This window comes from Erinaceus europaeus, chromosome 20, assembly GCF_950295315.1.
Source record: "Erinaceus europaeus chromosome 20, mEriEur2.1, whole genome shotgun sequence".
NCBI lineage: Eukaryota > Metazoa > Chordata > Mammalia > Eulipotyphla > Erinaceidae > Erinaceus > Erinaceus europaeus.
The window spans coordinates 29,610,074-29,682,162 of NC_080181.1; positions in this window are offsets into that span (position 1 = coordinate 29,610,074).

A 72,089-nucleotide genomic window follows, 5' to 3' on the forward strand; every position below is an offset into this window, starting at 1 on the left:
CACTCTGGCTTTTTGCACACACAACTTCAATATAATTAGCTGTCTAACTGCTCACCCGCACCGAGCCTGTGTGTGTTACCAATTATAATTTATTTTTAAAAGCCCTCTGTTTGCCTGTCTTAATTCTCACTTTCCTTTCTCCCAGAAAGCCAAGGAAAAGCAGGGACTTGCCAGTGGTTGTGAGTGGTCAGTCCTGCTTCTCTCTGTATCATCTGAACTTCCTCCAGTTTCAGAAACCTGGGCCACCTCTTGGAATGAATTCCTAACGTTCCTTCTGGTAACTCACCAGCTCCCCCACCAACACCCCAACACACAGCAGAGGATTTAAGGGCAGGTCCCACACCCCCTGGAAGGCAGTAGCAACCACATTAAGTGGCACATCTGCTGATTCCCATGTTTGAACTTTAATGTGTGTGTGTGTGTGTGTGTGTGTGTGTGTGTGTGTGTGTGTGTGTGTGTATGTATGGGTTTGATAAGAGAGAGAGAAATAAAGAGGGGACAGGGAGATGGAATGGGAGAGAGGAAAGAGAAAGACTTGCAGACCTTTCTATAGCTCATGAAGCCTACCCCAGCAGGTGGGGACAAAGATTGAAGGACCCAGGTCCTTGGCTGTGATAACATATGCACTCAACCAGTTGTGTCACTGCCTGGCTGTCAGTCCCAGTTCAGGGCGCCAGTATGCCGCGCTAGCTTTGCGGGCAGGAGACAGACGACCAGGGACTCATGGCTGAGTGGAGAGCAGTATTTCTTTATTGACGTGGAACACAACGCAATGTAAGCTATCTCTAATCACAATCTTCTCCTCTATCTTTCCTCTCTCTCCTCCAGTGGAAGAGTCAGGAACAAAGGAAGTACGTAGGGAGCGCAAACCAGTGAAGACTAAACCAAAATCTCCCAGAGGCAGGGGGAGTGAGACCAAACCAGTGTAACAGAATGACCATGTAAATAGACCACAACGTCAAGCAATGTAACAGAAGGGATCCCAGAAGCAGAACTAGAAGCATACCAACACCTGGCCCCTAGAGATCTGAAGTCTGATCTTTAAACAGGTGAGTTATAGTCTAGCTTCAGTCCCACCCAGACGGTTGCTACTGGACATCTCCACTCACTTGCTCAGGGGAAGTTCCAGCCCACCGTGTGTAAAACTGGATCCCAAACCTTAGCTCTCTTCTCATCCAGTCTGCTTTGGATAAGTCTGCAGTTCTTACTCTCCCTTATTCCCAATTTCTCTCCCCCCCCCACCCCCAGGTCAACCTCTTCATTCAGATAAAGAGACCTGCATGTAACAAAGAGAGTGTACACATAACACTGGGGGCTTCTCCCAGTGCCCTCGCCCTCCCCAAGATGTGCCAGGGTTTGAACCCAGTAAAGTACATGCCCTATCCAGGGAGTTCTCTTCCATGCACTGTCCCAAGTTCTAGCTTCAGGACTGATTTATTCTGCATTCTCCTGGCTCCCTCACTGGCCCTTGTTCTCCTCAGTCTTCTGACCATGTCTAAACCCAGCCCTCCGTGTTCTACAGGAGCAGTGATGCTCTCCTGCAGGTCTTGAGATTTCCCCTCTGTCTCACTCTGTCCACCGTGTGGCTGCTTTTCTGTCACACCACACACTCACCCATTTAGAAGCCCCACTAAGAACTCTGGTGTGTCTTATCAGACTTTGCCTCAGGTTCCTACTGCACCCACTCCAGAGACCCCCATCTCCCGAGAGCTTCTCCCCCAAGTCTACAACTTCAGCTAGTCACTGCAGCTCCCTCAGGCCACATCCCTAGGTCCCCTGGAACCTTCCCCCATGTGCCACACCCACAGAGATGCGCCTGTTACACAGTCCTGGGCATCAGTTCTGCCAGGACCCTTTCACAGGCCATCGCTATGGTGTCTCTCCTGTCTGAAGACTGTAGGCTCCAGGGGCTCAGGGGTAGCACCACCCAACCCCACCCATGTCCCCAGTGCCCAGCAAAGCCTCTGATGGCAGTTCTGTGATGCCACCTGGGTTGACTGGTTGAAGTGTGTGTGTACGTGCACATGTGTGCATGTGTATGTGTGTGTGTGTGTGTGTGTGTGTGAGAGAGAGAGAGAGAGAGAGAGAGAGAGAACACAAGGGATTCTGGGCTCACAGCAGGCCATTCTTCTCTTCTCTTTTAGCTAATTATTATCTAAATGAAAACCCTCAGGGCTCCTGGCATTTTGTTTGCAGCCTGGGGAGGCTACCTGCACAGTGAAATATTCATAAAGTGTATGGAGTTATCACAACAAACAAATTCCCTGAAGGGGAGAAGAGGGTATGATAGAAACCAGCAGAAGCTCTGCTCTGCTCATGGGAGGTTGGTAGGTAAATGCTCGGACAGATCTGAGGTGGTTGCTTGCTTTGAGATTGAACCAGACAGGAAGCCCTGAGAGGAGCTGAGAGGAAGCAAGGATGTGGCTGCAGGCTGTTTGAGCTCTGACGTGGCCAGAGTGAAGCTTTGCATGTGGATGCAGTGCTTTTTGGGTACAGCAAAGGCCAAAAACCTGCACTGGCCCTGAGTACATGCTGTCCAGCTTGGGAATCTTAGGCGGCCAGTCCCTTCAGGATCTGTCTCAGCTGCCTGCCTCCCCAGAGAGCCGACACCTGGAGTCCTAGCCAGTCAGATATTTAGAGGCCTGGGGCAGCACTGCTCCCATGGGTTTTCTGAGACTTCATCCAGGCTGAGTGAAAGATGACTTCCTTCTTCCTACCCTGCTTTCCCTCCCTTCTTTTGCACATTGTACTGCAAACTTCATTTCTTCTTCTCTTCCTCCTCCTTCTCTTCCTCCTCCTTCCACTTCCACTTGCTCTATTTCATTGCCCTGGGGGCAATTTGTCATTCAGATATATAGATAGATGCCACAATAGCAGAGCCCCTGGTACTTCACATGTGGTGCTAGGACTTTAACCCAAATCATGCAGGACATGCCACAAGCCCTACCCATTGCACTGTCTTAGAATCAGCTTCTAGGACTCTCACCTAGGAATGTACATATTAACCTGAAACCAGACTAAGGTGTCATCTGTAATGAGAGTCTGGAGTTGGATCTCTCACTTCCAGTTGGCAGGAGAGCTCCTTCACCAGAGGCAGTTAAGTCTCTGGGGTTAAAACTGGCTGGTGATACAGTGGCAGAAGGGAACAAACACAATATAGCAGGTGTTGGAAAGGAATGGAGAAAATATTAGCTGTAAGGATAAGGGGCTTGGATGGCTGATGTGAGGGGTTATTGACCCCTACAGCATGAAAATAAACAGCTGAGTGTCCCAGACTATTGAGAGCCAGGCGTGAAAGCCAAGGGCGTCTTTGGTTGCATACAAAAGAAGCTCAAAAAGATGGCTGAAGAAGCTGAGGACTAAGGCCTGGACTCTCAGGCAGAGCAGTTGAAGTTCTGGTACTTAGTTGAAGGTCCAACTCCCCTTGGCAGGGCTCTTGTTAGCAGCACTTTCATTCAGGGCTGATTGTTTAGGGGACTGGAGAGACAGAGGTGGGAAGACTGGAGACCAGGAGGTCAAAGTTAGGGAGGGACATGTGGGTGGGCATATGGAAGTGAGTATGAACATCACATGTAATTCTCATCACATGCAAATACCTATCCCAGGAAAGAGGCACTAACCAACTGTCAGCTGGAAAGTTGACATCAACCACAGGCATATCATATGGGGTAGGGTATGGAGGCAAGAACAGGGGCTCTTATTTATTGGTTCTGGCTTCTCCCACTGCTGAGTGTTTGACCTATCAGCCACAGATACTAATGCGGAGACTCCAGAATAGGATAATTCCTTAAGGCAACCAGTTGGATGCTACCTTCTCAGTCTGTTCTGACAGTTATAATGCCTTGTATATAAACAACAGAGATTTATTTTCCCTAGTTCTAGAATGTGGGAAGTTCAAGATCAAGGTTTCGTTGATTTGATGTCTGCTGAAGGCTCTCTGGTTCATAGTTAGGTATCTTCCTGCTGTGTCCTTACATGGGCCAGGGGGCGGAAACTCAGACATCATATCAATGACACCTTGATCTTGAACTTCTATCTTTTATTTCAAAATGAAAACCCCCAATTAATCTTGACCACACATCTGATTGTTGGCCACAAATCCATTTCTTCCTATAGATTCACTGTGGTCCTTTCATGGAATTGAAATTCACTTTGATGGAGGCAGCTTTCATTCAGTGTTGTTGGAGTTGAAACTCGGAGAGAATTTCTGTTCAAGACCAGGTTAGCTGAGAACTTAGCGACTGCTTGACAGACATGGGTGAAAGTACATGTTTGGAAACTGCAGTTTTGAGAGAGTGACAGTAATAACTGTAGCGGAGCCAGTTAGTATGGCTTCCTGGATCCACTTGACCTCTTCTGCTGTTCCGTCTCCCAGGCCTCAGGCAATTTTCTGGGCTCAGGTCTGAACTTGGCCAGAAATACAGAAGCTCTGGCCTTCTTAGAAGTCAGCTGAGGAAAGTCAACTCTGTTCACAAATCAAAAGGACAAAGAAGTGATTGTCTGTGAAGTGAACTATGGCAGGAAGACAGGAGAGGCTAAGGGGTCAGATGAACTGTTCAGCCATTTTCTTCCCAGTGGCTGCTTTTCAGTGTGGTGGCTCTGAGAGGCCTGTCTGGTGATGGCCGGGGGGTGAGTGGGAGGCTTTGATGTTGTGTGGCTTCAACAGGTTTTCTGTGAAGCTGTGCTTGTCCTGGTAACAGGCAACCTGGGACTTTATGTTTGCTTCCCTTCTTTCTTTCTCACCCTTACTTCCTAGTGTTTTATCAGACCACTCCCCCATGTCGGATCATCACATGAGTTTCACTTCAATATTTGCTTTTCAGAGAACCTAGGAAAAGGCAGATAACTAATATTGATTGAGTTCTTGGTAAATACTAAGCATCTTCCTTAGTGCTCCGTGGGTACTAACTTCTTTCTTCTCCATGCGAGTGATGATGCTATTTACATTTTACTGATGAAAACAAGTGAAACATTGAATGTATAGGTCACTTGTCCAAAGTCACTCAACTATTTTAACCATAGAACTAAAATCTAGGGGTTGGGTTGTAACATGCACAGTAGAGTGCATATGTTACATGAATAAAGACCCAGTCCCCACTAGCATCTGAGTCATGAAACAGTGTTACTGCCTCTCTTCTTCCTCTCTCTCTTTCCTTTGTTATCTCTCTGCCTCTCATCTCTATCAGAAAAAAAAGAAAGAAAAAAAAGAGAGAAAGGAAGGAAGGAAGGAAGGAAGGAAGAAAGAAAGAAAGAAAGAAAGAAAGAAAGAAAAGATGAAGGCCAATAGGAAAAGTGGTGGAATTGTACAGGCACTGAGCCCCAGTGATAACCCTGGTGATAATACATACATACATACATATATCCAGAGCAGAATTTCTGACACCTGAATTTGTGTTCTTGCCTCTTGACGAATGACCACTATTTGGTTGAGATATTTATGTTCTTGATGCCGTATTTATAGCACCTTCAAATGTCTTGATTGCCAAATAAAGAGTCAATGTTACTTCTTTCTGAAATAAGCTCTCCATATGGAGAGAGTATCATGTGTTGAGTGTTCCTTATTGTTGTTGACTGGGTCTTGAAAATGAATCTCTTCATAGATTCATGTATCTTACATCCTCATAGTCTGTTAAGTTGTCAGTTCTACCCATCATTGAATGTTCTCTCAGCTGGGAGGCCTCTTACTCTTTCTTCATGTACCTCTCTCTACACAAGGTTGACCAAGTGTGGATACTGTCCAGTGGTGACCCAACTCAAAACACAAAACACAACAGCTTATGTGGCCTTGAGTGAAATCTTATGAAGAAGACGATCCTGGTGTGAAGAAACACAGAGCCTTCTAGATACACACACTTTCTTACCATGGGCCTCTGAATCTTAACACCTTTTTCCCATAAGAGTAAATGGCATAATACATGAAAATTCTGACAGGTAAGAAAATATGTGAGTAGGTCTGGGCTTCATTTTGGAAGATGGAATAAGGGGAAGGCAGAGGTATTTTATCAGATTCTAAGAGTTATTTCTATTATGGAAAAAAAGACACATGAATTTTATTTATTTACTTATTTAAAATATTTAATGTATTAGAGAGAGAGAGATCAGAGCATTGTTCAACTTTGACTTATGGTAGAGCTTGGGATAGAATCTGGGACCTCAGAACTTCAGGCATAAAAGTGTTCCATAACCATTATGCTATCTGCCCAACCCAGGACACCTGAAATTTTAAGCCTTGAAATTACTCCATTCGGTGTGGTCTTGTGCAGGTCATTTAACAGTTGAGGCTTCAGTTTCTTTATGTGGAAATGGAACATTTGCATGTCACAGTAGCCAAGGTTGTGGCAGTGGCCAGATGAGATGAAGATACTGTCTGTCATGTCTCAAGCGTCTCACCAGTATGGAAGGGACAATGATTCCCATCTGCAGAATCTGGGGGTGTGGGGCTCAAAGATGGGACAGTGATTCAGCACTTGTGTGTTAGGTTTGGCTCCTCTGGAAGTTGTCCTGAGACAAGGAAACAAATGTTGACAGTTTAGTGGAGATGCGAGGTCAGGTCACGCAGGCAGAAGAGTGAGAGGAGGGAAAGTGGGTAGGGAGTCTGAACAGTGTGTGATAAAGGAGCAGGTGGCTTGGGGAACAGCCAGAACTCAGTTCCAATATGCGGCGCCTGCCCCTGCATTCTCTCACATGAGGACCCAGCGTGCTCCTGCAGCTAGAGATGGCTCTCGGGCAGAGTCACAGGTGTCTGCACGAGGAGGCCACCTGTGTGTACTCGAGCTCTGAGGACCAAGAGGTCTTGCAGTTTCACACTGATAGCACAGCAACAGCAAACTGTGTGGTCTCGACAATCATGTGCATCCTCTGCATCGAGTTTTAAACCAAATAACTCCACATGGGGGAGAACCAGACAAAATAATTAGATTTCCAGTGCTGGAAAATCAGCTCACTTGGCTAGTGCTCTCTGCTTTGCCAAGTATATGGTCCAGCCCCATAGCATTGAAGAAAGCTTTGCTACTATAGTCTCTTTCGCTCTCTCTGCCTCTCTGTCTTCTTCAGCTCTATTAAAATTAATTAATTAATATACATGGATATCTTCGCCCACCCTGTCCAACGCTTGACGTCTCGTCACCCAATCTGGTCCCCTACGCCTACACTGAACTTCTCTGTTCCAGACTCTTGGAAACAGAGTTGGCAGTCAGCTGAGGTAAAGAACAAACACCTCATCACAGACCCCTGTAAGCGCCAACCCGGCTTTGACCTAGCACGTTATGATTGGGCCCTCCTCAATCGCTATCAAACAGGCCATGGCCAGTGCACCGCTATGTTCCATCGCTGGGGAGCCAGAGACAACCCGAACTGCCACTGTGGCTCCAGACAGACTATGACCCACATAGTCAACGACTGCCACCTCTCCAGATTCAAAGGAGGTCTCGAAACTTTACATCAGGCTCAACCTGACGCTGTTGACTGGCTACAGAAGAAGGGCAAATGCTAGAAGAAGAAGAATTAATTAATTAAAAAAAAAAAGATCAGATTTCCAGAATAGGAAATTCATTCTGTCCAGTCAAGGGTCACATAGTTGACATTTTTCAAAGTCTCTCTCTCGATGGTTTTAATGATCAATTTCAATTTGAGAAGGCTCACATGTGGAAGTTCATTTGTAGGAAGTAGAATTTTCTCTGTTTGGAAATCAAAGGCACTGATACTTTATATGTTGGTCCCCTGGACTTTGATGGAAGCAGAATTCCAGCTGAGTGGAGATCTCTCCTTTGGTGTTCCCGTGGCCTCTTTAGAGGACTTGGTTGGTTCTTTTTTTTCTTTTAAATATATATTTTTTAAGATTTTTAAAATATTTATTTATTTATTCCCTTTTGTTGCCCTTTTTAATTCTTGTAGTTATTATTGTTGTTATTGATGTCATTGTTGTTGGATAGGACAGAGAGAAATGGAGAGAGGAGGAGAAGACAGAGGGGGGTAAGAAAGACACCTGCAGACCTGCTTCACTGTTTGTAAAGTGACTCCCCTGCAGGTGGGGTGCCGGGGGCTCGAACTGAAATCCTTAAGCCAGTCCTTGCGCTTTGCACCACCTGCATTTAACCTGCTGCGCTACTGCCTGACTCCCACTTGGTTGGTTCTTTTTTTAGTGACTGCACTTCTTGACTTCCAGGGAAAGGGCAGGACACACATCATGAGGCAGAATCTTAAATGTGCTTCCCACAAAGGCACCTGTGTTGTCTGCCAACAGAATAAGGTGCCTGACTGACTTTTCAAACGTGCTCCTCTATCCTCATCTCGTCTTTCATAACCAGATTCTTAATATCTCCTTCTTGGAATATTGCAAAATTATTCCTTCAACTGTTGAAATGTTGGTGGAACATAGGATTTGCATGCTGGAGGATCCTAGTTTGATCTCTGGCTCCATATATACTGGAGTGGTGCTCTGAGTCCCCTGCCCCACCCCAAGTACATGAAACACACACACACTCTCTCTCTCTCTCTCCCATTATTTTAAACATTATTGTCACTGAGTTTTGCCCTTTGGGATCATGTTTTCAGCTAGAGAGAGATAGAAAGAGAACTATAATGGTGAGAAAGAGGAGGAGGAGGAGCAGGAAGAGGAGGATGAGGGAAGGGAAAAGGGAGGAGAGGAAGAATAGGGAATCTTAGCACCAACATTTCCTCCAGCATGGTGGAGCAAGAGTCTAGCCTGGGTTGCCTGCAGAGCAGACTAGGCATACTGTGCAGGTGAGCTATATTGCAGACCCTAGTATGTTTTTTTCATTTCTATCAGGTTTATTGCTAGGGCTCTGTACCTGCATGATTCCTTTATTCTTGGTGGTCTATGTATATCTATCTATCTATCTATCTATCTATCTATCTATCTATCTATCTATCTATCTTTGATTAGAGGGTGACAGAGAGGGAGAGGCAGAGGAGTAGAGAAATAGTGAAAATGTTTCACTGTTTCACTCCTAGTGAAACTTCCCCTGTGTGTGATGCTCCCATGTATTTGGTTCCAAAAAAGAAAAAGAAAGAAAGAAAAAGATAAATCAAGATCAAAAAGAAAAGTCCTCTGAACTTATCTCTCTTCCTTCAGTTCCCGTCTCCCCTCATTCTATGACCCTCTGCAAACACAGCTTATAATACACCACTCTCTTTACTGCAAAAGTGCTTGATTCCTTCTCTATAAAAAAAAAATAGAGCCAGTTGGAGGGATATGAAGTCTTCTGCAGTGGAGCAGCACCTTACTTCTCCAGAATTCCTCTTGTGTCTGAATATGATGTCATAGTTAGCACCCAAGCAGGAAAACAGAAACCACTCTGGATACTTGAACAGAGTATCTTTTTTTTTTTTTTTGCCGGTCCTTGTGCTTTGTGCCAAGCGCGCTTAACCCACTGCACGACCACCTGACCCCCTATGTTCTATGATTTTTTTTTTTCTGAAACAGCCACTTTCTTTCTTTTTTTTTTCCTTTTTTTCTATTTTTTTTTAATTGGGGAATTAATGTTCTACATTCAACAGTAAGTACAATGGTTTGTACATGCATAACATTCCCCAGTTTCCCATATAACAATACAACCCCTACTATGTCCTCTGAATCCTTCTTGGATCTGTATTTTCCCCACCCACCCACCCCAGAGTCTTCTACTTTGGTGCGATAAGCCAATTCCAGTTCAGGTTCTACTTGTGTTTTCTTTTCTGATCTTGTTTTTCAACTTCTGCCTGAGAGTGAGATCATCCCATATTCATCCTTCTGTTTCTGACTTATTTCACTCAACATGAATTTTTCAAGGTCCATCCAAGATCGGCTGAAAACGGTGAAGTCACCATTTTTTATAGCTGAGTAGTATTCCATTGTGTATATATACCACAACTTGCTCACTCACTCATCTGTTGTTGGACACATGGGTTGCTTCCAGGTTTTGGCTATTACAAATTGTGCTGCCAAGAACATATGTGTACAGAGATCTTTTTGGATGAATGTGTTGGGTTCCTTAGGATATATCCCCAGGAGAAGAATTGCAGGGTCATAGGGTAGGTCCATTTCTAGCCTTGAACAGAGTATCTTAAATGAAGAAATTGATTAGTAGATGGAGGATTGAGAATAAGGAGATACTGTGGGTATTACTGAAGTTGTAGCTACAGGAGCCAGTCAGCTGTCCTAAAGCTGAGAAGTTAGAGGAAACTGGCTCACATTATTAAAACTAAAAACTCAGAAGAAGCTCTGAGGGGACTGGAGAGAGAGAAAGAGAGATATTGATTCATCATGGTTGCTTACCTCAGGCTCAAAGGAGGGGTCCTCAGAGAAGGTTCCTTACCTCTGAAGAGTAGGGGAAAGTTGTATTTGGGGTAAAAAAAAAAAAAGAGGCCTTTGTGTCCCTGAGCTTAGATCTTTCATACTGGGGCTTGTGTAAGGAGTACAAAAAGGTTGGGGAGGGATCTAGATTCTTCAGAGTGGACCCTACTGCAGCATGGTGAAGAACCTTTAATGGGTGATGGAGACTGAAGCCTTAAGGCTACAGAAAATGCTTCCTTTTTTCTTCCTGGATAGGACATGAAGCCAGCTGACAGGAGAGAGGTCATCTGAAGAGCCCTGACCACAGTCCCATAAAGCCCAGTAAGAATGGTGCTTCGGGCTGTGAGACAACAGCTTAATATCTGGCAAGGTGCCTGAAGTAGCAGAGCCATCAAATATGCTTGGCCTTTAGATATCTTGGTTTTTGGCTCTTATAGCCTCACTCACTGGAATTTTCTTCCTAAGCACAGATTGCTTGGCCCACATCAGCACTCAAACGTCTCCTCTTTGGAAAGCCTTCCAGGTCTCCCCCTATTTCCCAAATACCAAGCCAGGAAACAGTCCCTCCTCTAACCCCCTGCTACTATTTATGCTTCTATAAACCAATGATGGCATTATGGGTACTGGCTTCATATCTGTGTCTTCTGCTTGGAGGTGAGCTCCTTGTGAGGAAGATGCTATTGTATGATTCTTTATGTCTCCAAGGATCCCAGAAGGGTGCATTGAACCTCAGAAGACCAGATGTGTGAGTGAAGAAATGAATGATGTGGACAGGTCAGATTTCTACCTTGTAAAACAAACCCCAGTGAGCTCAGGGACAAGGAGAGGTTGGGGCTTTGCCCTTTGTCCCCATCAATCACATTACATATGGCAGAACATGGAGACAAGAACAATATTACATTTTAAGGTGTTTTTTTTAAATTATTTAGAATTCCCAATAGATTTCTAGCCCCCATGTCCCTTTGGTTCAGAGAAATCTAAGAATTTGACAAAGTTTTAGCTTCATTTGGTCTTGTCAGCATTCACGTGGGGTGACATCCAGCAGCAAGGCAAAACTGACCAGCTCTCTTTTGCTTGTTCAAGGGATGACACAGCAGAAACACCGGGGATAAATGATGTGTTCTCAGATCTTGTTTATTGGCAGGTGGACATGAGTTTAAATAGAAAACCAAACAAAGGGCATTATTGAAATATGTCAGAAATTACAGGTTTCTTAAAGGTCAGCTTGCCCCTATGGTAGCGGGCTGGTATGACAAAAATTGTTGAGATATAAGACAGTTACTCTCCATGATGCAAGCAACTTAATTATCCAAAAGTATTTGAGAGAAGTATAGGGGTTAAACCAGTAGGGTGAGACAGAGAGAAGATGGATATCAAAGGCCATATAGTTTGGAATTTCTCTTGTCTGGGGTCTGAGGTGTATGATGGAGTGTGTGATAAGGTGTGTTCTCTTCTGTGATCAGAAGGTGAGGTGAACTTTGAGTAAATAAACCTTAAGGTAGGCAGTCATGTGGCCTGCGGTTAATGGAGAGAGGTAGTGAGGTTTCTGTGGGCTTGAGAGTCAAGAAGGGAAGAACTAAGTCTGAGAGACGGTTTTTCCCCTTTGCTCACCTTGGCAAGAGAGACTTACAAGGGGGTATCTTCTCAGACCTCCATCCAAGGAGTTCTCCCTAAGCTCTATCAAGCTTACACATATCCCAACACAGTCTTATTCCCTTCTCAACACCTCATTTTCCTCTTCTCATTTCTGGAGAGCCCTGATTCCCCCACCTCCACCTGAGTCATTAATTCCTACTGTGATGTTAAGTGATATTGTTTTGAGTTTCTGGAGTGTCTTTATTTTAATAGAAATTTCCAAAGACTAAATTTTTTAAGTCTCTCTCACTAATGTGGAATTTCAGATATTTATATTATGTCAAAGTTTTTTGTTTGTTTTTCAAAGCCTTCACATTTCTTTCTTTTTTAATTATCTTTATTTATTGGATAGAGACAGCCAGAAATTGGAGGGGAGGGGAGAAGTAGAGGAGGACAGAGACAGATGCCTGCAACACTGCTTCATCACTTGCAAAGCTTTCCCCCTGCAGATGGGGACCAAGGACTCAAACCAGGGCACTTGTGCATTGTAACATGTGCGCTCAACCAGCAATGCCACGACCCGGCCCCAAGCCTTCACATATCTACTTTTGTTCTTAAAAGGTCTTTTAAATTCAGATCTTTAATTCTGCTTACCCAGCACTAGTGTATTCTAAACATTCTATTAAGCATTCTTATGTTCATTGTAGCATCCAATGTAATCCTCACAGCACTTTTGAGGTGGGAATTATGATCACACTAAGGAAACTGGGGATGAGAGAGACAGAGAGAGAGAGAGAGAGAGAGATGTGATTTACAGCAACTAAGTGACAGGACTCTGCTCACTGCTCTTCTTCAGTTAATTCTGCCCCCAGGTGAATTCATCTCCAAAGTGGCCCCTTATGCAGAAAAAAAGTCAAGTTACCTATGGAGGACTCCTTCTCCAGAGGGCAAGAATATTTGGCCCCTGGGTGGTGCTAGAATCTTTTGCTCACCAGAAGAAAATGGTGGCAGAGGTGTGGTCTACCAGCAAGACCCCTGAGTAGAAAAACAGAGACTATTCTGCTGCATCTTTTGACTTCTTGGGCCTTGATTTGCTCAGTTGTAGTTAGAGGCATGGGTGACATCATCTTCATGGTTGCTTCTAGTTTTAAGAGAGGATGAATACCTTCTCTTTGGTATGTGTTGCTTTTTTACCTCAAGACCTAGGTTAAGGCCCCTGTTGGGTCTGTGAGCTTTGGGAACCCCAAATCTCTAATTGGAAAATGGATATTTGGGGGTAGGAGTCTTAAGTGACAGCTAATGACTTGAGAGGGAGATGAATGAACAGTTTTCAGGGATCCATCATGGCCATGTGTCCCCAGCTTAAACATGAATGGTCTAGGCTGACCACTCATGACAAATCCATTTCATAAACCCAGTCATGTTTTGTCCTGTATTTGAAATGGATCGGGAGCTGCCTTGGCTTGCATACTGAATAATTCATGACACTCTTTTCCCACTATTGTTGTCTTGAATGGCTCTCCACTGCCCTCCATAGAACTCCCCAGAGCTCCTGTGGCTTATGGGCTGGGAGGGAGACCTGTGAAGATGCCATTCCCCAGGGAAAGGAGGGACCAACACAATCATGGCTTCAATGGCACCCCTGAGACCCCAAACTGCTGAGTCTCCCACATCTCTTATCGTAACATTTAGAGTTGCCTTGTAGTTCACTCGGGGACGTGTTCCAGGAAAATCACAGAATATTTATTAGCATTATTACATTTGCTCCAGCACCTTTCATCCCAGAGGATCCCAAAATGCTTTACTAAGAATCTTTCCAGGGAGATTTTTACCCATTTAAAAAATTGAAAGCTGCCATTCCTTACTCCTTCTTTCGCTGCACTCCTTCAAGTCGCCATACCTTGATCCATGTTCTTCTGAATTTTCATGTCTCTTCATTGCTTAGCAAATAGCACTCAGAGGAGTTGATATGGTTGTCATAGTTTCCTGTAGTGATTTTAAAAAGTGACTACAGACTTGGTTGCTTATAATGATACATTTGTTTGCTCAGTGTTCTGCAACTCAGAAATCTGAAGTAAGTTTCCCTGGGCTGGAATCAAGATGTTGGTGGGGCCATGTTCCTTCCACAAGAGAATCTGCCTGTTCTCTTGTCTTCTTCATGTCTACGTCTATATTCCTGTGTTCTTTGCTTCATGCCCTCTTCATCTGTGTCCAAGGCCACTAGCTTAATAACATCTTTAAATCTCTGTGTTCCATTTTTATCTTGCTTTCTTCACTCCTCCCCTCCCCTTCTTTCCCCCTTCCCCTTCCTCCCCCCTCCCCTCCCTTCTCCTCTTCTCCCCTCCCCTCTCCTCTTCTTTCAACTTCCCTCATATTTCCTCTGTATCAACATTTGTGACAATGACTAGGACCCATTGATCGGCATAATCCAAGACAATCTAACATCTATAAGGTCACGTTTAACCATATTGACAAATGACATTTACATTCTGGGAGCTGGAACTCCATTATTCAACCTCCCTCCTGGTGATGAAAACTGTTTTCACCTTAACAAAATTAACATTTAATTTCCTGTCACTCCCCACCAAAGACTGCATGCCACACCCAAATGGAACTTCTCAGTTCTGTTGCAAAGGCTTTCCAGTATAACTGCATCTGCATTTTATGATTTTCCCTTTGTTAGAAATAAAATGCTTCCCATCCCCACGATGTCCTACACTTACCATTCACCTCTGTTGGAAAAGATCCCTTTGAGGTCTGAGTCCTTCCTGAAGCCTCCCTTTGTTAGATTGTTCAAGGTGCTTACTGGGCTCCTTGTTGAGCAACCTGCAAGTTCCCTGACATGTGAGTCATCCTCTGCTACAACCCATTTCACAAGGGCTTATTGTATTCAGTAGATGACACATAAATTATTTCCATGGAAAAGACAATTCAGGTTGATTCCATAAGCTATATGTCTTTGCCACTCAACAAACATCTGTGATTCATTTTAAAGCACATAAGTGTTTTAAGGGGGCCAGGTGGTGGAGCACCTGGTTGAGCGCGTGTATTACAATGCACAAAGACCCAGGTTCAAGCCCCCAGCCCCCACCTGCAGGGGGAAAGCTTTACAAGTGATAAAGCAGGTCTGCAGGTGTCTCTCTGTCTCTCTCCCTATCACCCCCTCCCTCTTGATTTCTGTCTGTCTCTATCAAATAAATAAAGATAATAGTAAATTAAAAAAATAAAAAATAAGTGTTTAAGTATGCTTCACCCTTTAAGGTCACTAGAAGACTTTAGGTACCAAACCAACAAATGTGACTCCTTCTAAGTGGATGAGAAAAATCAGGATGAACCTAGCTGAGCACCTGTTTGCCTTGTGGTGAGAATCAGTAGATATTAATTCAGCAATTAGAGACATTAATGAAAGAACAATCATAGTATTATCATTCAAAACAAAGATCCACCTTTCATTGCACAGTGCTCTTTATGAGATGTGTCCATGAGGTAATAGAGTGATATTTTAAACAAACACAACAAATTATAATACTGGAATTGCAGTTCTGGGATAGACCTTAAAGATTGTATCACTCAACTCTGTGATGTTGCTTTTCTTTTTACCATCTGCCTGAGGATTCTTGCCTGAATTCTGCTTGAACACATTCAAGAAGTGCTGTTTTTCAAAAAAATTACCTTGGATTCTACAGTATATACAGTATATACAGTAAAGAACAGATAGCAGATAAAGAACAGATAGCAGATAAAGGGTGCCATATACTACCTATTTGTGTTCATATATAGTGTGTTTATAAACTGTACATATAGCTCCATACCTGTGTATGGGTATTATGAACATGTATACAACCTACATACATATATAGCTCTGTATGTTTAGAAAGCAAATCTGACAGAGGACTTTTCAAAACACTTTGACAATAACAATAGAATTGGAACCTGTTGCAATAATTCTCCTATAACCCTCTCAAAGTGTCTAATTGGAGCAGAAACACATACATGCAAATAGAAGTTCAGAGGTACCTGAAATTATGTTTTATAATTATTTAAAAATGATTTCACAGGGCTATTGCTGTGAAATCTATGTGAACTTTTTTCTTCTTTTGCAACATAGAGGTCCATGCACACAGTGAGAGTAGTTTCATGAAAGCTTTGAGTCTTGTCACAGAATCTTATGAGTCAGTTTGGCTGTTATTATTATTATTATTTGAAAGTCAGTTTATTTCAGTTATCTTTATTCCACAGTTGAGTAAATCCATCTGGAAGTTGTCTTTTACTTTTTTACTTATTTCACCTAAATTAACATAATTACCTCCAGATCCATTCATCTTGCCCTGGATAATCATTATATACCCCATAACTTTTTTCTCCTGTCATCTGTTGCTGAACAGTTAGATTGATTTCACATTTTGTCTATTGGGCATTGTACAAATTTTACATAACAAGTTTTTTTTTCTGTGCCACAACATTTCTTTATTCACCTCTAAATCCTAACATTTTATGGGCTCTTTATTAGCATTTTCTACATAAAATCATGTGAGACACAGATTTTTCTGTCTTTTAAATCTCTGTGCTTATTTGTGATTTTACCATGCCTTATTTCATTGTTCAAGATCTCCACTACAATACTGAATAGAATAATAATCATTTTTATTACTATTTACTGAAATGGTACTTAATTCTGGATACTGGTTTTGCTGGGATCTTTATAATATCTCATGTGCTACTGATATAGTAACTCCCTAGCCCTTGAATAGGAGAATTTAAAAGAAACATGCTCACTGTTTCATCATTAACTGCGGACACCATTTTATTTATTAGATTAAGACATTTGCAACTACTCCTACTTTGCTCACAGTTTTAATGATGAATGAGTGATTAACTTTGCTTAGCTATTTTTTGCAATCAAAATTATCATCTATTGACAGGAATATTGATATGACCTATTGGCATGACACACCTATGTGTATACATGTACATGCTCATACATCTATGTGTTTCAAATAAATGTTTATTATGCTAGGTTTTTACTGTATAAGGTTTTTATAGTAGTTCTTAATATGTCTTTTATGTCTGTAGGCTCTGTAGTCATGCTCTTTTTGTTGTTGATAGTGGCTTTAGAGTATCTTTTTAATTTTTATTAGTGATTTAATAATGATCAACAAGATTGTGGGATAAGAGGGGTACAATTGCACACAATTCCCACCACCAGAGTTCCACATCCCATCCCATCCCGTCCATTAGAAGCCTCCCTATTCTTTATCCCTCTGGGAATATGGACCAAAGATCTTTATCGGGTGGAGAAGGTGGAAGGTCTGTCTTCTGTAATTGCTTCTCTGCTGGTCATGGATATTGATAGGTGGATCTATATGCCCAGCCTATTTCTGTCTTTCCCTAGTGGGGTAGGGCTCTGGGCAAAGTGGGTTTCCAGGACTCACTGGTGAGGTCCTATGCCCAGGGAATTCAGTTTTACATCATGTAGCATCTGCAACCTGGTGGCTGAAAAACTTTAAGATTTAAAGCAGAACAAATTGTTTAGTAAGGGAACCTAAAGGTTAAGAATATAGCAGATGAGATTTGGGGTCTTCATGTTGGAATAAGTTAGGAAATCTATTTTAGGTATATTCCAAAGAGCCCATGACTTTACTAATATTTGCCTGAGCCTGATAGCTAATTTGCAGGTGAGCTGAGAGTATTGTCTGGGAAGATGGTATCAGAGTTGGAAATAGGACTAGAAAGCTGGATCAGGGCTAAGAGTAGTCCCCATACGTGGGGAAAGTATATAAATACAATTAACTGTAAACCCCGCTGATCTGACCAAGGGCCCATGTCTATTCGTATTTAACACAGGAGCCTGCGTGACCTCTGCATTCCTGTGAGTATGAGCTCACATTCCATGGTCACAGCTAGGAAAATTCTAGGCTGTACTCATTTCAGGACCTGTCTTCCTCAAGTAGCAAAGTTGACCCAGCTTCCCTCTGGAGAGTGGGACAATCTCTACCATTGTTGTTCTACATTGATGCCAAGGTCCTGTAGAGGCCCCAAAGAGGGTTTATGACATTGTTCCTGATGGAGGTGACCGGTGATGATGGAGAAATGGATCTGTTAGAGGTCTAGGCCCATCATTTATGTGTGGGAATCCCGGGATTCTCTCAGTAGGGTCCCAGATGATGGGGTGGCCTGATAATGACCAAAAGGGCAGTCATTAAAAAGTGCTGGTCTCTTGCTCCTAACCAGTTTTTGTAGTCCTTCCTGGCTTTAGAGCATCTCCAGCTTGTTTTTCTTATTTGGTCTGGTTCAATTTATCTCAATTTTACCAACCTTTCAAAGACTGATTTTTTTGTTCTATTTTTTTGGCTTATTTTAAATTTGCATTTTCCCTAACTTCCTATAATATGGATCTTAAATGTACTTTTATTATTTATTTAAATTATAAATGAGTATTTAACATAATAATTTCCCTCCTAGTGCAATTTTAGAGGCATCACACAAAGTTGTATGTTATCTAGTTAAATTATTTTCTAATTTCTCTTGTAAGTTGTACTTTGATTTGCTGATTATTTAAAAGCATGATGTTGGGAGTCAGGCGGCAGTGCAGCGGGTTAAGCACACATGGCGTGTAGCACAAAGGCCAGTGTAAGGATCCCAGTTCGAGCCTCTGGCTCCCCACCTGCAGGAAGGCAGTGAAGCTGGTCTGCAGGTGTCTATCTTTCTCTCCCCTTCTCTGTCTTGCCCTCCTTTCTCTATTTCTCTCTGTCTTATCCAACAACAATGACATCAATAACATCAATAATAATAACTACAACAACAATAAAAAAATAAAAGCATGGTGTTTAATTTAAAAAATTTTTATAATTTCTTCCTGTCTTGTTTTTAGTATTTTATTATTAGGTCTTTTGTTGCCAGACAATTCCTGTGCAAGAGCTCAGTCTTCTTAAATGTATTAGAGCTCATTTTATGGTCCAATATAAAATACACACAAATATATGTATATGTGTATGCATGTTTTACCATGAACATCTGAAATATACACATTCCTTATTTTTAGATTTTGTATTGTTCAAAAAAATTCAATTAGATCAAGGCAGTTCTATGTTGGGGGCTGGATCCATTGGCCAGGAAAATCCAGGATGTAGTTTCCAAGAGGTCTAGTGGGTCTGACCCCCCCCACACCCCCTACTGTGGTTGAGATATGGCTGGTTCCCCCTGACCTCTGGAATTTATGATGGCTGGACCCCCAGACATGGGTACCTCTCTCACATGCCTCACCTACCCCCTTTCCTTCTTTAATTAGAAGCCATGGATTACTGTGTGTGGTTAACTTAAAAACTGCCAGCAAATATCCTGATTGCTCAGCTGCCTCCCTTTCACCCCTACTGCCCTAAAGTGCCTGCAATCTACCTCTGGAAAAATGTACATTATAAAGCTTGTGACCAAACCTTGTATGGTAATCTTTTACTTGTGATCAAACAGTCTGTAGGTCAAAATGTGACTATGCATTGTGTTGCTCTGCGTTTGGGTTAATGGTTACCTCAGCCTTCCCCCCGAGTTATGGGTATATTTGCCTGCCTTCTCTTTTAATAAATGAGTTGCCCTACTGAGGCTCTCCCAGAGCTGTCTGCTTGTCTCTCTGAGCACTTTGCTCTCAGCACGTGGAGCTAACCAATGACCCCCAGGGGGCCGCTCTGACCTCCATCTCCTCAATGGTTGGGACCTGGAGTGGCTGACCCAACAGTTCTACGTATTTCACTGTTGATTTTTTTTTTCTCCAGTTATTCCAACACTTTCTGATTGAAGGATCTACTTAAAAATGTCTAGCTGTAACTACATTTTTCTCTTCCTCTTTATCCCTCTCATTTCCTACTTCATGTATTTTGATGCTCTATTATTACAAGCACTGACAGTTAGGATTGTTATATTTTCTAGAAAAATTGATCTCCTTTGTCATGGTGATATATCTCTCTTTGTCTTTGACAATATTCCTTATCAAGTTGTCTATTATGTTATCAACATAGTCATGCAAAGTTTCTTACAATTACTGTTTGCGTGATTTATCTTGTCTCATTTTCCCTCTACCTACATGCATCATTGTATTTATAGTGGACCCCTGGCAGACAACATATAATTTTTTCCACCTAATCTGAAATTCTCTTTCCTTAATTGGCATGTGTACTCCATTTATTTTAATGAAATTATTTGGATTTTCTACCTTGCTTTTTGTTTGCACTGAACAAATTATCTGAGATTCTGTTTCATTTACTCTATTGGCTTTTTAGCTATGCCTCTGATTTTTTTTTTTTAGAATTGCTATGAGAGCCACTACCCATTCCATAGCTTCTTTACCCAGTTGTATGTTAATGTGCATTTAGGTTGCTTCCACTCCTTAACTATTGGGAATAATATTTGCATTGTCTTTTAACATATTTACAGCATATATATATATATATATATATATATATATATATATATATATATTCTTTTTTATTGGAAGGTATTCAACAATAAAAAAATACAGTAGTTTGTACATATATAGCATTTCTCAGTTTTCCACATAACAGTTCAACCCCCTCTAGTTCCTCTGACATCATGTTCAGGACCTGAAACCTCCCCCACCACCTCAGAGTCCTCTACCTTGGTACAGTACACCAAACCTAATCCAGGTTTTACTTTGTGTTTTCTTATTTTTTTATTATTTATTATTGGTGATTTAATAATTATGGACAAGACTGTGGGATAAGAAGGGTACAATTCATACAGTTCCCATGACCAGAGCACCATATCCCATCCCCTCCATTGGAAGGTTTCCTATTCTTTACCCCACTGGGTATATGAACTAAAGATCTCTAAGGGGAGCAGAAGGTCAGAGGTTTGGCTTCTGATATTTCTTCTCCACTGGACATGGGTGTTGACAGACCGATCCTATAGTATTTTTTTTAAAGTCCTATTCTACTAATTCCAGTATTATAGTTACCTTAGGTTCTATATCTGCTGACTTTTTATCTACTGATCTTTTTTCTTATAAATCTTAATTACCTGACATATTTTCCTTCTTCTTTGCACAGTTAGGAGTTTATTATTGTGTGCTGGATTCTGTGGTTGACACATCATTAAGAGTCTGGATTATGTTCTTTAAAAAAAGATCTTTGGTCCATACTCACAGTGGGATAAAGAATAGGGAAGCTTCCAGTGGAGGGGATGTGATATGGAACTCTAGTGGTAGGAATTGTACCCCTCTTACCCCACAATCTTGTTGATTGTTATTAAATCACTAATAAAAAAAAAAACTAAATTCTGTTGTGATAGGCATCTAAATTGTTTGTGAGTCTTTTTCTGATCCTATTTGAATTGATTTTATTCTTGATTCTAGATGCAATTCAAGCTTGTCTTTAGTTTTTAATAAGTTACTCCTTATGGTACTATCTTTTCTCTTAGGGCAAGACTTTTCTAAGTGCTGAAGGTTATCTGTGAAACACCCATATTTTGTCTCTTAGATGTATCTAACTTCTAGTATCAGGTCTCTCCTTTCAGCTCCTGATCCCAGAGCATCCAATCTCTATCATGCCTTGTCAACTCTCATCACATCCAAGTCTAGTCTTCTGTGTAACTCCCTTCTCTCTTACTCTGTAGTGAAAATAAGGAACTTTGAAGTCCTGAATACTGATCTTTTTTTCAGTTTTCAGATGGTCAAATGTGCTCTGCTTGAGTTCACTTCCCTATGCCATTGTTTACAAAGTGTCCATGATTAGAAAGTACATGCAAATGGGAAGTTCAGATGGTATATTTTCATTCTCTCTAGGATTACTGCTTTGTGCTTCCTGCTGTCCAATTCCTGAAAAGTGTTTCCTTGTGCATTATAATCTGCTTTATAGTTCTGTACAGTGAGAAACTAAAATTGACCACTTCAATTTTTTCTTAAACTTAAGGTTATTTTGGATTTCTTTATAGCCTCTCTATAATCGAGATTTTATCATTAATCCACCACATAATTTACTTACATTTTACACTGATTGAAATTCATCCAGTGTAACACCTGCTCTGAATGTTGATAACAGGTATTATCTATCTGTCCAGTCTACAGGTGACGGCCATTTTCAATGGAAACTTGTAGGTCAGCAGAGAGTACATGAGAGAGAGATTTAGTGCTTTTTTTTTCTTTTTCCTTCTCTATATTTTTGCTAAAAATTTAGAGCATGATTTAGAGAATGAAAGAGAACAAGAGTGACAGTAAGAGAGTGAGTGAAAAAACACACCAGAGAGAGAGAGAGAGAAAATGAGAGTTTGAGAAAGAAGAGAGAGAACACTTTCCAACTCTGGCATAAGATGGTGTCAATATTGCATCTAGGATGTCTGGGACCTCAGACATGCAAGTTGATGCTCTAACACGCAGAGTTATATCCTAACCTGTAATAAGTTTCTTGGAAGTTATTTATTTGAGGAGTTAAAATACTTGTAATGCTCAACTGGCTACAATCCAGCAGGCAGACAAATGTGAACTAGTGTAAAATATGCATTAAAAGAGAGCTTGCCACATATTGTGTATCTGGGTATTTTAATTAGTCAATATTTTAACAACCAGGGGATCTCACCTTCATTTAATGACAAAATAGTTAAGGCTTTTACCCTGATTTTCAACATCTGTAAGGGAATCTTCTTAAGTAGTTAGGTTAGAGAAACAATTTCATTATCTTTTTGGATAGCAGACTAGTGAATGCTACAATTCCTATAGATTTTATATATTTTTTATCATTCTCTGCTAAAATTAGATAATTTGTATTTCAAATACCTCCAGGTTCTTCTATGGTTTTTGATCACAGAGTTCCACAAAGGTCACCAAGTGAGCAAAAGCAATAGCTTTGCTTTCTTACTAAAGTAGATAATGGTGTTGGAAAGGATCAAACTTTAGTAATAAAATAAATAATTCATGGAGTTGGGATGTAATATAAAACATGGTCATTACAGTAATAATACCATAGTACATAATTCTCACCCTCCCTCCCTCCTTTCCTCCCTCTCTCCCTTCCTTCCCTTACTTCTTTCTTTCAGAGATAAAGTGTAACTGGAAGGGCTCACAGATAGAGAGAAAGGGAGACAACTGCATCACTGTTTCACTGCTTGTTAAGCTTTTCCCTTCAGGTGGGGACTAAGGACTTAACCCTAAGCCCTGTGCATGGTAACATCTATGCTTTGTTGGGGACACTACCACCCAGTCTCTATGATACATAATTTAAGGCTGCTTAAAGAGTAGATATGAGGGGCCAGGTGGTGGCACACCTGGTTACGCGCACTCACTACAAGTGCACTAGAACTGGATTCAAGCCCCTGGTCCCCACCTGCGGGGAAAAGCTTCAGGAGTGGTGAAGCAGGGATGCAGGTGTCTCTGTCTCTCTCCCTCTCTGTATCTCCTTCCTCTCTATTTCTGGCTGTCACTATCCAATACTAAATAAATAAGAATTCTATTTTTTAAAAAAGTAGATTTGATAGATTGAATGATTGGTTGGTTGGTTGGTTGACTAACAGTGCTGGGACCTTGTATATGTGCAGTTTACTGTTAGCAGATCAATTTTTTTTATTCTTTTTATTTCAGGTGATTATATAAGAGAAAGGGAGGGGGGGAGGATGAGAACTGCAGCATAGTAGCTCTTCTTCCAGTACAGCTACTGGTACTCCCATTGATGCTGGCGTTAGAACAATCCAGTGTCTAGTGCTTGGTAAGGTGTGCACTCTGCTGGGTGAGCTAGTCCCCAACCCTCTCCCACTCCAAAAGTAGATTTTAAAGTTTTTGTTTTTGTTTTTCTTTTCTTTTCTTTTTCTTTCTTCCTTCCTTTCTTTCTTTTTTTTACACACACACATTCAGTTCAGAGGACTGGGATGCTACAAGTCCAATCCTGAAACAGGATTATGCTTCTGATTCAATCATTTAAATCCTAGGTGAAAAGGAAGTATTGAACTTTTACATCTATCATGTTGTATCACATTTCATCCTGCATTGTGCTTTAATGTAATTATCTTTGTTCATTTTTTCAGTTTATCTGATAGTCTATTTTCTGCACTCTAATGTTAAATAAGGCCTATTAGAACCAAGTCTTTGTAGATTTTTATCCACTGCTTTCCAGACTTATAGCAGCAATTTCTAATTTGTATGTTTTTACTAATAGTTTAATAGTCTTTTTTTTTTTTCCATGTAAGTCTTCTCACTCACTTTCTGGGTTACAAATCCTTGAGGACACATAGAACCTTACTCATCTCTAACATTTATTTGCCTATGGAAGGCCCTCAATTAATAACGATGGAGTGGTTTTTAGAAATGAATGAAACCTCTGAAGAATTCAGTTAATGTCATTAAGTTTTGAAACAGGACTTGAATACTCAACAGTGAGAGAAAGAGGCAAACCCCAGAGCTGAAGAGGAAAGGAGGCCTGTTTGGATTTTGTGAAGGTGCCTCTCTGCCTCTGATCAGTAACAACAAAAAGTCTCTTTGGGTACTTTCTATAGAAACACTGATTCCAGACAGAGTATTGTTGAATCGTGGAGGTCAAGGACTGGAAGTCAGGATTCTGCAGTCTTTTCTTGGCTCTGTTATGCTGCCTTTGTATGGGGTGACCTTGGAGAATCATAGACTCTTTGTGCTGCCTGTCCCTATGGAGATGAGAGAGCAGAGAAGAGAGAGAGGGGGAGAGTGCTTCCTTCTTCCTTCCCACATAAGTGTTTGTTTTTAGCCTTCTGAATTTGCCAGGGTGCTTAGATACCAAGGTGACAGACGTCAGAGAGAATATGACAGCAAAATAAAATAAAAGACATATAATAATATATAAAAAACATATAGAAACCAAATACTATCCTGAAAGGGGTGGGGAGCATAAAGACTGGAATAATTCCATGTAAAGTTTCTAGATTGCTTTGTACATGTAGTAGGTAGGCAGGTTCGTTGTGATGCAGACAGAAGTTTGGCTAAAGTGGAGGGAAAGAGGTAGTTCTAATGAGCAGTGATCTGAGTCACACCATTTGGGTCTCAGCTAGGGCATGAATGACAGAAGCTGCAGCCAGAAAGAATTAGAATTGTATGTGCCACCTGTCTCCTCCTAACATACTTGGCCTGCTGTGCTGATTGCTATTCCGGAGCAGAGAAGCTGCCTCCAAAGGTACTATATAGCCTAGGGCCCCACAAACCACAACATGCTCCACTAGCTCATGCGCTCTATGCTTTATTTCTGTTGTAGCAGTACCCAGTACTATCATGGACAGCCCAAGAGTCATAGTCATGTATGTGTGCATTTAGTGGTTACCCCTGTGGAGGGAGGAGAGTGTTGGGCAGAGATAATAATACAGATGGAAGAAAGGTTTAGGGAAGAGACTCAGGGGGGGAGTACAGCCTGTCTGTCTTTTTCCTAACATCTTCATTTGCAGCCACCTCACGAGCAAGAGGTACTGAGAGCAATTCAGAGTTGCCATAACAACTAATAAACTGTAATTAGTCAAAGAACAGGGGTAGAGTCAAGAGTAGCAAAAAAAAAAAAAAAAAGGAAAAAGAAAAAAGAAAAAAGAAAGAAAGAAAAAACAGGAAGAAGAAAAGAGAAAAATAACCAATGTCAACAACCCCCCACCCCACAAAAAAAAAGCAAGCAAGGAAGAATGAAAGAGAGGAGGTAAAGAAGAAGAAAAGACAGACTAGTAACTAGTAAGAATATAAGGAAGGCGAGAGTAAGTTTTCAGTACATTGCTATGATATAGAAGTATGTTTTGTATCATACTGGTAAGAAGCATGGAATAACAAGTTACGATATGGGAGTGGAGATGAAGAAAGTGGTAATCATCTATTAAGAATATGCATCGTGTGTGTGTGTGTTAACTGTGCAAGAAAATATATATATATATTCCCAAAGATTCTTGGAATCATCATGCAAACTGACTTAGATGATTTCCCTGCCATAATTTCTAAAGGTTCTGTTCCATAACTGAACTGATGCTTGACACGTGGAGGTAGGATTCTGTGCCCTTTCCTCCACCTCACTGGCTGCAGATATGTGTCATGGTTCCTTTGCCTGAGAACTGCCTTCACTAGTAACAAGGAAATGACACCTGGGAGATGGGCAGCAGTGGACATGCCTGATAACTTTCTCCAAATCCAGAGTTGCTAGATTTAAAGAGACAGCATAATGGTTCTGGAAAGACCTTTCATGCTTGAGGCTCTGAAGTTCTAAGTTCAATCCCCCACATCACCTATAAGGCAGAGCTGAGGAGTTCTCTGGTCTCTTTTTCCCTACCTTTCTCTCTGTATTTCTTTCATTAAAAATAAGATTTTTTTTTTAAAAAAAAGAAAAGTGGATTCCTTCATTTAACATATGCACTATTGGTTTTTGCAATTTCTTTTATTTATTTATTTATTTATTTATTTATTTATTTATTCCCTTTTATTGCCCTTCTTTTATTGTTGTAGTTATTGTTGTTGTTGTTGTTATTGATTTTGTCATTGTTGGATAGGACAGAGAGAAATGGAGAGAAGCGGGGGAGACAGAGAGGAGGATAGAAAGATAAACACCTGCAGACCTGCTTCACCGCCTGTGAAGTGACCCCCCCCCGCAGGTGGGGAGCTGGGGGCTCCAACTGGGATCCTTAAGCCGGTCCTTGCACTTTGCACCACCTGCGCTTAACCCACTAAGCTACTACTGCCTGACTCCCTGCATTTTCATTTTTGTTAGTGAGTTAACAGTGCTTTTCAAAACTGCAAGATTTCAGGGGTGTACTTTAACACCCACATGTGGTATGTATGTGAGTCTCCATACCCCCATCCCCCACAAAATTCTATGTCTTCCTTCCCTAAATCACTGTAGTTCTCACAGAATCCTAGACATAGTTTGATTGTCTTTTTTTTTTTCTTTTGCAAGTCCATTTGCTCTAATTATCTCTATTCCACATCTGAGCGAAACTGTTCAGTCAGAAATGACAGGAAGTACACAGACACTGCTGCATCAGGCCAGAACACATATTCCCCAGGCACACCTGTGTTGTGGGGGGAAAGAAATTGCTGTGAAGGAAATGGGAGTGGTAACAGGTGTGTGGGTGTGGTTTAGAAAGGAAGTGAAGGCATTGCTTGGGTGTTTATAAGCTAGACCTATGAGTGAGGCTTCCACACTCTCTCTCTCTGCCTAGATGGGCTTGCCATCATGTGATTAAGGCCTCTCAGGCTCTGTCTTTCTCTCCTTCTCTTCACCCATGTATACTTCAATGTGTGGGTGTTCTAAATTTTCCTGAATAAAATTTAAGATTCCTGAAAATCATGTTTTCTCCTCACTTCACTTTTGGGAGTATGTGTGGCAAACCTTTAAACACATGGGGAACAAACTTGGCCCCAGCTCTTCCCCACCCACCCAGTACAAAATCATCCGGTTGTGGTCCTTCACCTCTTATTTCACTTAGCACAATCCCCTCCAGTTTCATCTGTTTCCCTCCAAATGATACCATCTCATTCATTTCACAGGTGCTGTTTGATACCCAGACCCAACTGTATGTTGTGTATTAGGTCTTAGAGAATGGGGCAAATCTGGCACCTACCTGCAGTGGAATTGAGTTAGGTTTGCTTCCATAATTAGAAGTAGGACAAGGAAGGAAACTCATTGTCTAAGTTTTCTGAACTGAACTCAGAGGAGGAGGGACTTTGTGATGACTGACCCAGAGCAGTAAGGAAGCAAAAGGAAGCTGGGATAGCCTTTTCTAAAAGAAAGTAACAGTGAGAAAAAGATCTATCAATGTGGGAAAAGGATTAAAGTGTTTGCAACTCAGGAGATTAAAATTCCCAGTGACCAAAGGTAGAGTTACATCTTTCATCTTCTGTGAGTACCTTACAGATTCTTTCGGGTGCAGAGTTTTTCTCTCAGGAGAGCAGAAAGGGTCTTGGCTCCCTTGGTAAATGTGACAACTGTGCTTTAGAGCAGAATGAGTCTGATGAAGTATAGCTGTGTCTGTTTTCAGTAAAAAACATTAGCAAAACTCCACTACAAAAAGCCATCCCACGGAACCAAAAAAACTTTGCGGTGTGCAAAGTACAATGGAAATCTTTTGGCTGCAAACAGACGTGTCTTTTCTCCGGCTGCCAAGACAGAGGGACCTCGCAGAAGATAGAGCATGAAAGAGATTCTGCACAAAACCAAAGTCAGAACACAATGGTATATATTTCAGGCACATGAAAGGCTGTGTGGCAGCAATACTAAAGAGACATGATTTTCCTGCAGAATGGGGACAGAGGGAGAGCAGAAACCCAATCAACCAATACAATTGCGGCCGAGAAACAGATTCGGTCCTGTAAAGGGAGAAGGAGAAGAAAGCTTGTTTTTTATGAATTAATCTCTAGTTGGTTTTCTTAAGTTGTTCAGAAACAAGTGATCATATGAATAATACATGCTGTACACAGGCCCAAAAACACAGAGCTATCTCCAGTGGAGATTGTGAAAATAAAGGCATTTGGAGAAAGATAATTGAGTAAAGGGACAAGAAGAGAAGGCATCTGATGAAGGGGTGGGTGGGTGGTGTGAGCAGCAGTAGGGAACAGATCCCCTGGGGAGAAAATAAAGCTTTTTTTCATCTCCCCAATTAGATTGCAAATTCCTGGACAGTTAGAATATTCTTTTCAATCCTTTCCACTGTTGTCTGTTCCTAGGTTGCATAACATTAAGCTTTGCATAGAGTAGAATCTCAAAAACATTTATGGATAAGTAGATCAGTGTTGATGTGCTTATGGATTAAGCTATTTGTTAAACTGGTCATTACTGTGTCTTGAAATGGAAACAGAAAAAAAGAAATCCATGTTACCAAGATCAAGGTTAATATAGTTGAAGCACCCTTGGGTTGTCAAAATGGATAACTAAATCTGGGGATATAGTGTGTTTTCAGTGCTATTTTGCATGGGAATGTAGTTCAGTGCTTTGCACCAGTCAAGCCCAAAGTAGCACGCTCACTCAGTCTGAAGACTGCAAGCATGAGCTCAAGTTTGAGGTCTCAACTGGTGCTTCTGCTCACAATAGTCCTGCAAGAAGCTCCTGGAAAAAGAATCCCATGGTCAATTAAGCTTTGGAAATGCAGTATTCTATGTAGCTGCCATTATCATTGAAAAGCCTCAAAGAAATTCTGCAGTGAATTGCCCTCCTGAACCTTGTTTAATCCAATGCTTTGAAACCTAAGTTGACTGTGGAGAACTTTCTTCTTTCCTGTTTTGCTTCTCCTCCATAAAAATTTTCTCTTAGTATCTTTCAGAAATAGCTGATCATCATGTGAAAGTGTTAGGAATCCTACTTGGAATGAGCACTGATAAATGGCATGTACCGAGTGCCTTCTATGTTATATGAAGGGGGTGGAGTGAGGTTGAAACAGGAATTAACATGAGTCTCCTTTCTTGAGGGAAACTATCCTCCATACTGTGTATACCCATGCCCCTGGCCCTAACCATAGGCTGTGCAACTGGGAAAATGGGCCACTCATAAGAGATCTATGGACACCTATATTCACAGCAGCTCAGTTTGTAATAACTCAAACTCGGAAGCAACCCAGATGTCCAATGACAGATGAGTGGATACAAAAGTTGTCGTATATATACACAATGGAATACTACTCAGCTGTCATAAATGTAGACGTCAACTCCTTTGCCTCACATTGGATGCAGCTTAAGTGAGATAAACTAAAATGAGGACAGATACAAGATGATCTCACTTATTACAGGTGGAACTTAAGAAACAGGAATGTGTAGGGAGTCGGACAGTAGTGCGGTGGGTTGAGTACACATGACGCTAAGCTCAAGGACCGGTATAGAGACCCCGGTTCGAGCCTCTGTCTTCCCACCTGCAGGGGAGTCACTTCACAGGCGGTGAAGCAGGTCTGCAGGTGTCTATCTTTCTCTCCCCCTCTCTGTCTTCCCCTCCTCTCTCCATTTCTCTCTGTCCTATCCAGCAACAACATCAATAACAACAATAATAACTACAATAAAACAAGGTGACAAAAGGGAATAAATAAATAAAGTTTAAAAAAAAAGAAAGAAACAGAGATGTGAAAGGAAAGCACAGGTTGAAACTTGGACTGGGTATGGTGTATTGCACCTCAGCAAAGAACTCTGGGGAAGTAAGGGCAAAGAAGAGGTGGAGAGGGTGGGAGTAAATAGACTTCTTTTGAAGTCTCAGTTTCAATTCCCCCATACTATCATAAACCAGAATTGAGCAATTCTCTGGTTAAAAAAACTGAGGGAGTTGGGGTCCTGGTGCATGATGGTAGAAATTGACCTAATTTGGGCCTGTGAGTGTTTTGCAGACACTTAGCCCAGGGAGATGAGAAACTGTAACCATGTGTCAACAACTGGACTGTTAGCCATTCAGCCTTCAATAAAATGATTTTTAAAAAGAGAGAAATCGGGAGTTGGGCGATAGCACAGTGGGTTAAGTGCAAGTGGCGTGAAGCGCAAGGGCTGGAGTAAGGATCCTGGTTGGAGCACCCAGCTCCCCACCTGTGCGGGGGGGGGGGGGAGGGTGCCTTCACAAGTGGTGAAGCAGGTCTGCAGGTGTCTCTCTTTCTCTTCCCCTCTCTGTCTTCCCCTCCTCTCTCCATTTCTCACTGTCCTATCTAATAATGATGACATCAATAACAATAACTACAACAACAATAAAAAACAACAAGGGCAACAAAAGGGAAAATAAATTTTTAAAAAATTTTTTAAAAAGAGGCAAATCATCTTGCAAAAGGACCTTCTCATTTTAATCCTCCTACCTCCAGCACTTTATCTGTAAAACCTCTACCCTTAACCCAAGAATAAGTCTTGGATCCCTGAGCACTGCCACTGTGGACATGTGTGAAGCACTGGGTGAACCCTTCTGCTGCAGCAACCTGCTTCTCCAAGCTCTTGCTGTCCACAGACTCCTCGCATCAACAACTGCTTGCAAAGGTGGCACTAAGTAGTCTCGTACTCGAAGAACATGCAAAGGAACCTCTGGATGCTGAAGTTCTTAATAAAGCAAGTCCCACTGAACCTTCCATGCAACTGTTTGCATTGCAATATCTTATGTGAAACAGGACTTACATTCTATTGGCAACCCATGCTAGATGGATCTTCTCTCTTTTTCCTAATGGGAAGAGACTTTCTAGCCTTAGCAACAGAAAACTGGAGCCATGCATGAAGTATCTGGAGGACCCTTGTGAGTAGGGTCCTATTTTTGCCAGCCGTCTGTCTTGATGACTTTCCATATGGCACAAGACTGGCATGTCCATGGAGATGGCAGCTGCTGCTCTTACCCTAGGAAGTTCATGATGAAACAGAGTGAGTCTACTTCTTCCACTAAAGCTAGTTATTTCTACTTCTAGCTCGGCACTTAGTTATCTCCTATCTCCATACAAATGCCCACAGACGGCACACATTATTTACTCTGGTCCCATCTCACACTTGAACCTGTAACACACTTTCAATCGGAGACAGTCCTGAGCTCATCAACTTTGCCATTTATTCTGGGACTCTGAATTGGCTAACCAACTTCAGCCTTCAGTTCTTCATCTGGAAAGTGAGGGATGATATTGCTTCCTGCATAGATTATCAGGCAATTTAATGAGCCACTGCAACAAAGATATGCTCGGATGTGACAGAAACTTAACAGTTAACCACTTTCCTTATCCTCTTTGATTTTCTTCCAGATATCAGTGTGCTAACCCATAGGGTTTTCTGCCATGATGGAAATGTTATATATCTGTGCTGTCTAACATGGAAGCTTCTAGCTGCATGTGGCTAAGTAAACCTTGAAATGTGGCTAGTGTAGTGAAGGAATTGATATTTAGTTTTTATGAATTTAAATAGCAACATGGTGCTAGTGACTGCTATATTGGATGCCTCAACTCTGTATAATTTAACTAACAGTTTTTGATACTCAGCATGTCCAGAAGAGGAGTTAGAGCTCTCGCTGGGGGATTCCTTGGCCAAAACTTTTAACCACACCTCTTCACTAGTTTTCCCTGAGGGTTTTGATGTGAGCATGTATCAAAGGAAGCTTATGGGACTAGGACTAAGACAGGGAAACGGCCATGTTTCTTTGCCTCTGAGACTTGAAGACTAGACTAGTGGTCTTGCTGGACATGGTATTTCTGATAACATTTTATTGCTTAAAATTAAGGAAGATGTAGTGTATAATGGAGAAGTTTCAAAACTTTTGCTCAAAAAGTGTAGGCAGCCCATCAGATTTCATCCTTCTCTTTTCCATACAATTATATCTATTTTTACAATCATCAGTCCAGAGTTGAAGTAATGACATTTGTCATGAAGATTTTAAAACTTCACTAATTTGCATAGTATACCACCTCACCCATGTGAAGCCACTGCTCTTTTAGACCTATGTTAAACTTATAAATGTCAAGGTCTTGGAAATGTTAAAAAAAAAAAAAACATTAGAGATAGCAGGTTAGAGAACTAGGGGGGAGGGAATGTAAATTTGGTAAAAAAATTAGAATAACATGAAATATTTATTTTTGTAGTACAATTTACATATCTAAAATCATTTTGCTAAGGAGTATAAAATGTATTATGTATAACTTGATTTGCTCATAAAATTATCATTTAGGTAAAATTAGAGACGTGTGAAGAACTGGAAAAACAAAATGAGAAAAATAGGAAGCAACAGATTTTTTTAAAAAGCTGATTCATTTTCTTTATATATTTATTTGACAAAGAGCATCCTCAGGGAGAAAAAGTTTCCTCAGAGAAAAGAAGGTCCTCCTTCTTTCTCCATTCTTCCTTCCCCCTCTCCCTTCTTTCCCTTGTTCTTTCCTTCTCTTTCCGTGTTCTCTCTCCTTCCTCCCTTATTTTCATTTTTCCTCTCTTCTTTCCATTCATAAATTTTCACATCATCATCTGGAAAACACCCCCTTTTGATCTATACTCATTTTCTTATTATAGGAGTTGTATGCTGAACAGTTTGCTATCATTTCCTTCAAACCATTCTTTCAAGCTATAGTTGCTTGGAGATTTGTTTCCACACTTTACCAAGGTAAGGTAAGTGTCAATACATCAAACCTCTGACTATACCATCATCCTGTCCCACTACAGGCAATTATATCCTCCGCCTCCCCTTAGTGCTTTTACCTCTTGAGTCCCTAAATCTACTGTCCTTTGAGGATTCACCCTGCTTTGTCCTTTGGTTTATCTCTTAAAGCCCATCTGTGAGTGAGATCCATCCAGTATCCATCCTTCTCCCTCTGACTTATTTCACTCAGCATGATTCCCTCCAGTCCTTTCTGTGTTGTAGCAAAAGTATCACCATCTCTGACAGCTCTCTTGAGCACCTCATATTCTTTCCCATCCTTCCACCCTGCCTCCACCCTCTCAACTCCTGGAATTTCTAACATCCTTTCCCTTTTACTTTCAAGTCTCAGACCCCAGAGGGACCTGGTCCTACTCCTGGGTCTTGCCACTTGGTTTATGGGTAGACGGGTAGTTTCTATCTGGTTGGCAAATGGGGAGAATAAGGACCTTTGCCATCACAGCTCCTATCTATTTTTTCTTTCTAATTTTTTATTTATACAAAGGAAACACTGACTAAACCATAGGATAAGAGGGGTACAATGCCACACAATTCCCACCAACAGAACTCCATATCCCATCCCCTCCCCTGATAGCTTTCCTATTCTTTACCCCTCTGGGATTATAGACCCAGGGCCATTATGGGGTGCAGAAGGTGGAAGGTCTGGCTTCTGTAATTGCTTCCCTGCTGAACATGGGCATTGACAAGTCGATCTATACTCCCAGCCTGTCTCTCTCTTTCCCTAGTGGGGAAGGGCTCTCAGGAAGCAGAGCTCCGGGACACAGTTCCTATCTCTTAACTGCTCACCGTGAGGCAAATACTATCCTGAGCACATTAGATTCATTCCTCCAGCTAATCCTCTTCAAAACTCTGCCAGCCCAAAGCTGTACTTATTCTATTTCAGAAGTGAAGACAGTGTGCTTAAGGAAGGTTTAGTGGCTTGCCTTAGGTCATGTGCTGGTCAGCATCTGAGCTCCTGTCCAAGTTTGGACTCAAACTTTCCATCTGATTCCAATCCCAACTCTATTCCTCAATACCTCATAGTGCCTTAAAACAATAAGTATGCTATTACTTGGGGTTTTGTGCTTTAAAAAAATAGGTGTACAGTCTGGCTTATATGACTCTCATTGCAACAGTGACTCAGGTGGCTGCATGGGCAAAAGCTATTCTGACTTTAGAAATGTGCATGCATGACCAGAGAGGTTAAATGTCCTGCCCAACCAAAGCCACACAGCAAATGGTACTGTTGGTATTCAAATAGAAGGTTGTTGGCAGAATACTTTTTCTCTTTCTGCATAGCAGTTTGTCTGAAATAAGTTAAGGGTCTTTAGAAGTAATATGTACACACACAGACACTCACTCACTCACTCACTCACTCACTCACTCACTCACTCACTCAGTCACTCATTCACTTTTCAGACCTTCTGGCCTTCAGATCAGGAATGGATAAAAGTGATAAAGCATTTCGTTTATTTATTTATTGGATAGAGATAGAAATGGATATGGGGAGGAGGGAAACAGGAAGAGAGAGAAGGACCTGCAGCACTGCCTCACCACTCATGAAGCTCCCCCCACACACACACACACAGGTGGGGAAGAAGCACTGGAACCCAGGTCCTTGTGCATTGTAGCATGTTTGCCTTACCAGGTATACCATGCCTACCCCAGCTATGGGGATTTCAACTTCTGCTTTAATGCCAGGTTTACAAACCAGGACTGAGAGATATCAGGAAAGGAGACATCTGCCCTTTCTTACTGCTTTTGTTTATTTGTTTCTCCTTTTGAAAATGCTTTTTTTTTTATGAGGCAGCCATAAAAACACTCATTAGGCAGTGTTGATTTTCATTAATGTTGATTCTCCAGGAGCTTAATCAATCTTCTGTGACCAATGACCCCATTCCCAGGGGAAAAGAGAGCTGTTGAACAAATTAGCTTTACAGATTGGAGGTAAGGCATACAGATGTGAGGGAGCCCGGGTTGCCAAAACAGGATGTGGATTAGTGGCTTAATAAGCACACACACACAATGGCCTGAGCCTGTCTCCTCCTTGCTGGTACTTAGTGCATCATTAGGAAGCAGCTATCTTCTCTCCCTGCACACCTCCACCCCTCCCCACTCTCCTTCCTTGGGCTGGCTTTTACCCTCTGTGGAATCTGGGCTTCAGCAGTACCTAGAGGCCAGAACACATCTGTGGCAAGTGGGAAGGAAGCACAAATCACAGATGCAGGAGGAACGCAGGGAGTCGGGGATCAGCATCGTTAACAGAGTTGACTTGCAGCCTAGAAACTTCCCAAGGAACCATTATTACTCAAAGCTGACAGGAAGAAGCTTCATTCCTAAATGGTAACTGCCATCCATCCATCCATCTGGAAGTCACTCAGTCCACTATAGTTGCAGCAGTGGTGGTGGGGGAGGGCTACTTCCTGGGAGTTAGCTTAAGCATTATGTCCTCTGTGGGTGTCCTTCCCAAAGGCAAGCGTCTCCTGGATTGGTAGCCCATCTGTCACTGGAAGAAGCCACTGCATCTCAGGACAAAGATAATTTCTCCCTGTATCCTAGTTCTGCCCCTGGCTGGGTCTGGTGTGAAGTTTCTACTCTCCAGGCTGGACTGCAGGCCTAGCTCTGGGTCACATTCCCAGGGAGCTATACTCCAGAGGAGCTGGAGTCAGAGAAGCATCGGGCACCAGCTGTGCATTTGCTTTCAGAGGGTTCCATAGCTGCCACCTATTTCATCTTCTAAACATTTCCTGTGAGGTAATGAGCAGAGCTGGCATCCCTACTCTTCTAGACATGGCATCACCAATGCATGTCAGGCCCTGCCAAAGACTGAATCTTTGAGAGATGGAAAGAAGGATAGGGGCTTTTCTTCTCAGAACCCCAGCTGGTGGGTTGGAGCAAGAAGCCTTGCATTTCTGTGGCTTCATTCCCGCTTCCTGACTGTTCCCCCTGTGTTCCCTGAGGCTCACTGCATAAGCAGCCTGTTTACAGATCTCTCAGGACAGGGCAAATTCACAGCCTGGTTTTCACCTGGGGCAGGTATTTGAAATAGCCTTCCCTGAGGCCCATGCAGGAAGGAGGTGGCAGGAGTGCCCTGGGTGTCTCTGCTTGCCTGAGCTATGTCCCCAGATGGCCTGGCTTATACAATCAAGAAATTTCTCCCTTTGTCTGTCTGCCTCCCTCTCTGGCAGCCTGCAATATAGTCACATGTCCCAAATCAGGCTGCTGTTATCAGCTGTTGTGGCCATGGTAAGCTGGTGAGACAGGCTCAGCCTTGGTGCAGGAACCCCAGGGGCTGCAGTGGACTGGGATGTAGCTGATGTTCCAAAAGCAGGTCCCTGGAAATTAACTCTTAGTTGTACAGGAAGAAGTTGGTAATGCTACTGACCTTCTTTCTGACTGCACTCCTTCCTACTCATAGTAAATTGATCAATTAAATGTTGAGTACCTGCTGTATGTGAAATACCTAAGTAGCCCTGAGGAGGGCCAGAACCAGGAAGAGTAACAAAACCCAAATTCCCTAACTTGAGTGACTTTTCTTGTTTTCTTACAGAAGGGGTTTTGCCTTTGCTAGCTTTTTTTTTTTTTATATCTATGATGGTTTATTTATTCATGAGAGAGGAGGAAGAAAGGGGCAAATAGCATATACTCGACTCTGGCATAAGAGGGTGACAGGAATTGAACTAGTGACCTCTGGGACCAATGGCAGACAAATTTATGCTCTAACAGCCTGGGCCATCTCCTCAGTCTACCTGTACTGTTTTTTTGTTTTTTTTTTTTAAGATAGAAACAGAAAGCACCACACAGATAGAGACCATAGCATTAAAGCTTCCTTCATTGTGGTGGGGGCCAGGATCAAACCTAGGTCACTCACAGCAGCCACACTTTCATTCTGTGCCCCGTGCCCCTTACTCCACTTTTATCTTCCTACCTACTTGGTATTCAGCTCCATGTCCACTGCTTAGTTGAGTGTCAATGAATATTTGATGAGTGACAAATAAGTAGGATAAATTGACTTCCTGGGCAAGACTATAAATGTATCTCCTTCTTTAAAAAAAAAGATTTAGTTATTCATCAATGATAAAGGAGAGAGAAAGAGGTCCAGAGCATCACTCTGCCACATGTGGTGCTGGGCATTGAATGCAGGCCCTTATGCTTGAGAGTCCAACACCTAAACCATTGCACCAGGTCCACTTCCAGTGCTCTGGAGAAGGATCACCACTGACCTGTTGTTATAGTTTCTTGAGAGCCTACTATGTGAGCTGTTGTGTTAAGTGTTGTACACCCATTGATTAGTTATCAAAAGTTAAGTCCATGAGATAAACAATTACCAGCCAAGGTATAGGATGCTCATGGCTGTAGGGGAGTCTTAAGAGTTTACCGGTTAGTTGAGTCACATGTGTTCAGATCCCAGGAGAAGTGGCCATGGTGGGCACCTCAAGCAGCCTCACCCGAGATGCATCTGACCAGGAGAAGAAGCAGCAGCCAAAGAGAGCAGACTTCCGGCTGGCTGTGCTTTTGAATCTATTCAGTTCACCCACAATGCTTTGTGCATTTGCACAGACCGGATCTACCCACAGTCCATTGTGCATTTGTGCAGATCACTGTATGCTCTGTCACAAGGGCTGACATCAGCCAAGCACTGTGCTGGACTTCCAGTGGTCGCCAGCATACTGCATCTCAACAATAGACTATTGACGAGAACAGGGAAAATGCATGGAAATCATATGATTGGGATTCGGGCGGTAGTGCAGCGGGTTAAGTGCAGGTGGTGCTAAGCACAAGGACCAGCGGAAGGATCCTGGTTCAAGCCCTGGCTCCCCACCTGCAGGGGAGTCACTTCACAGGTGGTGAAGCAGGTCTGCAGGTGTCTGTCTTTCTCTCCCCCTCTCTGTCTTCCCCTCCTCTCTCCATTTCTATCTGTCCTATCCAACAACAATGACATCAATAATAACTACAACAACAAAAACAACAAGGGCAACAAAATAAATAAATAATTAATTAATTAAATTAAAAAAAAGAAATCATATGATTGATTATATCATGAAGAGCAGGGAAGCCAGGAATTCAGAAGCACATTTAAATTTTTTTTTTTTGTGCTATGAGCTCCTCATGAGCAGGTGGTCGACCCCCTCCGGCCATCATACTTGAGATGCCCACCATTGGCCATCCATCCATCCATCCATCCATCCATCCATCCATCCATCCATCTATCCATCCATCCATCCACTGACCAAAGACAGAGAGAAATTGAGAGTGAAAGGGATAATAGAAAGGAAGAAGGAGAGACATACTTGAGTATTATAACACATATGCTCTACCCATGTGTCACTGCCCAGCCCAGGCCATTCGCTTCTTGTACAAGCAAAGCCAAATGGGCAAGGTGAGGTGATAGCATTGCTGTCTGCTGGGACAGAACCCCCTGCATGCAGCTTCAGATTACATCTGTGGCAGGACAATGGCTCCCAACCAGGTCCATCTCCACTCTTCCACCAAAGCCTCATGTTGTTTCTTCAGGGATCAGAGGTACAGGATGGCACAGAAAACAGGCTCTCAAACTCTCTTCCTGCAGCTGGACACAGCTTTCAATTGACACTGTTTTAGACATTTCCCGATGAGCTTGGGCCTGCTTGCCAGGCCTGATGACTTTGAGCTGCAGCCATCCCTTGGGCTGGAAGTGAGGCAATGACCTCCAGGTGAAAGTCTCCATATCCCATTACCAATCCAATTACCTGGCGCTTGCAGGTTAGATGAGAACTGCCAGACCGGAACCCAACAATGGATCATTTAGTTCTGTGTCTTGTCTCTGACAGCAGTCGGCAGCTAAGAGTCTTACTCTGACACTTTTTGTTGTCAGTCTGCAGACCCAGCGGCAAGATGTCCTTTCAGTGGAGGAGTTGGGAATCACTGTGCTCATGATAGGCAGTGCAGAAGTCCACCACCTGCTGTAGCTCCCATCCACTTCCAGCCCCAAGCCCCATGCTTGTTCACTTAGGGCGCACATTTTATTAACAGTTACTGTTTTCTAGCTATGACCTCTGATCTCATTGGCTTCCATTACAATGGGAGGGTATGGGAAACAATCACACCGATAGGCATATACTATAACAATTGTTATAAGTACTATTGAAAGAAAGATAGCATGATGATACAGAGGACAGAGAGTTATCTGGCTATTAAGGAAGGTCTCTCTTTTTTTGTGGGGAGGTGGTGCTGGCAATGTGCATGTGCAAATACTTGGGTTCAAGTCCCTGCTCCCAATCTTGAGGGGGGAATCTTCAATAGTGGTGAAGCAGTGCTGCAGGTGTCATTCTCTCGACCTCTCAGTCTCCCTCTCCTGTCTCAATTGTCATCTATACTAATTAAAATAAATAAATAAATAAATAAATAATAAGAAAAATTGACTGCTGGGAGTGGTGGGTTTAATTATGAATCCACAAAAACCTAGTGATAATTCAAGTGGCAATAAAAAAGGGGGTGGTCTCCTTAGACCAAATAACAAAGTGAGGTGTTTATATATTTTTTAAAGATAGACACACACAGAGAGACAGACAGACAGATAGAGACCACAGCCTCAAAGCTTCCTTCAGTGCAGTGGAGGGCTAGGCTGGAACCTAGGTTGAATACATGGCAAAGCAGCACCCAAGGTGAAAATTAGAAATATATATGGTGCTTGGGTGGAAGATGGCTGGTGTTGTTATGAAGGAAAGAGGAACAAAAGGAGTAGATGGTATCAGGAAGGTTGTAAGAACCTAGGTCATAGAGACTCCCCAGATAATAAGAATTTTGACTCTTGTTCTGAGTGACACAGAAGCCACTTGAAGGGTTTTGAACAGCACAGCTCTCTCAGTAACCCCACATCCATTAAACATGTATTAGACAAATATTTGTTGAGTGAGTATGTGAGACACTTGTTGGATGATTGAAAGAACAAATATCACTGAATTGCACAAATAACTAAAGAGAGAGAAAGAGTTCCTAGGATAACACTCCGTGTCCATATTTGCTCAGAAGTGAAGGGTGTCTTCCTGTGGAAATTGTGATTAGCTGTCAGTGACTTCATCTTTTGTCCTTTCAATGGAAGGTGGGCCTCAGTACTAAGAGCAAAAAAAGTGGAGGTATGAAGGACAAGCAGTAGAAAAGCCCATTTAGCTTTCTCTTGGAGACCTGGTGATTCCACTGTCTTGACAGGTAATGACAGCCCTTCAGAAAGAGGACACTCCTCTGAAGATGCAGAAGAGTTGCTTCTTTCTTGGTGTTGCTTGAGGGGGCACTTTCTCCAAGTCTCTGTCCAAGTTGTTTATCCTTCTTCAAGCCTGGAATTCCACATTAGAGTCCATTCTTTTTTTTTTTTTTTTTTTGAAAGTCATTTTATTGGAGGGAAAGAGTTTACATGACATTTGTTGACACATGGGTACAGTTTCCTATTCCCCAGTGATAGGTGCCTGCATGCCATTCCCACCACCCACCCAAGTCCCTCCATTGTAGAGAATCCTCCATTCCTTCTCTGCCCCCAGTCCAGAGTCCTCTGCTTTGCTGCAACACACCTCACTCAATCCAAGCTTCACCCTGTGCTTCCCTCTTCTTCTCTTGCTTCTTGAGCACCTCCTATAAGTGAGACAGTCCAGTATTTGTCCTTTTCCTTCTGGCATAACATGATTACTTCAAGTTCCCAGAGTTTCTGTCATTTCCTGAACTGGAAAAATAACTTCATTGTCAGAGGTTCCTCTCAAACTAAACTATTGTCACCCTTGGCTTGCACCAAGCCTCCTGCTTGAGTGTTTCTTATTTTTTAACTATTTATTCATGTATGTATTCATTTATTGGATAGAGACAGTGAGAAACTGAGGTGGAAGGGGAAGACACAGAGGGGAAGAGAGAGAGACACCTGCAGAGTGGTAAAGCTTCTCTACTGCAGTTGGAGACTGGGGCTTGAAAATCCTGGGTATTTGCAAATGGTAGCATAGTTACAAGTTTTCTCAACCAAGTATGCCACTACCCCATCCCTAAATGTTAACTTAAAAAAAATACATCTAGTGTGTGTGTGTGTGTGTGTGTGTGTGTGTGTGTGTATGTGTGTATGTGTCTAATCAATTGTGGGTTACAAAACCAAATGTTAATTTTTCACCTTTTTATATTATTTATAAATTGGAAATATTCACAAGACTATAGAATAAGAGGGGTACAATTTCACACTGTTCTCACCACCAGAATTCCCGATCCCATCCCTCCTTTGAAAGCTTTCCTGTTCTTTATCCCTCTGGTAGCACGGACCCAGGATCAGTATGGGGTACAGAAAGTAGAAGGTCTGGCTTCTATAATTGCTTCTCTGATGAACATGGGCATTGACAGGTCAATCCATACTCTCTGCTTGTCTCTCTCTTTCTCTAGTGGGTCAGGGATCTGGGGAAGTGGAGCTCCAAGAAACATTGGTAGGGTTGCTGCCCCAGGGAAGTCAAGTTGGCATCATGGTTGCATTTGGAACCTGGTGGCTGAAAAAGAATTAAGATATAAAGCAGAACAATTGTTGACTAATCAGGAACCTAAAGGCAATAACAGTGCAGATGAGATTTGGGGTCTCTATTTTGGAAAAAGCTAGTAGGTCTATCTTAAGTATATTCCAAGGAGTCCATGGAGCCTGACAGCTGACATGCAGGTGGACCCAATGTATTGTCTGGAGGGATGGTGTCATAGTTGGAAAAAGCACTAGAAAGCTGGATCAGAGAAGAGAGTAGCTCCCAAATATGGGGAAATATATATAAACATTGTTAACTGTAAACACCATCGATTTGATCTGGGATCCATATTCAGTACAGGAGCCTATGTAACCTCTGCATCCCTGTAGGTCTGAGCTTAAATTCTGTGGTCATGGCTAGGAACATTCCAGGCTGCACTAACTTCAGGACCCATCTTCTTTGGGTGGTAGAGTATGTTGTCCAAGCTCCCTTCGGGGAATGAACATTCCCTACCATTGCTGATCCACATTAAGGGCAAGGTCCTGTGGGGAACCACAAAGGGGTCCATTATGTTGTTCCTGATGGACATATGTTAACTTTTTTTGAAAACTTCATATTGAGTTTATTTCAGTGACTATTACAAATAACAAAATAGCTAATTCTGGAAATCATCCCTTTTCATGTTTTGTAGAGAGGAGTTAAAGGAAGAAAAGTACCAGTGGTCATTTTCCATATTAACTGGGCATTTTAAAAAAGTTCTAAAAGCAGAGGAAGTTATTAGACATTCATTCCTTTATTCAGCAAATATGAGCTAAGGATCTGTTTATGGCCAGGTGCTGCCAGGTTCAGAAGAAACAGTGATGATTTTAGAGTGTCAACTCTTTCTCTAAAGAGTGGCACCAAACTCAAGAGATTTTGCTTTCTCCCTCTCTACCTCCCTCTCCCTTCTCAATCTCTGTCTCTAGCCAATAATAAATAAATAAATAAAAGATAAAAAATGAAAAAAAATATTGTTTTAAAAAAGAGAGAATCTAGTGACGACCATAGAGGATGCTAAGGATGGGACCAGCTTAGGACCAACCACAGAGGGCACTGCAACCCCAGTGCTCATAGTGCAAAGGGTGAGAAACCCTGAAATCGGTATGAAGCTTGCCGAACTTTTAGAGTATAAATATCAAAAGGATGTTGTCAACTGTTGACTTTTAAGAATATTTTTATTCATGAAAGAGAAGAGAGAACCAGAGCACCACTCTGGCATATATGATAACCAAGGACACCCACTCTGCCACCTCCAGAACCACGTTACCTTTTTAAGGAAGCCATTCTTTTCTTTTCTTTTCTTTTCTTTTCTTTTCTTTTCTTTTCTTTTCTTTTCTTTTCTTTTCTTTTCTTTTCTTTTCTTTTCTTTTCTTTTCTTTTCTTTTCTTTTCTTTTCTTTTCATTTCTTTTCATTTCTTTTCTTTTCTTCTCTTCTCTTCTCTTTTCTTTTCTTTTTTTTGCCTCCAGGGTTATCACTGGGGCTCAGTGCCTGCACTATGAATCCACGGCTCCTAGAGGTAATTTTTTCCATTTTTGTTGCCCTTGTGTTATTGTTATTGTTGTTATAGCTGTTGTCATTGTTGTTGGATAGGACAGAGAAAAATTGAAAGAGGAGGAGAAGACAGGGGGAGAGAAAGAAAGACACCTGCAGAATTGCTTCACCACTTGTGAAGGGACACTCTTGCAGGTGGGGAGTCAGGGGTTCGAACTGGGATCCTTGAGCTGGTCCTTGAGCTTTGCACCATGTGTGCTTAACCCACTGCGCTACCACCCAGCCCCCAAGAAGCCATCTTTACTCTTCTTCTTTTTTTTTTTTTCACTTTTAACTCTCTGAAATAGAAAGAGGAAAATAATTCCCTCTAGGAACAATTGAATCACACATACACCAGGCTTCAAGCAGATTAAAGCAATCAGCTTAGTGAATTAAATAGCTCACTAGAATAGTGCGCTGCTTTGCCATGTGCACAGCCCTTGTTCTAGCCCAGCCTGCACTGTACTGGAGAAAGTTTCAGTGCTGTGATACCTGTCTATCTAAAGCAGTTAGCTAGCTGTTTATGAACCCCAAGAAATCACCAATGAGTATTTTGAAAGTGGTCCTTCTGAGATCTATTTCTAAAATACAAGCCGCTCAGAAGCCCTACCTGCTCAGCTCCTTACAGGAACCAGGGAAGGGAATGAAGCAAGGCTGGGGACATGTGTGACTGACTCACTTCCACAATCCTGGTTTTGACCTTACTTTTTCTGCATCAGATCTAAGGGTTCAAGCTGATCATCCATCTTATGGGACCGAGCTGTCAGCGCCATCACCAATGAGGCATTCTCCTGTCACATAGTGTGACGTGCCTGTGCCTGCCTCCCCCTCCCCCTCCAATGTGCAGCTATCCTTCTAGGCCCTGAGCATCAAGCCTCCATGTTGAACAGGCCTCAGGGAACAACAAGTGTCTGCTTTCCCCAGGGACCTCAGAGACGCGACTCATTTACCCACCTGTATGTTTCTCCTTAATTGACTGAACCTCTGGAAAACAAACCCACATTGATCGATAGAGAAATAATTTTGCAAATTGTAGACATAAATCTTTAGAGATCTGTGTGCACTGCCATTTGTTAAAATGCTGAAGAAGTAAATCAATGTTCTTTATTAAAATATAATTGCTTCATCTATTGCAAGTGGAGGCAGAGGCCAGGAGGCAGAGTGTGGAGGCCAAGGAAGAGGTTTTGAGGGTCCAGATGACCTTCATTCAGGGTCAGCTGTTAGTCTAAACAGGGACAAACATTGGGGAAGAGAGAACTCTCAGGTTAACTCTCTGATGGGAATCATCATCATAGGCTGTGTAGGTGCTTTAGACTATACAGAGTGGCAAAGAAAAAAAAAATTAAACAAACAAGAACCACCAGAAATTCACTTGTCTTCATCTTTCCAAAGTATATCAACCAGGATAAATTACATAAATAGTGTGTTAACAAATCCAAGACCTCAGAGGCTTACAAAGTTTTTCGTTTGTTTCTTTTTGCCACCGGGGTTGTCACTGAGGTTCTGTGCCTGCATGATGAATCTATTTTCTGGTGGTCATTTTTTTTTTTCCTCCCTTTCTTTCTTCTTCTTCTTTTTTTTTTTTTTTTCTGCCCCCAGGGTCATTGCTGGGGCTTGGTGCCTGCACTAGGAATCCACTGCTCCTGGAGGCCACTGAATCCACTGCTCCTGGAAGCCACTCCCGCCCCTTTGTTGCCCTTGTTGTCCATTGTTATTGTTGTCAATACTATTGTTGTCATTGTTGTTGGATAGGACAGAGAGGAACTGAGAGAGAAGGGGAAGACAGAGAGGGAGACTACTACTTCTTCTAGCGTTTGCCCTTCTTCCGTTGCCAGTCAACAGCGTCAGGTTGAGCCTGATGTAAAGTTTCGAGACCTCCTTTGAATCTGGAGAGGTGGCAGTCGTTGACTATGTGGGTCATAGTCTGTCTGTAGCCGCAGGGGCAGTTCTGGTCGTCTCTGGCTCCCCAGCGATGGAACATAGCGGCGCACCGGCCATGGCCTGTTCGATAGCGATTGAGGAGGGCCCAATCATAACGAGCTAGGTCAAAGCCGGGTTGACGCTTGCAGGGGTCTGTGATGAGGTGTTTGTTCTTTACCTCAGCTGACTGCCAACTCTGTTTCCAAGAGTCTGGAACAGAGAAGTTCAGTGTAGGCATAGGGGACCAGATTGGATGACGAGACGTCAAGCGTTGGACAGGGTGGGCGAAGATATCCGCGTATATTGGCAGGTCTGGTCGAGTGTAGACGTGGGAAATGAACTTAGATGATGCCGCATCCCGACGAATATCTGGCGGGGCGATGTTGCTAAGAACTGGCAGCCATGGAACCGGGGTGGAACGGATGGTTCCAGAAATTATCCTCATGGAGGAATATAATTTGGAATCGACCGAGTGGACATGGGGGCACATGGATCCCAGTCACTTTCAAAGAGAGGGAGAGAGAAAGATAGACACCTGCAGACCCGCTTCACTGCCTGTGAAGTAACTCCCCTGAAGGTGGGGAGCCAGGGGCTTGAACCAGGGTCCTTACGCCTGTCCCTGTGCCTAGCACCACGTGCGCCTAACCTGCTGCGCTACCACCCGTCCCCCCCCCCTTTCTTATTATTTGTTAGTACAAGGATAAATTGAAAATGTAAAGGGAAGGAGAGAGCAGAGAGACACCTGCAGTACTCAGTTGGGTGCACCTCTGCCTGGCCCCTTTGTCATTTTTTTGAGGGGTGAGAACCAGAAAGAGAGAGGGAGAGACTCCTGCAGCACTGTTCCACTGTTCATGGATCCTCCTCCTCCCACCCATGTAGGTGGAGACTGGGAGACTTCAGCCCAGCTCCTCAAACATTGTAATGTGTGCACTCTACCAGGTGAGCCACCACCAAGCTCTGTCAAGTTTTATTTCTTGCCTATGCTTCACAGGCTGAGAGAGGAGACATCATCTCAAACGTGGCTGCTCACTATGCCAGGCAGAAAGAGAAGAGAGATAAAACATACACTGTTGGAATCCAACTCATCTACTCTTAAGTCATGGCTTGGGGAGCCATGGGTGGGGAAGGAACATCTTATCCCACGGCCTAATGGTGAACTGGCAGAGTCCTGCTGGTCAGACTTGTGCTGTATGGTCTTACATTGCACAGCAAATGTTAGACTGTGTTACCCATGTTTAAGCATTGGGTAAAAAACTATGTCTGAGTCCTATGATCACCCAACACATAGTATGAATTAAACAAATGTTTGCTTTGCAGTTTGACTCGTTTACTTGGTAATTAATAGAGAAAACCGAGCTCAGTAGAATGGCACAGGTCAGTGACTGTGACGGCAGTGGAGGTGGCTTCTCTGGTGTCTGTCATGGGTGACATGAGTGGCATGACATTATTTGTTCTGCCTTCTAATATCCCTGGCACTGAGCTAAGGTGCTTCATACTTCATTTCATTTGATCCTTTTAAAAAATATTTTATTTATTTATTTATTAATGAGAAAGATAGGAGGAGAGAGAGAAAGAACTAGACATCACTCTGGTCCATGTGCTGCCAGGGATTGAACTCAGGACCTCATGCTTGAGAGTCCAATGCTTTATGCACTGTGCCACCTCCCAGACCACTTCATTTGATTCTTACAACAGCTTTCTTCTTATCCTTTTTTTTTTTTTTTTCAGATTTGGAAGCTCTTGCCCTTCAAGGATGAAGATCATCATGGATTTTGGAGAACACAGATGCCCCCCTCAAATCTCGTCACCACTGTGTCCCAGTGTGGTTGGAAGGACTATAAGTGACCTTGCTAGAGCGTTCTAGTCCCTTCTGAACCTCAGCTTCTTACAAGTCAAAAGAAGCAGAAGATGAGATTGGCTCAAGCTGACCTCTGAGAGTCTTGCATATTCTCCTGTCCATGAGATCACAATGGCTTGCCTCTCAGTAATTTTATCACCCAATTAATCATACAGCTAGCCAACACAGAGACTTTTTGTAGTCAGTGAGTACAGAAAGGTACTAAGTTATACTTCAGGAAGATAAAAAAACAAATTTTAATTTCATAAAGTCATTCAATATAATATTGTTTAGCTAAGGACTTTCTGGGAAGGGTTATCTTGAGTCTGTTGCCTTAGACCACTTGGCCATCTTGATGTCTTCAGCTAACGGTTTTCCAGTGTTGAAAAACTGTTAAGGTTAAATTTCAAGAGGCATCTGATATCTCCTATGTAACAGTGGATGTACTCCCGAATTACCCGAGGGAGGTTCTAGAGATAAGATGCCAAGCATATAACATTACATTTCCCTACCCCTACCCTATACAGTCCTCTTTCCTTTTAAAAGATATCAAAACTGCCATAAAATGAAATGAGACCCTAATTACCTGCTTCTTACTATTCTGTCTCAAAAAATTACTTAGTCAAGTGATAAAAGTACCACTGGACTTACCTAGAGAGATTAGGTCCTGAGGGAAAGTACTCTTCGGATTTAGTATGATAGTATTCCAGGTTTTGCTTACAACCCTCTAACCTCGGCTTGGAGGAGTGAGAGGCTCAAAGAAATCCAATGCATTGGGGAGTCGGGCTGTAGCGCAGCGGGTTAAGCGCAGGTGGCGCAAAGCACAAGGACCGGCGTAAGGATCCCGGTTCGAACCCTGGCTCCCCACCTGCAGGGGAGTCGCTTCCCAGGCGGTGAAGCAGGTCTGCAGGTGTCTATCTTTCTCTCCTCCTCTCTGTCTTCCCTCCTCTCTCCGTTTCTCTCTGTCCTATCCAACAACGACGACAACAACAATAATAACTACAACAATAAAACAACAAGGGCAACAAAAGGGAATAAATAAATAAAATAAATATTTTTTTAAAAAATCCAATGCATTATGAGAGACCAGGGCATGGGACTATGTGTAAGCTCAAAACAAGGACAGGAAGGGAAAACTAAAGGTGAAACTTAAACTGGATATAGCATATTACACTGAAGTAAAGGACTCTGGGGAAGGAGGGAAAGGGAAGGGAAGGGAAGGGAAGGGAAGGGAAGGGAAGGGAAGGGAAGGGAAGGGAAGGGAAGGGAAGGGAAGGGAAGGGAAGGGATGGGATGGGATGGGATGGGATGGGATGGGATGGGATGGAATGGGATGGGATGGGATAGTATGGGATGGGATGGGATGGGATGGGATAGTATGGGATGGGATGGGATGGGATGGGATGGGATGGCATGTCATGGGATGGCATGGGATGGCATGGGATGGAATGGGATGGCATGGGATGGGATGGCATGGGATGGGATGGGATGGAGGGGCTCTGGGGAACTGGGGCATGATGGTGGAAAAGAACCTAGCTTGGGGTAGAGAGTGCCTTGGAGAATCCTGTCATGGGGAGATGAGAAGTTGTATCTATATGTCCGCAACTGTACTGTACACTATTAACTCCCAATAAAGAAGAGGGATGCAGGGGATTGAAGCTTCAGAGCGCTCCCTCCCCCCCCCTTCTCTCTTACCACCAGGATTATTGCTGGGGCTCAGTTCCTGTACAATGAATCCACCTCTCCCAATAGTCATATTTTTCCTTTTCTTTGATAAAGACAGAGAGAAATTGAAAGGGAAAGGGGCAAAGGAGGAAGAGGAAAAGGAGACACCTGCAGCACTGCATCACCACTTGTGAACCTTTCCCCTTCCAAGAGGTACTGGGGGGCTTGAACCCAAGTCCTTGTATATAGTAACACATACATTCTACCAGGTGTACCAACACCTGCCCCAGCTGCAACTGTCTTAAAAACCCCTTAGACAAGCATGGAAGCATGCAGTTCTGCTATGTGCCAGAAAAGATTCTCAGCACTCCATCAGCAGTATTTCACAATCAGCCCATTTCAGGAGAGAAAACTGAGGAGCAGAGCATTGAGGAGGGAGGGCACTTGTCTGAATACACACAGGCAGTAGTTGTGTCAGAATTTACAACATGATAGTGAATCACACACTTGACTAATCTTTTGTGATCTCTGTGGAATCTGAGCATTATAAAAACCTTGTTAGATCATGGGTATGCCCATCAGGAATAGCAAAAGAACACACAGCAGCCACAAGGAAGGACTTTGCTAGACCTCGGCCCTGAGTGTCCTGTGACAGTCATTTTTCTGACTTGTGGCATTAAAGACCCCTCCCTCTTCCTTGAGGTTTGGGCAGGCAGGAACTACATTTCAGTGATTTCTCTTTTCCTTGCACTTAACATCTTCCTTAGTAGAAGCTATTTGCCAAAAGAAGAAACGGAGTGAGATCTGGCCTCTATATTTTACAAAGGGTTTGGAAGATCTGGGACTAGCTTCCTGAGTAGTGCAGATGGCAGATAAACGTCTAAATGGAGATAGAAGGAAGACATAGTCTGCTTATCATTATTTATTTATTTTATTTTATTTTAAATTTAATTGTTAAATTATTATTATTTTGCATTATGACAGAACAGAGTGAAATGGGGCAAGAGAAGGAGAGAGAAAGAGAGACACCTGCAGGTTGCTCCACCGCTTATGAACTTTTGCACCTGCAAGTATGAACCAGGGACTTCAACCCAGATCCTTGCACGTTGTAACTGGTGATACACTTTGCTAACTGCTCCATCACCTGGTCCTCTATTTAATTAGTCATTGAGGTTTTGCGATTGCACTGCTCCTAGTAGACTCTTTTGTTTTCTTTCACCTACAACATAAGAGACTCAGAGGCAGAGAGAGAGAGAGAGAGAGAGAGAGTGAGAGGAAAGGCACCACAGCACTGTTTCACACATCTAAAAGTCCCCCCTTTTTGCCTCTGGAATTACTAATGGAGCTCAGTGCCTACACCATGAATCCACTGTTCCTGGAGGCCATTTTTTCCCTTTTATTGTCCTTATTGTTTTCTTTATTGTTGCTGTGGTTATTATCATTATTGAAGTCGTTGTTGTTGGATAGGACAAAGAGAATGGAGAGAGGAGGGGAAGACAGAGAAGGAGAGAGAAAGATAGACACCTGTAGACCTGCCTCAATGCCTGTGAGTTTCTTGTGGTCTTATTCTGCCTCATATAAGCTGGACTTGGAGATGAAGAAATAGGAAAACTTAAAAGCTTACCCTCTCCAAGCTGAAGGACAAATAAAGACCTAACCTAGTAAGAAAGAATTTTAAATATATATATATATTTATTTATTTATTCTCTTTTGTTGCTGTTGTTGTTTTATTGCTGTAGTTATTATTGTTGTTGTTGTTGATGTCATTGTTGTTGGATAGGACAAAGAGAAATGGAGAGAGGAGGGGAAGACAGAGAGGGGGAGAGAAAGATAGACACCTGCAGACCTGCTTCACCGCCTGTGAATCAACTCCAGGAGGGGAACCGGGGGTTCGAACTCGGATCCTTATGACAGTCCTTGTCCCCTTTGCATAGTGCTCCTATGTAGTGGCTAGGGTTTAAACTTGGGTTTTTGCACTTAGTACCATGTGCTCTGTCAGATGAACTGTCTCTTGGCCCCCTAGTCTGTTTTTTGTTTTTTGGTTTTTTTTTTTCCCCAGATATAAAGATTGAGACAGAGAGGTGGAATGAGAGGAAGAAACCAAAGTGCATAAGTTTTCCTCACTGCAGTGAAGTCAGACTCAAACCTGGGTGGTATACATGGCCATGTCTCTCCTCTCTCTCTCTCTCTCTCCTTTTTATTGCCACCAGTATTATAGATAGCTGGGACTTGGTCAGCACTACGAATCCACTGCTCCCTATGGCCATTTTTTTAAAAAAAATTGATACAACAGAGAGAAATTAACAGAGAAGGGGGCGTGGATAGAGAGGGAGAGAGACATAGAGATACTTGTGGTACTTGCTTTACAGCTTATGAAACATCCCTCCTGCAGGTGGGGGGACTGGGGACTCAAACCCAGGTCTTTGCATTTAACCAGGTGAGCCTTTGCCTTATCCAACTGTCTGCTCTCCTTAAGACAAAGAATGCAAAACTGGGAGGTACAAGAATAGCTTATACCTTCGGCAGCTGTATACACAATCTTATTCATTCATTCATTTTGTGAGAGAGACAAGAATACCATTCCAGCACATGTGGTGCCAAACCTTGGATCCACATCGTGTGTGTGTGTGTGTGTGTGTGTGTGTGTTTCCTTTCCCTAAATAAATAGATAAATAAACGGAAAGCAGTAGGCTAATGAGGCTGTTCCACAGTATTGGAAATTCACAGGACCCACTGTGCATTCCTCGGTATGGCATTCAACAATAAAAACTGAATGAAATGTCCCTCGAGGCCATTTCTCTATACACTAGGAATGCCAGCTGGATTTTTACCTGATAGTTTAGAGAGAGATTTCTATCATAGGTATAATATAGTCTGCTATTTTTCTTAAAGATGTATCTACTTATTAGAAAAAAGAGCAAGAGAGATCAGAGCACTGTTCAGATCCGGTGGATGAGAAGGGAGGGGATTTGACCTGTGGTCTCTGGGACCTCAGCCATGCAAGTTCTGTGCTGTGATAGACTGAGCTGTCTCACTGGCCCTCAACATATTTTTTTTTGATGTCACTTTGCAGTAAAACAAACAAGCCTATTGTAAAGAAAGGCATTATTGGAGGGGCAGGTGTCTATTTTCTAGAAGTGTTCTCCCTAGGGCTAGGGAGACAGCATAGTAATATGCAAAAGGCGTTCATGCCTGAGGCTCTGAGACTCCAGATTCAATCCCCAGCTCCACCAAAACTAGAGCTGAGCAGCACTCTGGTTGCACACATGTTTTCTTCCCTACCCCTCTTTCTCATTTAAAAATAAAAATAAACAAGAGGCATTTTTGCTCATGGGAAAACCCAAGACAGAGCATGTAAGTAAACCAGACTGAATAGTGGGTCAATGTAGGACAAAATACAGCCTGGAAAAGTTCACTTTTCCTCCTCCACACAGAAAGAGGTAGAAATGAATTGTGGAGATTGAAGGAAGAGAACAAAACTTGATTTCAGTGAAGGGCCTGGCGCCAGGCATCATGGGAAGCCATCTACTCACCTCTCAGCCCTGGCAGAAGGCGAGCTAGGATCTGAGAGGCCGGGCCCTGGGCTGACGATGAAGAATGAATGGGCCGTTGTTCTGTGGGGGGGTTTCTCGAGGTGGCAGGGAACAGTGATGGAGGGTTTCTGGGGAGCTGGTGGCTCCAACTGACAAGATAATGGAGTACCAAATAAAAAATAAATAAATAAAAGAGCGGAGAAGGAAACTTCTGATAAATCCAGCCTTCACTGGCAGTGTCAACAGATAAAACTCTCCCTGCTGATGTTAAAGATGACTTTTCTCCCCTTCACTTGCTCAGGTTCATTGAAAATGGCACCAAGTGATTGTTTGCCTTTTCATTTGTCCCCTTGACCCTATGGCTAGCCTCAACTTTCCTACCTTGACTTCCTAAGTTTGTTTGCCATGTTCCTGAATGTGGAAAATTAGGATAAAGAGCAGGTCATGTGAATGGAGAACCTGGAGATTCTAAACAAAAGATCTCTCCAAAGACAAGCCCTTCTGCTGGATGTATTAATTACAAAAGCCAGTCCCAATACCTGTACCTCACTAATCTTTCTTATTCCGTCTGTGACTTTCGTTCTTTCCATTTCTCTACTTTTGCTTTCTCTCTCTCTCTCTCTCTCTCTCTCTCTCTTTCAGCACATGATTCAGCTCAGGCTTATGCTGATATTGAGAACCTGGGACCTTGGAGGACCTCAGGATGAAATTCATTTGCTTAACTCTCAGGTTGATTTTTTTTTTCTTGCCTCCAGTGTTATCATTGGGGCTCGGTGCCTGCACTACGAATCCACCTCTCTTGTGGCCATTTTTTCTTTTTATAGAACAGAGAGAAATTGAGAGGGGAGGACAGAGAAGAAGAGGTAGAGAAAGACAACTGTAGACCTGCTTTACTACTTGTGAAGTGACTCCCCCTGCAGGGGGGAAGCTGGAGACTCTAACCAGGATCCTTGCTTGGGTCCTTTCACTTTTACTATGTGCACTTAGTCTGGTGCACGACTGTCTGGCCCCCTGTTTGATGAAATCTAATTGATATCTTCTTAGACCAAAATATTTTAGAGAATTATTTCAAAAGGTGGTGGGGAGGGAACTAGAGCATCACTCTGGCACATGTCAAATTCAGGGAATTGAACTTGGGGCTTCATGCTTTAAAGTCCAAAGTTTAAGCCAGCGCATCACCTACTGGGTCATCCATTTCTTTTCTTTCTTTTTTTAAAAGAAAATTTTATTTGTTTGATATTTGTTATCTTGTGAAAGAGAAAGAGTGAGAGGCTGTCGAGGGAGACCAGGATAATGTATAATGATAGGAAGTGCTAGGATTCGAACTTAAAGCCTTGTCTATGAATTCAATGAGCTGTGCCTCCTGAGCTACTTCCTTGGGTGTCTATTTCATTTCCTCTGTAAATACCAATCTGTTAACTGTGCTACAGCAAAAGTCTTACTTTTGTAATATTCCCTTCATATGCAATATAGGTAAGTTTTTTTTTTATTGGGAGTTAATGGTTTACAGTAAATACAGCTGTTGATACATGGGAAAAATGTCTTATTTCACCATAATAGGTGTCTTCAAAGCACTCTCACTCCTGCCTATGATGGTCACATCCACCATCATACTCCAAGACCTGAAAATCCCCTTCACCCCTGAGTCCTTTATTTCAGCGCAATACACCAAACCTAGTACAATTTCTACTTTGTGTTTTCACTTTCTGTTCTTGTTTCTAAAGGTCTGCCCATGAGTCAGACCATCCCACAATCTTCCTTCTCTTTCATACTTATCGGGTTAACATGACTTCTTCAAGATCCATCCACGATAAGGTAAAGAAGGTATCTTCACCATTCTTAATAGCTAAGTAGTATTCCATTAGGTATATATAGCACAACATTCTTTTTAAAATATTTATTTATTTCCTTTTGTTGCCCTTGTTGTTTTATTGTTGTTGTTATTGATGTTATCATTGTTGGATGGGACAGAGAGAAATGGAGAGAGGAGGGGAAGACAGAGAGGGAGAGAGAAAGATAGACATATGCAAACCTGTTTCACTGCCTGTGAAGCGACTCCATTGCAAGTGGGGAGCCGGGGTCTCAAACCAGGATCCTTATGCTGATCCTTGCGCTTTGTGCCACCTGCGCTTAACCCACTGTGCTACAGTGTCGGGCTGGCTTCGCGAGAGGAGACAGGCGACCAGGGACTCATGGTTGAGCTGTACACAGTATCTCTTTATTCATGCAGGACGCAGCGCAATCTAAGCCGAGCTAGACTAAAACTAACACAACTACCAACTAACTAAAACGAACAATGTTGTCCTTACATACTTTCCAAGTAGGGTGTAAACAAGATGTGACATACAGAGGGTGGAGAGAAAAGTGACTGGTGAAAATCAGGGTGTGACAAGGAGAGGGGGCGGAGCAGGCAAGAATTCTACCACTGAACCACCAATGCCCTGGAGGGAGGGTGGTGCTTTATGTAAATGTAAAAGTGATTTATGTAAATAGACCGCAGCAGTGGTTATGTAAATAGAATACTGTAGTTATGTAAATAGAATACAGTGTTAAGCAGGGGGTATTAAACTAATGAAACAGAAGGGGTTTTTAGAAGCATACCAACACTACAGCCCAACTCCCACCACAACATTCTTAGCCACCGTATCTGTAGTTGAATACCTAGATTGCTTCCAGGTTCAGGCTATTACAATTTATGCTGCTATGAACAGAGGTTTACATAGAACTCTTTGGATGGGTGTGTTTGATTCCTTAGAATATATCCCCAAGTGATGAGAATTCAGAGCATTCCATCAGGACTTGTGTTGGGTTGCAAGTATCACCCAATCCTAAACTCTGGACTTTGTGAAGACTCTGGTGCTCATGAGGGTCTTGCAAAAGGCAATGATAACCGAACTATCCCTTAGATTTTTGTGGGAACTCCAGTGACTTTGGGGAAGGGAGTGCAGAACTTCAGTGATGGTGTGAGGACTCACACAAACCATGCATGGATCTGAAATTACACCTCTGAAATCTTTTGATTTTTGTAAGATACTAACAGATTATTTATATAAAAAAAAAAATAAAGTGCAAAGAAAAGAAAAAGAGAAGGGCATATATTTCTTTCTCCTTTAAGATACTTGGAAGTGAGCAGTCTATGGGGGGAGGATGAAGACTCTGAATTTGTTAGGAGGTCAGATTCCACTGGCTGTGGTCTATGTGAGTCCATCATGGCAGCCAGTGGCAGCTCCAGCCATTGTGCTCATCAGTCAGCAAAAGACTGGAGGAAGAAGGTCCCGGAGGAGTAGAACTGCACATACTTTCCCCCCTCATTCACTTGGTTATCGTACTTCAAGAGACACTGAAAAGAATGTGTTCATTCTAAGTGGCCACATTCAAGCTAAAAACAAGGGTTCATTATTAGACACTAGTATCTAAATATAAATTATATCATTTATTATTATTGTAAGTATGTATTAGGTATCAGGGTGTGTAACGATTCAATAGTAATCTCACACATATATATCTTATCTAGGATCCCAGAGCAGTAAGGAGAAAAACAAAAAAAGACAAAACTGCTTCAAGGAAGGTTTTTGTTTGAAGCTCCTGTGATCCTTCCAGTATGAGACAAATATTATGAGACCTTGGGCTGGCAAAATAGCTCATATGGATAGTGCACCTGCTTTGTCATGTGTGTGGCCCAAGTTTGAACCCAGCCCTCCACTGTACTATAAGAAGCTGTGGTGCTCTGTTATCTCTCCCTCTGTCTCTACCTCTCTCTTTTTTCTCTGAAAAAGGTAACCCAGAGCTGTAAAGCCTGACCCAACCCCCCCCAAAAAATAGTCGAACCCTAACAAAGAAATGAAATACATTTTCTGCTCTGCAGTATATGTCAGTATTTGAATCAGAGTCTAACATATGTAATAAATATTGAACAGTGCAGTCTGCATGTATACAAAGGATACACATTTCCCTATAGAGTCCCTTTATCCTCCATGGGTGTGTGTTTGGGGGGAGTGTACTAAGATCTTTAGTGGATGTCTGAACTCACACACTACTCTAAACTAACTTTCTCTTTCTCTCTCTCCCCCCTCCATATAATAAAGTTTAATATAAATCAGGCACGTCAAGAGATTAACAACAATGACCTAATAAAATAGAATGACTATTACAACATTCTCTAATAAAATGTATGTGACTATGGCATTTCTCTTTCAAAATCTATTACTGGGAATAGTCATATTTTTGGATTGTAGTTGATCTTAGTAACAGAAACTGGGGAAAGAAAAGCCTTAGCTAAGGGGAGACTACTGTAGAGTGACTGCATTAGCAATAAGATTAGAAATAAAAAGCATTTCCATGTGGGCTGGACTTGCAAAGGACAGTTACAGAAGTTTGTGTTAGGCCAGATTTGAAGGCTGGCATGCTTCAAATAGAAAGAAGTTTTAAATTGGGAGCTTATTGGAGAGGTTGTTTTCATATCTCCGGAAGATAATATGGTCTCACTATAGGAGCTGATGCTCAACTAATGTCTGAGCTATACTAGTAATAGAAATAAGAAAGGTCTTGGCTTCTGAATGCATATACTCTGAAAGCAATTTCCTGTGATAGCAATGCCTAGTCACAAAACCCCTCCTGTAGTAATAGGAATGGCTAACATTTAACGAGCGCCTATATGTTCTGCACTTTCTTACATGTAGTACATATTCATAATATTCAGAATCTAGTAAAAGACATGCTGTGGTAGATACAGGGATGAACAGTCATGGAATACAGATATAGTAGCCACTAAAATTTTCATCTGAGGTTGAGGTGGGCCAGAGTTTCTTCATTGCATTATGCTAGTTAGGACTAAGGAAATAGAACCTGTTACATGGAAGGGCAGAGAGAAGGATATTCTAGGATATGAACTTAGGAGTTTGACGGTTCAGTAGATATAAGCTGTCCTGAACTAAGAGAATACACATCTGGATTTTGACACTAGGTGTATGTGGCCCTGCCCAGCAGGGATTGTGAAAGGTAGAGATTCTCCAAGGTCAGTGCCAAGAGTTTCTCATCTGGGCAAGGAGGGTGACACTCAGTGATGGTGACAGTTGGGAGTGAGTACAAGAGAGAGTCCCCACATACTCTTGATGCCAAGCCAGCAGGAATCCGATCCCTGGAGATAGGCTGCTCAAGACTCCAGGAAGGTCAAGTTCACAGCTCAGCTTCCTCTTCCTGCAAACGGGAATGGCCATTTGATCAATAAATCATGCAATCTCTCTCTTCACACACTGCTCCAAATCAAAACATGAACCGTTGTTCCTTCCACTTCACAACTGGCCACTATGGCCCCCCTTGACAATCAATTACCCACCGGAGATGAAATTATTGTTTAATGGCTCCTGGAATGGGCTCCCACTCTGACATTCATCACAATCAATAATGCATCAGCAGGGACAAAAGAAATTACCTGCCTCCTGCTAAGTGAAAGAGTCCATTTATATGCAGTGCAGCCCCTTCACGGCCACTGAGCAGGCCACCACAGGTGGGCTTCCACATTACACAGTGACTCACTCTAGGGAAGCCAGCTTTGGAGTAAGAACAGGTACATCACTACCCACAAGCTCCTCTAAGGCCAGGCAGGTCCTGTGGTTGATCCAGTGATGCAAACAGTGAGCAAACAGTCAGGACTGATCACATTCAGAGGTAACAGTTGCCCCGTTTCCGTACAATGAATCTCCATGATGGACAGCGATGGACAGGAAACCATTTCCTGGTCAATGTTTTGTAGGCTACTGGAAAGTTCTTCTCCACCACTTCCTGTGGGATGATCAAAAATGACTGTCTTGCCTCTGACATCTAAGTGTTCTCACCCATGAAATGGGCAAATTAATAATGGCATTAGGGAGTCGGATGATAGCGCAACGAGTTAAATGCAGGTGGCACAAAGTGCAAGGACCAGCGGAAGGATCTTGGTTCGAGCCCCCAGCTCCCCACCTACAGGGGAGTTGCTTCACAAGTGGTGAAGCAGGTCTGCAGGTGTCTGTCTTTCTCTTCTCCTCTCTGTCTTCCCCTCCTCTCTCCATGTCTCTCTGTCCTATCCAACAACGATAACAACAATAATAACTACAACAATAAAACAGCAAGGGCAACAAAAGGGAATAAATAAATAAGAAATAAATAAAGGGAAAAGAAAAAAAAAATAATGGCATTAGAGGCTTGTTCCGAGCAAAGGTCCATCTCCAATGCACACACAGTTATCTCCTTTCCTTTTCACCCTTGTTTGTCTTCCCGGTATCACTGATTGTCAAGATTATTTGAGATGAGGACAGGTTAAAGGAGAAATCATATTTAAATTTCAAGCCTCCCAGTCTTACAGAACTCCAGTATTATCTCAGTGTTTACACTTCAGCTAATAGTCTGGAGATAGAAATTGTATCATCATATCAGTTCATAGACATTTTATTTATTTATTTTTTAATCAAAGCCTCTTTAGCATCATGCTGTAATAGTATTATAGTAGTCTAGCTTGAGGGGAGAGTTCTTATTTTTTCTAAGTTATCATTTCATTTATAATCAATAGTAGTTTCTAAGATCATAAGTCTAGTTCCACACTACACCCACCACCTTAGTTCTGTGCCTCCACCTACCCAAAGACAAACACCATTAGTTCTTTTATTTTTATTTCTTTATTGGGGAATTAATGTGTTACATTCGACAGTAAATACAGTAGTTTGTGCATGCATAACATTTCCCAGTTTTCCATATAACAATGCAACCCCCACTAGGTCCTCTGTCATCCTTTTTGGATCTGTATTCTCCCCACCACCCACTCCAGAGTCTTTTACTTTGGTGCAATACGCCAATTCCATTTCAGGTTCTACTTGTGTTTTCTCTTCTGATCTTGTTTTTCCACTTCTGCCTGAGAGTGAGATCATCACATATTCATCCTTATGTTTCTGATTTATTTCACTTAACATGAATTTTTCAAGGTCCATCCAAGATCAGCTTAAAACAGTGAAGGCACCACTTTTTATAGCTGAATAGTATTCCATTGTGTATATATACCACAACTTGCTCAGCCACTCATCTGTTGTTGGACACCTGGGTTGCTTCCAACTTTTGGCTATTACAAATTGTGCTGCTTAAGAATATATGTGTACACAGATCTTTTTGGATGGGTGTGTTGGGTTCCTTAAGATATATCCCAGGAGAGGAATGGCAGGATCATAGGGTAGGTCCATTTCTAGCATTCTGAGAGTTCTCCAGACTGTTCTCCACAGAGGTTGGACCAATTGACATTCCCACCAGCAGTGCAGGAGGGTTCCTTTGACCCTACAACCTTTCCAGCAGGTGGGGAGCTGGGGGCTCAAAGTGGAATACTTGTGCGGGTCCTTGCACTTAGTACTATATGTGTGCCTAATTGGGTGTGCCACCTCCCACCACTGACCACCCTTCATTTCAATATTTTGTGCTTTGCCCATTTCCCAGATGGATAGACTGAACTAGTGAAAGCCAGTTGATTTTCTGAAAACATAAGAATGTGGGGGGGGGGGACTGGAACTGGGGTCACTTGTCTCAGTTCCCCAGCTAGGACATTTTAACCTTTTGCTTTACCCATGTATCTTCTATAGAAGGGACAGATTCAGCCAGCATGCCTGGGCCCTCAACAGAGCCTGATAAACCTTGGTAAGGAAGGGGTTGACATACTATGAAAATGATCTCAAGGTAAGATAAGCAAATAAATAGCATCAGTGACATGTAATGAGTGTTTAGAAGATGTCACGAAAAGCACAGAGGGTGCCAGAAGGAATCAACTTTGTTGGCCTGGGGGAAATGATTTTCAGACAAGCTAGCACTCCAGGAGTTAATTAGAACTCTAGTTTTAGGAACATGCACAGCTCAGCCCACCACGCCTTTGAGCAACAGAGAAGTCATTCACTACACGGTTTTCATATTAAGCCACCTGTTTGGGCACCAGGGTTATCGCAGGGGCTCAAGGCCTGCATGGATTCACCATCCCAAACAGGTTATTTTGGGGGGAGGGGTGGGGAGGAATAGATGGTGAGAAACAGAGATAGGAACAGAAAGAGAAAAAGAGAAAGAGAGACATCTGCAGCCCTGCTCTACTGCTTGGGAAGCCACCCCCCTATGCAGGGGGGAAACTGGGGGCATGAGCCCTGATCTTTGTGCATGGTAATATGTGCACTCTACTGAACAAGCCACTGTGTGGCTCCCATGTTGCCCCTTTCAGTTATTGGCTGACTTCCTTGGGTTTCCCAGTGGGCTAGCCTAGAAATTTCCTTCAATCCACGCTTAACCCATTCCTGCCTGAGGTACCTTGGCAGCCACCCTCAGGCTGCCAGGCAATATTGAAGCAACAGGGCATGGGGGAATGTAGCACGCTCTGCCAGCAGAGGAGTGTTTTATGATGATTAAAAAAACATTATTCCTTAAAACAACAATCAATATTGGTAATTACACACCGAGGCCCATCAGCTCTGTGCTGTGAAGGGTGCACCATTATTGTCAAGAATACTTGATGACTTACCTCTGGTTTTACAGTCTGGGCTTCATCCTATTTAGACTCCATCCTAAATATTAGTGGAGAAATAGAAAAGGAGATAGTGGTAGCGCCAACCCCCCCCCACCACCACACACACACACACACACACACACACACACACACGCACACGCACAAAACGTCAAACTTGGTTGTGCTTCATTCCCCCAAGTACCTGCTTCTCTGCAGGCATGGGACAATCTGATGGACCTAAACTGCTTCAGACACTGAGAATAAAGAGGAACTCAGGGTCTTCTGGATAGAAGGTTAGATGCTTGGAGAGTCAGTCCAACACCCAATCAGGTCCTAGTACGTGATAATGTGTGTATTCAACCATGTCCACTCAACCAGGTGCACCACCACTAGACCCAGTTTGTTTTTTTAAATATTTATTTAATCTAATGAAAAATACAGAGGTGGGAGTCGGGCGGTAGCGCAGCGAGTTAAGCGCACGTGGCGCAAAGCGCAAGGACCGGCGTAAAGATCCCGGTTCGAGCCCCCGGCTCCCCACCTGCAGGGGAGTTGCTTCACAGGCGGTGAAGCAGGTCTGCAGGTGTCTGTCTTTCTCTCCCCCCTCTGTCTTCCCCTCCTCTCTCCATTTCTCTCTGTCCTATCCAACAACAACAATAAAACAAGGGCAACAAAAGGGAATAAATAAATAAATAAATAAAATCTTTAAAAAAAAAAGAAAAGAAAAATACAGAGGTATATATGGGGAAAGAGAGAAAGGGAGAGAGAGGGAGAGAGAGAGAGAGAGAGAGAGAGAGAGAGAGAGAGACCAGAATACTGCTCAGCTCTATTTTATGGTGGTGCTGGGGATTGAACCACAGAGCCTCAGGCATGAAAGTCTTTTTCAGAACCACCATGTTGTCTCCCCACTCCCCCCCCCCCCCCACCTTGCCTTTGCTTGTATTTGATGTCTCCCCTGACTTGGTTTTGAATTTGACTCACCTTTGGCAGGGGCGTCATGAACTTCCACCACTGGACACTCATTACTTTGAATCTCCAAGACCTTATTCTGCAGCCTCACCTTCTTCCTTCTCCCTGTCTTCCACTCTCCTTCCCTCCCTTCACACTCCATCTTTTTCTCTTCTGCTTTCTTGTCAACACAAGTAGAGGGAATGATCCTTTTAGTCCTAATTTTATAGTACCAAAATCAAGCCAGTGCAATGCTCTGTAACTTGCTGTTCTCTTAACAATATATCCTAGAAATCCCTCTGGAGCAATAGATATAGATCGAACAAAAACACATTCTTTTTATTAGTTGAAAAGTATTTTATGGCATGAGCGTCCTACAGGGTATTTAGCCATTCCCCAGTTAGGGAGCGTTCAGCTGGCTGGCTTCCACTCACAGGCACTGCAAACTCTCCTGCAATAAACCTCTCTGTACATATACTCTTAAGCACTTAGCTTTCATTTCCATGAGTTAGGTGCCATAAGGATGATTTAGGGCACAAAGTCTATGTATAATTTGAATTTTAATAGATCCTGCCACATCATTGTAGTTATTCACCTTCCCACCAGTGCAGTTTGAGGGTGCTTTACCTCCAGAATCCTTAACCAAGTTACCATTTCCTCTTTGCAAATGCAAACACTTCTGGGAAGGTGTTGCAGTGGCAGTCAAAATAACAGTCCTGGGAGGGGGGTTTAGTTAGCATAATCATTATGCAAAGAGACTCTCATGCCTGAGGCTTCAAAGTCCCAGGTTCAACCCCTCCTTACTAACATAAACCAGAGCTGATGATGTCAGGGTGCTCCCTTCTGGACCCCCAAGCCAGCCCAGCCCTATCTCTCTATGTAAGTGTAAATGATTTGATCTAAAGGTGCAAGGCAGAGCAGAGTGCTGGATCTGTGCTCCTGGTGTAACCTTGCTACTAAGGACCTGGCTGCCTTGGTGCAAGGTATTTCATTTCTGGAATCACCAATTACTTATCTGTAAAACGAGGGAGTAACTTAGACCCTCTCCAACATCCCTACTGGCCTAGGGAGTTAAGTTAGACTCTCTCCAAAATCCTGTTGGCTCAAACAGCAGAGGTTTTGAGCAGGGCTGACAGATGCTAACAGGGCTACAGAGGCATAAGGAAAAGGGAATTCTAATAAGTGTAGAAGGTGAGGTTACAAAGGGGGGAGGACGAATTTTTTTTTTCTTTAATCACTGAAAGTTATACAAGCTACACTAATGTTTTTGTACATAGAGTACTAAAGCAATAAATTTGAAAGAATTCTGTTAGAACACTTGACCCCACAATCCCTGCCATATATTAAGGGGTTGAGGTTTCAGAGGATTTACATGCAGTTGAGAAACTAAGGGCAGGTGGGAACTGGGAAAACATTTGGTTTCTTCTTTTAGCAGCTTAGGGCAAATGCACAAATCATCTTGGAGCATGTATTTAAGAATGACTTGTTGGGCCAGTGGAATAACTAACTCACTTGAATAGTGTGCTGCTTTGTCATGTACACAACCCAAGTTAAAGTCCAGCTCCTACTCTGTCTCTCTCTCTCTCTCTCTCTCTCAAAAAGAAAAAGAATCACTTCCAAATTCTGACATTTAGACACTGTCAATGATAGGCATTGAGCCATCTTCTCTGAAGATGTATACAAGGACACATGTGGTAGGGCCAAGTGGTGGTGCATCTAGTTAAACACACATATTAATGTGTGCAAGGGCCCAGGTTCAAGCCCCTGGTCCCCATCTGCAAGGGGAAAGCTTCTGTCTCTTTCCCTTCCTATCTCCCTCCCCTCTCAGTTTCTCTATATCTCTAGCCAATAACAAGTAAATAAAAATATATATTTTTAATATTTATTTATTCCCTTTTGTTGCCCTTATTGTTGTAGTTATTATAGTTGTTGCCATTGTTGGATAGGACAGAGAGAAATGGAGAGAGGAGAGGAATACAGAGAGAGGGAGAGAAAGATAGACACCTGCAGACCTACTTGTGGAGTGACTCCCCTGCAGGTGGGGAGCCGGGGTCTTGAACCAGGATCCTTACACTGGTCTTTGTGCTTTGTGCCACATGCGCCTAACCCGCTGCGCTACTGCCTGACTCCCCAAAATATTTTTTTTAAATGAGGGAGAATGTGGAGAATTCTTTAGTTATTGATTCTGATCTTCTCAGCTTCTCAATGAAGTGGTATTCACAAGGCACATGCTGGGATTAGATTTCAAATGTCTGGACCATTTCCTATACAAACCACCTGTTTCAAGATTTTATTTTTCCACATTATACAAGCAGCCCATAATCTTTATTTGTATTTGAAAGCATTAACAGAAGTGTAAACACCCCCTAGACATTTAAAACTATTTTTTTATAATACAAATTACTAGGCATGCTTATATGTATAGTTTTTTTATTATTATGATCAAGACAGAGAGAAATAGGTTAAGAGGGGATGAAAGGAGGTGGAAGAGGAGAGAGAGAGAGGACTTGAAGCCTGCTCCACCACTTATGAAGCTTCCACTGTGCAGATGGGGCCTTGGGCCCTCCAGTGTGGTAACCTGCACACTTTACTGGCTGCACTGTTTGCCAGGCCTCTGTGTATAGTTTGTATTCTTGTTTATTCCCACTTAGATGTTAAATAACATTGGCATTTTTCTACTTCCCCAAGTTAGAATAAGACTTTGGGTCTAGCCATACACATCAAAGGCTGATGGAGACTCTAGAAAGAGAACAGGAAGTGCTTCTGCTCACTTTTTTTTTCTTTCTTTCTTTCTTTCTTTCTTTCTTTCTTTCTTTCTTTCTTTCTTTCTTTCTTTTTTCGCCACTAGGGTTATCACTGGGACTTGGTACCTGTTCAACCCCACCACTTTCAGTGATCATGTTTTACTTTCCTCTGGCTAGAGGGTGAGAGACAGGGAGAGACAGAGAGGCAGTGAGAGACACAGAGAAGGAGAGGAATAGGGTAGGTACCCTCTACCACTCTTGAAGTTTGCTCCTGTGGCCCCTCCCATGTGGTGGCTCAAGGCTCATGCAGGGGGCCTGAAAGGTTATGTGTAAGTTCTACAGGGTAAGGAGGCACCTGCCTACCCCGGAAATGTTTACTTTGAAAAGCAAAAACTTCAACCACGGTTGAAATGAGGTCCATGGCATCTAGGACTCTTACAGTCAAATGAATCCTTCATTCCTGAGGGAAAAGGGGAGGGGCCAGGTGGCTGAGCACCTGGTTGAGTGCACATGTTACAAAGTACAAGGAAGGATCCAGGTTCGAGCTCCCAGTCCCCACCTGGGGGAAAGCTTCATGAGTAGTGAAGCAGGGCTACAGCTGTCTCTTTGTCTCTCTCCCTATCATTCCCTTCCCTCTCGATATCTGGTTGTCTCTATCCAGTAACTAAATAAAGATAATAAAAAATATTTTTAAAAAAGAGTGCTAAGAGAAGTACTGAAAGATTGTTTTCTGAGACTGAGATCTTGGGTGGGGGAGGCCCCAAGAGTCCCCCTTTCCATGATGCCTGTTTCTCTTGTTTAAAGAAGACAATATGATTATCAAAGACTTTTAGGTGGAGGTCTGGTTTGTTTCTCTGTGAAAGACTTGAAGATAACAGGGTGACTGGGTTGAAAATATCCATTTAGAAAATACTACTTTTTTTTGGGTGCCATTTAATTTTGAAAGCAAACATAAGTGAAAAATATCTTGAAACTAATGTGATTCCCAAATAAGATTAAGATCACTGTGACTATTCAATTTAACTTTGTTATTTGGGAATTATTTTTCAGCCCACAATCAGGCTTTTTCAGCTGGAAAAAGCATAACATCAATGTCTACCTTGGCATTAGGTTTTTGCTTTCAATTTAATAGAATCAAATAAAATACTATAGACAAAAATGCTTGGTAATCTACCAAATACTAATTGGGTGTGACCAACAATAATGTTTCTTACTAGACTTAGACTTCTTTCCTACATTTTTATTATTCGGGGCTTCTAAAGCATGCCTTCTACATCTCCAATCAATTTCTACTGAGTATTAACAATGCCTCAGGGAGAGAAGGAAGGGGATCAGGTCACATGATCCACAGATGTCCTTATGCTGGAGATCAATGAGTAAGGGTAACAAGATTGGTGATACTTCATGAGTTTAAGAACGTGACAGTGTGACACTTAGATGAATGCCCATGGCTTTCTGAGCCATCTCTCACACACAGCCCATATTAGATACATTGCCTGTATGGGAAGCTTAAATAGCTTAATACCTGATGTATCATCATGGTTCATTAATGATTGCTGTTGTGCTGGTTTTGTGTTTTTTAGTCAGAGAGAGAGAGAGAGAGAGAGAGAGAGAGAGAGAAACTATAGCACTGAAGCTTTCTTCAATGCATTGGAGGCCAGACTCAAACCTAGGACAGTTGTACAAGGCAACCCAGCACCCTACCCAAGCGAGCTATTTTGCTGGCTCAGTAATAACTTGACTGTTACTTGACTGTTACTCATAGTGCCATGATAGAGGCCAATTATCACGTACTTTCCCTGATCACAGAAATTAAATTCAGACTAACCAGTGGAGAGACCTTAGCCTACAGAATCTTATTTCTCTATGTATTTCTTTTCTTTTCTTTTTTTTGCCTTCAGGCTTATTGCTGGGGCTCAGTGCCTGCAATATGAATCCACTGCTCCTGGAGGTCAATTTTCCCCATTTTTTTTGTTTGTTGCTCCTATTGTTATTATTGATATTGCTGTTGTAGTTATCGGATAGGACAGAGGGAAATTGAGAGAGGAGGAGAAGACAGAATGGGGGAGAGAAAGATAGACACTTGCAGACCTGCTTCACTGCCTGTGAAATGACACCCCCTCCTGCAGGTGGGGAGCTGGGCGTTCGAACCAGGATCCTTAGGCGGGTCCTTGTGCTTCACGCCATGTGCACTTAACGCAGTGCGCTATTGCCCAGCCCCCTCTCTATATATAATTTCTTTATGGTTCCAATAGTACTAAGTTCTTTAATTTTTTTTTTATTTATTTTAACGAAAGAGATTGCAGTGGAAGAGAGAATGTCCAGGCAAAGAAAGAGTTAACTAACCAAACTGTAAGGAGAGAAGCCCCAGATAACAGGAAACCTTGAGAAAACTACCCCTCCCCCAAATGGTATATCTTTTTTTTTTTAAGATGCTTTTTTTTTAAATTTTTTATTTAAGAAAGGATAAATTAACAAAACCATAGGGTAGGAGGGGTACAACTCCACACAATTCCCACCACCCAATCTCCATATCCCATCCCCTCCCCTGACAGCTTTCCCATTCTCTATCCCTCTGGGAGCATGGACCCAGGGTCATTGTGGGTTGCAGAAGGTAGAAGGTCTGGCTTCTGTAATTGCTTCCCTGCTGAACATGGGCGTTGACTGGTCGGTCCATACTCCCAGTCTGCCTCTCTCTTTCCCTATTAGGGTGGGTCTCTGGGGAAGCGGAGCTCCAGGACACATTGGTGGGGTCTTCAGTCCAGGGAAGCCTGGCTGGCATCCTGATGACATCTGGAACCTGGTGACTGAAAAGAGATTTAACTTACAAAGCCAAACAAATTGTTGAGCAATCATGGACCCAAAGCCATGTGGAGTAGTGGAGAGGAAGTGTTAGGGGAGGTACTCGCTGCAAACTCTAGTGTACTTCTGCTTTCAGGTATATATTTTGCAGTAGTTTATGGATATCTTATGGGGACACTTCTAAGTGCTAAAGCTAAAATTTCCCAGGTACATCTATGCAGAAAAAGATAACATTAATTAAGGCAACAGACCCTGAGCAATGGATCCAAGTCCACTCCCTTACCCTTGCAGCCTCTGCTTCTGTAATGATGCTTTCTGCTCTCAGTCTGCACCCTCTATATAAACTTGAACTGTCTCTTTGTTCAGGGCACAGAATTCTTTGATAGCATGAGCTCTCAAGAACTTGCTGTGGCCCATTAACCTTAGTCAAGTTTCCCTCCTTACTTTGACTCTATCAGTTGGTTTGATTTCTGATCCCACAGCAAGATACAGAGAGAAAGGTATAAGGAGAGAGAACAGAGCACTGCTCAGCTCTGGCTTATGGTAATACTAGGGATTGAACCTGGGGCCTGGGAGTTTCAGGCATGAAAATCTTTAGCAGAACCATTAAACTATATCCCCAGTCCCTAAATTCTTTTTCAGTTTAATCCAAGAAGAAAATTAATATCTTTGTGAATAATCATGAAATTGGGTAAATACTGATTCTAAAATATCAGTCATATCATGAGACTCTGAATGTTTTCAGCTCTTACAAGAGCCAGCAAAGTATCTGAAAGCGAGGAATTAGGAGGAAAAACTGGGGCCAGAAACAGTTTTGGAGTGGGGTAGGGGTGGCTGGCTCTGTCTTATATTTACTTGGTGGGGAGAAGTCAGTGTTCTGTCTTTGGCTTGCACTGAGCCAGCGCTGGACTTAGAATTCCATTCTATATAGTGCTTTCCTGATTTGTTATCCTACTCTGTCTGATTTCAACTCGGAGGGCTGCTCTGACTACAGGAGCCTCCTTCACCACCTCCCCCCAGCCCACCCCCACATGCCTCCAGCAGAGGATCTGTTAAGTTTGTGGGAGGGAAGTTGCATCTGAGGTCAGGCTTCATCCAGACTGGCTGTGGTCTCTCAGGAATTGAAGCCTTGTGTTTCTGAGCAACGCAGCAAATGAAGCTGGGGATAGAGGGGTGGAGTGGGGCAGGCACTGAGGTCAGAGCCGAGAAAGGAAGAGAGAGAAAGAGGCAAATAGAAATCACACAGCACCCGTGTTGAGCTGTAATCTAACATGACTTTCCCCTCTGTTGGCAAAGGGGGGCCTGTGATGTTAACATTCATTATCATGTCATATTCGATTGACTGCCAGAATTTATTATACTTTCTGCCGCCACGTGCAGAATACTGACAAAACCCATTCCCTTGCCCCAGAAAGGTCTCTGCTTTCTAATCTTCACAGAATAACAGGGAGGTGGAAGGCCATCAATACCAGAGTAATGAGTGTCAGAGAGAGGCCAGCCTGCAGCACCTTCATTCCAGAAGCAGCAGGGGAAGGAGGGATGAGCAGGGGGTGGGGTGGGGGTGGGGGATGCCAGCCAGCCACAGGGTAACAAAGCAATTTAGCTGGGCTGGGCAAGCGGGTGTTTAACCAGGCACAAGAGAGTGTGTGTGTATTGGGGGGGGGGGTGTCACAGGATGCTTTGCTGCAGGTGAGTGGGTGCAGGGCATAAGCCTTGTGACTTCATTGGCCCTGCACTTTTGTATGGAGGCCAGGGATGGAGGAAGGGGACAATTCACAGCCACCACTCAAAGTGATCAACAAGTGGATACAGAGTCCAGACACTTAGCAAAGTTAAATCTTTAACTCCTAGACTCTGTACTGAACATCCCCTGAGGACCAGAGAATGTGCTTAGGTCATCAAAATACAGCTCTCTGGCTAGGGGCCCGAAACAGACAGTTAGGGAGTCACTGGACTCTTGTGTTAAATTTGGGAATGATGGCATCTTACTGAATCCCTGGAACTTTTCTTTTCTTTTCTTTCCTTTCCTTTCCTTTCCTTTCCTTTCCTTTTTTTTTTTTTTTTTTCTTTTTTTGGACCAGAACACTGTTTAGCTATGGCTTATGGTAGTAATGGGACTGAACCTGGGACCTGGGAGCCTCAGGCATGAGCTTCTTTTTTTTTAATTAATTTTATTTTTTTAAAAGAGAGAGAGACAGAGAGAAACACCAGAGCACTGCTCAACTCAGGTTTATGGTGGTGCAGGGGATTGAACCTGGGACTTAGGAGCCTCAGGCATGAGAGTCTGTTTGCATAACCATTATGCTGTCTCCCCGCCCAGGAATGAGCTTCTTTTGCAGAAGCATCAAGTAGTCTCCCCAGCCTATTCCATGGAACTACTAAAGTCACTATTTAAAACTACTTAGGACTGGGAAAGTGTATATCCAATAGGTTGTGAGCCCCATCACCAGTTGGGGATACCAAGGAACAAGAAATGGGGGAAATTCAAGTGCTATGGTGTCTCCCCCTCTTTGTGTTTTTCGCTCTCATATAAAAAGAATAAACAAGTCAATCTGGAAATAATATTTTTAAAAAATACTATTTAAGACACTGAGTAAATGACGTTTAAGAAGACAAGATCAGGGGCCGGGTGATGGCGCACCTGGTTGAGCGCACAGGTTACAGTGCGCAAGGAGCCAGGTTCAAACCCCAGACCCCATCTGTAGGGGGAAAGCTTTGCAAGTGGTGAAGCAGAGCTGCAGGTGTCTCTCTTTCTCTGTCCCTCTCTATCTCCCCCTCCCCTCTAGATTTCTGTCTGTCTCTATCCAATAAATAAATAAAGATAATAATAGAAAGAAAAGATCTGTGTCCTCAAAGTTGTCACAGAGTAAATAAGTGTGTGTGTGACTGGGAGTGGGTGATGGCGCACCTTGTAGAGCACACACATTACAGTGCTCAAGGACCCTAGCTCAAGTCCCCAGTCCCCACTTGCAGTGAGGAAGCTTCACAAGTGGTGAAACAGTGCTGTAGGTCTCTCTCTTCCTCTCTCTCTCTTTCTCTCTGTTCCTATCCAAAATAAATGCATGAATGAGCAAATAAGAAAATGAATAATGTGTGTGTGTATGTGTTTTGCCAGGGACTGAATCCAGGATCTCACATATATGCTACTACTGCTGAGTGACCTTTTTCTGTGGATGTTTTACATTCTTTATTTCACACAGAGAAAAAGGACAGAGGGGAGAAAGACAGACAGGCAGGAAGAGACTCAATAGCTCTGTTCTAGCATCAGTGGAGCTCTTTTAGTACAATTCATGGCATTCCCATGTGGCCTCTGGGTTTGAACTCAGTGACTAGGGTTTAATAGTGTTTCTTTTCTACCCAGCAAGTTATCTCCTGTCCCTGAACACTCATTATTTAAAGTTTTGTTTTCTTATCGGGGCCAAGAGGAAGAAGGGGAGAGGAAGACAGAGACACACACAGAGAGAAAGAGATAATGAGAGAATGGGAGTCAGAACATTTGTGTTGCCAGGGATTAAACTTGGGGCCTCATGACTGAAAGACGTGAATTCTCTAACTGCACCCCCTCACCCCAGTCCTTAAAGTATTGGGCTGTTGGAAAAATCATGACACACTTTTGCGTAGAAAACATAGAAATATATGTCATGATTTTTCTGACAGCCCAGTAGATTTCCATCAGCATAATAACAGCTAGTAATTCCATGGCACCCATGTCAGAAAGAAGGTACCAAGAAATGGGATGCACTTTGGTCCTCGGAGAACTGGGTGAGATGGAGGGGGAGGCAGTAGACTTTTCCAACACCTCTTAAACTTTAGCTACTTGTCCCCCAGCTTATTGTGGGAGGCAAGATCAGAGCAAGTAAGTTATTCCCTGATTTAAGGTAACTGTATCTTTGAAGAGATGAAAAACTAAAGGCTAGAGCTGAGTCCTGGTATGAATTGCTAAGGCAACAACTCTAACATGGATACTTGCTGTTTCACAGTTGCAGAAACAAAATTCCAGAGTGCTTTCTGCTTTTTTTATATTTATCTCAGCCCTAAAGAACATATGAAGCATCTAAAATATCCTTGATGGGGGTCCAGGGAGATTCAGTATTTTAAATTTTGAAAGGATAGCTCTCATATGGAAAGCTGGGGTTTTATTTCTGTGAGAATGATTCAGATTTGTTGGGGCTCTTCGGATGGGTCAGCTGAGGTAAAGTTATTTTATCAGTTTCCTGTAAACTTAAGGGTACATTTACATCTTCACTTGTATAAATTGAAAAAATCATTTGCACACACATTTGCATACTGCAAAAGCTCTGTGTACACAAGATGAAATTATTCAGTAGCTCCAATATGTAAGTTGTATGTAACAAGTACCAACAATGTGGCATTGTGAGAAGAGTTCAGGTTTGGAAACCTCTGAAGCAGAATTTTCCATTCATCATATTAGCTTTTTAAAAGGCTTTTTGAGCCTCACTTTTTTTTTAATGTATAAAAAGAGGCAAAATAATAGTGACCTCACCTATCTCTTGTGTCATCCCTCAGAAAATTAAATAACAATTTCACATTTTGTCTGGTACACAGAAAGTGTGCAATGTAAATGTATTCTTTTGCCAAGTCAGGATTGGGGGCCAAGTGAGCTGAATGTACAGTGCTGTCCTTGACAGAATGGCCCACAACTGTGAGATAAAAATTAGCAAGCCCAGAAGCATGGACTGACTCTTCCCAGTGTTCTAGGGAACTGTCATCATTCTCAGAGTCTTGCTTCTTTTTTTTTTTAATGTATTATTTTATTTGTTTACTTATTTATTTTTAGCCAGAGGCTCAGTCCTGGTCTATGGTGGTGCTGGGGTTGAACCTAGGACTTCAAAGCCTCAGGCATGGAAGTCTTTTGCATAATCATTATGCTAATTCCCTAGCCCTTTACTTCCTTTGTTTAAAAGTAAGGTTCCTGTGTCCAGAGAAGAATTTGCAAGCTCTGGAACTCTCCATGTGTTTTCCTCTCTGTGGCTACTTCATGTTCACCTGAACAAACCCAGTCTTCTCCTTGCTTCCTGTGTGGCTATGATTAGAGCAGCTGAAGGAACCTGTAGAAAAAGAGCCATGGCCATGTTGTGCTAGTTGGAATCTTCAGACAGTAGAAACCAAGATGCAGTTGGAAGTGGGTTAAGAAGGAGCAATGCTCTAAAAGACAAATCTGAGGAGGGGATGTAGCACCTGGGTCCAGGATATAAAGAAATCCACAA